Source organism: Colossoma macropomum, unplaced genomic scaffold, assembly GCF_904425465.1.
Source record: "Colossoma macropomum unplaced genomic scaffold, Colossoma_macropomum, whole genome shotgun sequence".
Lineage (NCBI taxonomy): Eukaryota > Metazoa > Chordata > Actinopteri > Characiformes > Serrasalmidae > Colossoma > Colossoma macropomum.
The window spans coordinates 38,827,895-38,899,245 of record NW_023494787.1 but is presented as its reverse complement, the minus strand read 5'-3'; the positions used below and the strand labels follow the sequence as shown (position 1 = coordinate 38,899,245).

The 71,351-nt window shown below is 37.2% G+C and overlaps 6 protein-coding genes across 9 annotated transcripts; all 6 read left to right on the top strand.

The window, feature by feature from the left end:
- Positions 1-23,405: 23,405 nt before the first annotated feature.
- LOC118806023 lies at positions 23,406-29,477 on the top strand. The gene is made up of 6 exons (XM_036567267.1): positions 23,406-23,536; positions 24,802-24,946; positions 25,393-25,433; positions 25,893-26,281; positions 26,591-26,725; positions 26,827-29,477. Exons 2-6 carry the CDS (start codon positions 24,909-24,911, stop codon positions 26,944-26,946), a joined length of 723 nt encoding a protein of 240 aa, XP_036423160.1. The 5' UTR covers positions 23,406-23,536; positions 24,802-24,908; the 3' UTR covers positions 26,947-29,477.
- On the top strand, positions 29,082-37,463 carry LOC118806022. Of its 3 annotated transcripts, none has more exons than XM_036567264.1 (5): positions 29,082-29,229; positions 31,488-31,524; positions 31,878-32,022; positions 32,840-33,013; positions 36,494-37,463. In XM_036567264.1, the coding sequence occupies exons 1-5, from the start codon at positions 29,205-29,207 to the stop codon at positions 37,151-37,153; spliced, it is 1,041 nt and encodes a 346-aa protein (XP_036423157.1). In that variant the 5' UTR covers positions 29,082-29,204; the 3' UTR covers positions 37,154-37,463. The 3 variants fall into 3 exon arrangements, with proteins under 3 accessions (XP_036423157.1, XP_036423159.1, XP_036423158.1); XM_036567266.1 differs by lacking the exon at positions 29,082-29,229 and adding an exon at positions 30,609-31,396; XM_036567265.1 differs by lacking the exon at positions 29,082-29,229 and adding an exon at positions 30,610-31,347.
- Positions 37,464-44,645: 7,182 nt separating this feature from the next.
- LOC118806020 lies at positions 44,646-47,194 on the top strand. The gene is made up of 6 exons (XM_036567262.1): positions 44,646-45,060; positions 45,185-45,218; positions 45,352-45,401; positions 45,516-45,907; positions 46,251-46,388; positions 46,777-47,194. Exons 2-6 carry the CDS (start codon positions 45,214-45,216, stop codon positions 46,825-46,827), a joined length of 636 nt encoding a protein of 211 aa, XP_036423155.1. The 5' UTR covers positions 44,646-45,060; positions 45,185-45,213; the 3' UTR covers positions 46,828-47,194.
- Positions 47,195-49,483: 2,289 nt separating this feature from the next.
- Positions 49,484-50,412, top strand: LOC118804943. Its single transcript, XM_036565535.1, has 2 exons — positions 49,484-49,723; positions 49,852-50,412. Exons 1-2 carry the CDS (start codon positions 49,511-49,513, stop codon positions 50,410-50,412), a joined length of 774 nt encoding a protein of 257 aa, XP_036421428.1. The 5' UTR covers positions 49,484-49,510.
- Positions 50,413-55,143: 4,731 nt separating this feature from the next.
- Positions 55,144-57,446, top strand: LOC118806019. 2 transcript variants are annotated; one of them, XM_036567260.1, is made up of 6 exons: positions 55,144-55,420; positions 55,652-55,685; positions 55,819-55,868; positions 55,983-56,374; positions 56,713-56,850; positions 57,315-57,446. In XM_036567260.1, exons 2-6 carry the CDS (start codon positions 55,681-55,683, stop codon positions 57,366-57,368), a joined length of 639 nt encoding a protein of 212 aa, XP_036423153.1. In that variant the 5' UTR covers positions 55,144-55,420; positions 55,652-55,680; the 3' UTR covers positions 57,369-57,446. The 2 variants fall into 2 exon arrangements, with proteins under 2 accessions (XP_036423153.1, XP_036423154.1); XM_036567261.1 differs by having other exon boundaries at positions 55,144-55,467.
- A 1,327-nt stretch (positions 57,447-58,773) lies between these two features.
- On the top strand, positions 58,774-62,838 carry LOC118805114. Its single transcript, XM_036565720.1, has 5 exons — positions 58,774-58,828; positions 58,909-58,943; positions 59,173-59,287; positions 61,683-61,856; positions 61,999-62,838. Exons 1-5 carry the CDS (start codon positions 58,805-58,807, stop codon positions 62,650-62,652), a joined length of 1,002 nt encoding a protein of 333 aa, XP_036421613.1. The 5' UTR covers positions 58,774-58,804; the 3' UTR covers positions 62,653-62,838.
- The last annotated feature ends 8,513 nt before the right edge of the window (positions 62,839-71,351 follow it).

Below are 71,351 nucleotides of genomic sequence, written 5' to 3'. Positions count from 1 at the left end.
TGCTGTGTAAAATATAAATAAAAACAAAATGCAATAATGAGAAAATCATTTAACCTTATGTATAATTGAAAGTAGTCCAAGGACAACATATAAAATGTTAAAGCTGAGAAAATGTATTGTTTTTTGAAAAGTATATGCTATTTTGAATTTGACGCCAGCAACACGTTTCAAAAAAGTTGGGGCATGGTTACTACTGTGTTGCATCAACTCTTCTTTTAACAACATTCTGTAAGCATTTGGGAACTGAGAAGACCAACTGTTGGGAATTGGTATTATGGTGGAGCGTTTGAAACAGGAAGGTATGACACACAGCTCCAGTGATTTGTTGAAGATCATTGTGAAGACAGTGCAGGCCTTCAGACATGAGGGTGATACACCATCTGGTCCTGGTGCTTTCCTCACTTTTTCTTTCCTGAAGAGTCGATGCACGTCTTTCTCACAGATCTTCAGGGCAGGCTGAGTAGGTGGCTGAATGACAGGAGGGTGAGAATCTGTGCTGTATGGATATGTGGAGCTGGGCTTTTCAAACCTGCAGTAAAAGGTGTTAAGCTACTCAGCCAGCCAATAGTCACCCATTGTCTGGGGAGGTGTCCTTTTGTAGCTGGTGATGTTCTCCAGATGGTTGATGGCTCGTTTGTGGACATCATTACTACTCAGCTTGTTTGAATAGCTCTGATTTCTTTGTTGAGTGTGTTCCTTGCCTGATTATACAGAGCCCGATCCCAACTTCTATATGCTGTCTCTAAAGAGCGGCGCAACTGTTTCAGTTTGGCATTAAGCCAGGGCTTGTTGTTGACATATTTATTGTGAGTCCTTGTGGGAACACAGGTGTCTTCACTAAAGCTGATATAGGATGTCACAGTATCCGTATATTCATCCAGGCTGCCTGTAGTGTCCTCAAACACATTCCAATCTGTTAATTCCATGCAGTCTTGAAGCCTTTCTTTAGCCTTGGTGGTCCACCTTTTCACAGTGCTGACTACAGGTTTGGCACGCTTGAGCTTCTGCCCATAGGTTGGAAGGAGGTGGATTAGCAAGTGATCGGACAGGCCCAGAGCAGCACAGGGAACAGAGCGCTGGGCCCCCTTTAACACAGTGTACCAGTGATCTAAAATATTACTCTCCCTGGCGGGACAGGTAACATGCTGTCTGTATTTAGGCAGTTCGCTGGTGAGTTGCGCTCTGTTGATGTCCCCTAAAATGATAAAAACAGAGTCTGTGTGTTTGAGCTCCATGCTGGTAATCTGATCTGCGAGAGTGCGCAGTGCCTTATGCACCATGCCTGGAGTGGAATGTAGACTCCTGCGAGAACGACAGAGGAGAATTCCCGCAGACAGTAAATAGGTTTACAGTTTAGAAAAAGTGATTCCAGGTTAGGACTACATGTTTTCGTTAACACTGTGACATCTGTACTCCAGCCTTGGTTGATGTAAAAGCAGATTCCACCACCTTTTTTTCTTGCCTGAGAGCTCCGTGGGGCGGTCCTCTCTGTGGAGGTTAAAGCCATGGAGCTAGAGCGCACTGTCCGGGTAATTTGCCATCTTACTAATTTGTATTTACAGTGGTCCACAGTACACTCTGTAACTGTAAAAGCAGAAATACCTATTATTGCATAAGAAATACCTATTATTGCTGCTTTATGTTATCCCATAAAAATAAAAATGCAAAGGGATAATGGGTTTTAAAGATTACCATATTTGTTTGTTTACACTGTTGGGGTTTGTGCAACTCTAAACAATGAGGTAAAGACAACCTCAACAAAACATGCAACTTAATGAATACAGTGTCCTACGTTTCATTCTAACTGCACATCCTCTACTTCTTTGCTAGATTAAGTTTGTTTCTTATATAGGATGTATTTGAACAAAATAAAAAAAAAAAGGAATCTAAAGCTAATTTAAAATTTCGCACATGGCTGTGAAAACTCATCACTAGTGAGACAGCTAAAAATGTTTCCTAATTCTGGCTAACGTTCACTAAAGCTAACAAACACTAGCTAGTCATTGCAACGCAAGTAAACAAGTTTGTATTTTTATGATGAAAATTTAAATAAACATCATTTTTGAGGTAGTATGCTAAAGGGGGCATTTTGGCAGTTGTCTACTGGAATTTCTTATTCCAAATGTCCAACTTTACATTTCAGTTTAAAACTCAAAACAAAATGCAGTGATCTCAAAATTGATCTTCAAAAAGATCTTCAAAACTGATAATAAGCATCTTAAGTGATATCACATAATGACATTATTCCAAGGGGATGTAAAGATGGGATGGCAGTTAAGCGGGTTCATTTTGATGATTTTTTTTTACCAAAGGATGACTTCTTTTTTCATACCCCCTGAAACTGAGCACTACTTGTATTCCACATCAACACTAAAAGTAACTACAACAAAAAGCTGCATTTTCTCTATATCGTTTGGTAAACAGTGTCCATTGCTAGTAAAAGCAGTGATGTTTACAGCTCTCTTTTCACTTGGGAGTGAACAAGGATGGAAAAATTGATTGTATAATTAATTATTTTATTTTTTTTATGTTTGGTGACTATTTTGTGTATTGTTTTCAACAAAATAAACTTGGTTAATTTGTAATGTTTTATTACAAACCAGAAAAAACATGCTAAGTTCTGAAACACATTTTGAAAATTTAGATAGGTGCCTATAAAGTTTTAACAGGTAGTGTGTACATGCAGAGGCGAGTCTAGAAAATTTTGACAGGGGTGGCAAAGGCGTCGCAGCTTCTACAGGGTGGCAGTATGAACATGCAACAGGGTGGGGCGGTTAGGATGGTTTCAATGTACAAGCGGGGCGTTGGGGCATGGGTCGGTAAATGTGAGCATGGGTGTAGTGGGGTGGTGGCGTCTGTTCCTCTTCACCAATACTACTCACTAAGAGAAAGAGCAAGCAGGGGGTGAAGTGTTGGAGTGTTGTTTTGCTAATCGCTGATAGACATATGCTCACAAAGAGGATGTGTGTGTGGGGGTATTGAAGGTGGAGAGTTGTTCCGTGGGCAGCAAACAACTCTTCTCTTAAAGGCACAAACACCCGCTCCATAGCGAGGTGGAAGCCAATAACCCAGCAGAAATATTGGGTTGTCATCTGGGGTGGCCAATAAGATTTTAGGCAGGCCATGGCCAGCCCAGCCACCTCAGCCACCCCTTTAGAACCATACGGGTGCAAGTAAAAATCTTTGCAGCAATTATTTCCTCTTTGTTCTGTGAATTAACACAAGCATTGAAGGTCAGTTAAACTAAAAAATAATGTAGCGACTTTTCCAGTATGTTTTAGTCATAAAACTCCATAGCAACCACCTACACAGAATTCATTTGAGCTATGAAGGCTTTCAATTGCTCATGCACTGCTTTTATAATCTCCATAGAAAGCATTATCAATAGAATGTGATGCTTTGGATCAACCACATATGTGTGGAAATATAGCAGCATCAAAATGAAAATGAAAATGTAATATGCCTTTGTAATAATGTTTTACTTTTTTGACTTTTCATTTACACAGATATTAAGAAGCTTTACGAGTAGCTTTTTAAATTAAAATGTATTTTCAGAACTGCATGGTTATGCTTAATGTGATTATGCAATAATGATGTCAAAATGATGATGAATATGTTATGATTTAACATATTCACACTGTTTTTCATGACAAGGGAGGGGCCTTTTAATTTTTTTTAAATAAAAAAATAGACATATTAAAATTTTGTTATGTTTACAGAAATAAATTTTAACATGTACCAGATTGTAGTTTTTTCACAGATGCAAAAATAGAAATCATAAAACTTACTATTATTATTAAAATTTTCACAGATTCATCAATCAGCAATGTACTGGGGAGACTGATACCAGTGATCAGATGCTTATGCCACACTGTGATGGCACAACACAATGAGAAGATTCAACTGTCAGACCACAGCTATGCTGCCAGTACACCCTTTCACCTGCCCCTTCTGTGTGATCAGGCAACACAGTATACTGAACCAGCACAAATGCATTCTGATCTATAAAGAAGTAACCATCTTTGAATACTTTACACAGGATTGCATTTGGATGTGTTTAATTCATTGGCTGATGAGCTGACAGAGGGACACAACGACTGCTTTCAGCTACACCCCAGGGATCAGCTCCTGATGGCCCTGATGACGTTTTGGCTTTTATTACAGGATGATGTTGCTGAGAGGTTTTGTGTATCACAACCTATAGTCAGTATGATCACTTCAGGCTGCTTGGACCTCACGGAGAAAAAGATGAGGTGTTACATCCCAGGGCTGTCCAGGGAGACAATCCAGGCAACAATGCCACAGTGCTTTAGAGAAAATTACTCAAAACTACCTGTGTAATTGACTGTTCAGAGACCCCCTCAGAAGCTACACAACCTTGACTTAAGAGGCAAATTCTACAGTCATTACTGTGGCCAAAATACCATCAAATACCTCATGGAAATTGCACCATGTTCATTTCACCAGTGTATAGTGGAGGATGCAGCGATAAATTCATCACAGGTTTCTGAAATACCTACATCCAGGTGATGAAGTCATGGCTGACAGAGGGTTTGACATCCAAAGTCTCCTCTATGAAAGGAAAGTTAAGCTTATGCTGCGTGCATTTACCAAGAGAGGCATGCAACTTTCAGTAGAACACACCACCAACACCAGATGCATCGCCAGTGTATGTGTATAAGTTGAATGGGTCATAGGAAGATTTGAAATTTTCAGAATAATTTCTCAAAAATTCCAATTAATTTTGCACCTCAATGTGACAAGATTCTAAGAGTTTGTGCAGCCCTGTGTAAGCTTTGTGATGATATAATTCATGACTGCTTGTAAGCACTTGTGAGCACATAAAATTTCCACTATTAATCGTTCTTTTAATCAGTTTAATCAGTTTGAACATATGTTTTGGTCCAGGTTTCACTGCTCATTTTTACAAATCTACACAAAACTTGAAATTATATTTATTTTTCAGTTTTCAGTCTCTACATGTAGACATTTTGTTTGTACATTTTTACAAATCTATATAAAACGTTTAACTGATGTATACAACTATAGTTTCAAAGTTCACAAAATGTAAAGAGATAAGAGGTTTAAAAAACACATTTCAATCTGCACAAATAAATTATTCTTTGGTTTATTTTTATTACAATAACAAATGATTGTTCAATATTTATTTATTGTACCCAAAAATATGAAAGTGCCATACATACATTAAACCATGTATAATTCATGCCTCTGTCTGTTGTGTGAGTTCTATTCTGTGTTATTACAAATAATGTGTTATTAGGCTACTGATTGAAGATATTCTGGTTTCTATACATAAAAAAAACAATTAAATATTTCTAAAATTCTAATAAGTTATGACTAAAAAGTCGCTTCTACCTACCATTGGGAAAAAGAACAGGTGACCACAAATATTCACTTACACAGCTGAGTGTATCTATCACAGAGTAACAAGCAGTTACATTGAATGGGTCATATGTAGATTAGAAAACTTTTAATTAGAAAAATGTAAAGCAGTAGACTGTTGTGTGTTCTTTTGCAGCACTTGTTTCAGACTTTTACTTAGTTCATCCTGGGTTTGAGGTAAATGGTTGGGCCTTACCTCGGGTAAAGCATCAGTGGCAACAGTGGTGGGAAAGGCATCAGTGGCCTAGTGGAGGGAAAAAGTAATGTCAGCCAATAGCTTTGACGCAAAGTTCCTGGTGTTCCAAAGGTGCCATTTAAATCAGAGATTGCCACAACCTTACCTTAACTAAGCATAAAAAAGTTACTAAACCTAAATCAATTTTGCATGAAATTGTTCACTCCAGTAAAAGCACCTTAAGTCATCTTAATGATAACCTTCCTTTTGCTCCAAGCAAGCAAAGCAATTAGACTGAACATTATACAGTTGCCAACCTTCATGCATGTGGCCTGAGATTAACGTTTGTTAGGTTTTTCTCACACCAAATAATGTCATTTATATCAATTGAAGCAATGTATGTAATGAAATCCCACACAGTCATTCCCACACCACATACCATGAATATTGGCAACCCATGCTGTTCCCTCCTTTGCGAGAAAACGGTTAATCCACTATCCTCAAGTGTACAGCAGGAGAGACAGGCAGTTTTACTTTGTAAAACAACCATGCATAAACAGACACTTCTGTATGTTGTATAGATACATTATTTTTAATGTATTACTGCGGCAAGACTGCAGGATCTACCTAAGCTGGTGATATAGGAACAACTCGCTGTAACCACAGCTCCCTGGGCTGTAACCATCACCCATGCCAGTGGCTCGGGCAGCTGGCTTGACTTGGGTTTACATTGGCTTTCAGAAATATAAAGTCACCCTCTCTGTGCAGGAGTACCCATCCAAACTTTCCACTGTGTAGGTACTGATACACCTCTATTTTTCTTTGCCAAACTGTCTATGCCAACTGATGGTACAAAATAATTGAAAATGTCACCATTGGTAACCTCATGCCACCTTTTCATCTCCTCCACCCACTGTGTTATGACCCTTGGATGAAGTAATGTCCCATTCAAGCTCCTTATTGCTTCTTTGGTCTCCTCCCCTGTAACTTTGTTCATTTTGTTTGTTGTTGTTAACGTGCCTAACTAGCTAGCTAGCCAACCCTTGGGGATGGCAAAATAAGGTGATTATCTAGCAGTTGGTTAACACAGACAGTAATTTTGACTCGATTAAAGGTCATGTATAGTGGCATAGCATCAGAAGTGGGTATGTTGAAAAAAAAAACTACCATGTTTCAGATTAAGAGAGTGTCTCAAAGAGCTCCCTAGTTCAGTAGTTAGGGTACTACCCAGGACATTCTGTAGACTGTCTCATCAAGAAAATCATTACAGTGCACTGGAACTGTCAGTCTCTGAATGGTCCATTGTAAAAACCAGTGAGCATTCACTGTTAACTATGCTCCCTTACCCGGAAATCATGCATCATGTCTCTATTCCACCTTCAGATAGTTTTAAAGGCCCTGCACAGTTATTTTTTAGAGTCAATGAAAAATAAATATTTTAGCAAGGAGTTTGATATATTTTAGTTACCTTCTGTTTTTTTCTCCAAAAACAACATTAAAGGAGTGTTTCGTATTTTCTTTTTTCTCTGTTGCCTTTTATCATTCTGCTTTGTGGGCGTGGACCCCAGCAGATTGATTGACAGCCTCTGCGTCAAACATAACCACTGCAACAGATTCTGATGTTGAGGCCCTTCAACCAACAGACACGTGGATGGGCAGGCACAGGCGGAATGTAACTGCTGCTCCATTTAAAGTGGAATGGGAAAGGTTGAACAAGAAGCTGGTGAGTTAGACGACTTCCGCTTCATGTTAACAATATAGTGGAAATGCAAAATCTTCGATTAGCTTGCTAACAAACAGACATCTGGCCGTAAACAGTCCCAGTGAGCAGCTGCTACAAGGCTGTGATTTCCAGGTTCAGGACCAGGTTCCTGTTCAGAATCTCCCTCTTCAGGTTCATACAAGTGAAGCTGCGTTGATGTGAACATTTTGATTAAGGAGGAAAAATACTGTGCCGGGCCTTTAAAATGGAGAATAAAAGCTGTATTTTGTGTCACTTGCCTTTTCACCTGAAAAATGTATCAAATGTTTATTTCTTACTCTTACTAACAATAAGTGTTTTGGTCTAACAAGACACTTTGTCACAATTTATCATTCATTATCGGTTTTTCTACTAACTCAAGAGTTGATTGTATCTTGTTAGCTACTTAGCTAACCAATATCATTTGTCCCTTATTTAACTTCACTTATATGCTTTGACATTAATGTTTGCTACTATAACTACCTATACTATCTACAAAATAATATAACACACATATTCATTGTAATGACATAATAGAACATGTTATATTTCTTTTCACGTTATTTATTTCATGAATAAAATATGTCATTAAAGTAGGTTTACATGTTAACAGGCCAAAAGCTAACAGAGGGGGAAAAGATTGTGAAGCACTTCATCATATTTTCTCGCTTACAAGGGCTTTTCAAAAGGCATTTCATAAGGTTTTTTCATTAGGACAGCATCTAAAGGGAACATCAAGGTTATACCATTGTGAAGGCACCTATAAGGCACCACATCACATTTCCTTCACTGGAGGGACATCCTTTAGAAAATGTCCCCACATTCTTACACATATAGGGACACACTATATAGCACTGCGTCATGTTTTACCCACTGGAGGCCATTTCTCCATTAGAGGCGTACCTAATTGGGCACGTCAACACGTTTTCTCACTTGTAGAAGTACCCTATACAGCACTGTATCCCATTCTCTCCACTGGAAAGGGCACCCTTTTGGGACACTGTCACGTAGGGGTGGCATAGAGAGCAGGTCTGTCAAGTTTAGACCATTGTAAAGGCACCTTATAGGGCACTGCATCAGGTTTTCTCCACTAGAAGGGCATGCATTAAGACAGGTTATCAAATTTTCTTACTCCTGAGCACACATCATCCACCAGTGATTGTGTGTGTGCTTCTTTTAAAGGTTAAGCTCTGAGCCAGTTTCTGATAGCTGCTGCAACTTTTAAGAAGAAATCCAGATAAATGCCAGTTTTAACATGTCCTGTATGGCTTCACTAAGATTGTACTGCCTCCTTGGGACATCTGCTAAGCTGAAGGGGGTTATCACACCTTTTGATCACTGAGTTGAACTCTGAAGGGCGTTGTAAATCAACCCTCAAAAATTCACACTTTTCCTCTTTGGTTAAACAGTCACAGGTCCAACCAGAAAACCTTTTAGAAGAGAAAATCGAATTTCTAAAACTGATATCAACTCCAAATGCTTATCAATCTGATCTCTTTTTTCATAAGAAGACTGGCAAGTTCAAACACAGTATTTTACTGTCACCAATAAAATGTTGACTGGTGTTTTAATTAAATATTTTGAGCATGAACTCCACCAAGCGGCTGAAATAAGAAATGCTGTAACTCCCAGAACCCTTGTTCCACATGAGCTGAAATGCCTTTTTCCTTAAGTAATTCAAAATACCATTTCCAATACCATTTTAAGTGATATTACTTCCTGTTTCATGCTTTTTTTCTGTACATGTACCCCCTTATATATATATATATATATATATATATATATTAGTAATCAGTGTGGGCCCGTGTAACATTTTTTATACAACGAGAGTGCTTATACACTGGAAACATCAATGAATTGCATTCTCATAGTGATATATAGTCAAACTATATTTTTAATATTATGTTATGCATGTTAAGTTATCTGTCATGAATCTCATTCTGAAATCTGGTACACCTTTTCTAGGAAAGTGCATTTCTTGGCTTAATGTAGTATACTTAACCGTGTGACTGAATACATCACTCACACTCTCTCTTTCTCTCTCTCTCACACACACACACACACACACACACACACACACACACACACACCATCCAAACCGCTTACCCTTCTGGAGCCTATCCCAGCTGTCATTGGGTGAAGTGTGATTGAATAGTATTATATATATATGGAATGTTACAATTTTCACTTTTTTTTATTTCTCTTCTTACAGTGAGTCGGGACCCACGTGTTCTTTCTTTCTCTAAATTCAAATTTGGCAATGAGAAAATAGGGACATCACGTAGAGCCTATCAGCACCCTGTCTCCACTAAGGCAGAGTAAAGTCGTAGGCACAATGGTGCACAAGAGCGGTTCAAACAGAATTAAGACTGACTCAGCAGAGTTAGTAGAAACAGTTCAGAGCTTGGGTTTAATTTCCAGATCTTTAAAGTTTTCTGTTTGTTTAAGTTCTTGTTCCGTTTGTTGTAATTTGTTCATCTTCACGCCACTAGATTTGGAATAATTTAACATACGGACAGCAAAAAATGTATTTTTGACTTTAAAGTGCACCCAAGTCAAAACTTATGGTCTCTAACTCAGAGCATCCCCAGAGACATTGTCAGACTGCATGCAGTTCAGCCTGGTTTTCCAGCAGCAGTGGAGTCATGACATGTTGTGTATCCTAATATTATATTTTTGCCATATCACCCACTTCTATTCTCATTCTGCCTCACCTGACTACTGATCTCTCAGACCTGTTCTTTGCTATGGTTGCCTGTTAGTTTAGTATAAAAGCCCATGTTTTAGCTTAGCTCATTGTGAAGTATTGTCTTTGTATTCAGAGCCTTCCATTTTGTCTGTTTGTCATTTTGTGTATGAACCTTGTTGTGTTTTCTTCGACCTTACCTTTTTGCCTTGCCCTCTCAGTATTGTTGTGATCTCTGGTTTGACCCTGTTTCTGTTTTGTGGACATTGATTTTTGGACTCTCCTCATGGTTCCAGTTTTGGTATATTGGTTTTTGACACTGGACTGGCTGACTTTGATTATGGATATTCCCTTTGTTAATAAACCCTTTTTACCTAATCATGGTCTGCGAGCATCTGAATTCTGTCCAAGTCTGACACTATCCTGCATGTGGGGGTAATTATATGAAACAACCTAACGCAGTGCACAATTTAACAGAGACTTTTTACATAGTTAAAAAAGGTCAAGCAGCATGTGCTACTGGCCACATTACCACATTTCCTAGCCACAGTCTCCCATGTTCTATATGTTTACACAGATTTTAAGATAAAAAAAGAGAAAACATTTGAAAACAGGGACTTCCTTATCTTTTCAGATGTTATTTTGGTTTTAAATAAGTATATTAATGAAATTGACATTAATAATTGGTAAAGCTGTAGTTATTCAGAAGGAATGTTCCACGATTTACTGATTTGTGAGGTTTTTATTTGCTGTCCTGTACAGGACAAAAAAATAAAGGGGTGTAAAAAGTACTGAAAATCCCTACTTAAGTACATGTAATGTTATTGTAGTGATAAGTTACTCAAGTACAACTATTAGTAAATAAAATTACTCAAGTAAGAGTAAATAAGTAGTTTACTGAAACACTACTTGAGTACTGAGTTACTTTATATTTTTGTTATCACTACCTGTAAATATTTCTGAGTTGATTTGACTTTATCATTGGAAATAATCTCTACAGAAAAACACTAAAGCAAAACATGATATGTGAGAAAAATGTTCTGAGAGCTGCTAGTGCACATTTACACACCTTTCTGTAAACTGTATAAGGAACAAGATTTACCTTTAGATGATTATATAAGACTTCCTAGTTTATCTGTTTCCAATAAAGTAGTTTAGAATCCCTGAAAGATTTTGTTACTGTAAAAAAGAGTTTGTTACTGTTTAATTAAGTTTATTTAAAAGAAAATATATTAAGAGTCAAAATTAATATATTAAGAGTCAAAATTATGAGTAGATTACTCAATTAATGAAATGTAAGTTTTAGTGAGAGTCCTGCTGCCCATCAGCTCCCTGGACTCTAGCTAACATTAATAAGTGTGAACCTCTACAGACAGTAAACACATTCACAGCCTTCAAGTCGTATAATTTCACTGATATCTGTTCAGAATATTTACACCATTAAATCAGCAGCAACATCAGCAACTTGCACAGCTTTGATTTTTTTACTTGAATATATTTCACTGGTAATCATGGCGACTTCATTATTACTGCATTTGACAGTTAAACATCTAAACAGCCTCTCGCAGCTAAAGACAAACACCAAGGCAGAGAGAGAGAGAGAAGGAGGGAGAGGGAGAGAGAGAGAGGTGGGGAGGGAAGCAGAGTTCTGTGAAGAACTGACTGAACAAAGTCTCTGATGATGCAGTATTATCTGTAAGGTGAAATTGAGGAGTATTTTTACTGTTTAAACTCTGTCTGAGTGATGCCCTGATGCCTCTTAGGGCTCGATATTAATGTGAGGTGAGCTCTGATTGGTCTGTGTACAGTATGTGCACAAACTTCGTACTCCACCCGCAGTCTGATCAGATCAGGCCAGTCAGCTTAAACAATGACAGCCTGACAGAATCCCCGTCCAGAGTTGATGAAGAATCTGTATTAGACTAGATTTCTTGTATCACACCTGAACACAACCATTTATCTCCAAAACAGCAACTAAACTAGGCTGTATTTTAAATGGTAAACTGAAGGCTGTGGGCGACACCTGTTAACTAAAGTAGCTGACAGACACTTCTAATAAAATATACGCAACAGATTCAAAGTTTAATAAACAGAATCATTATGAAAGAATGAAGAAACCCGTAAACATGGAACCTGTCTAACTCGGATCAGCTAGCTCAGCCAGTGCTGCCTCAGGCTGGAGTAGAGTTGTGAGAGGGGATCTCAGCAGGTTTTGTGTTTAGCCACTGATAATAACGCCTTTTTTTTAGTTCATACAAAAATTAATATAGATGACTCAAAATTTACACTTATTACTAAATTTCTGCCATTTTCATTTGACATTTAGGTCATAGCTCGATGCAGAAGTTGTTTAAATAAGTTTTATACTACCTTCTGTGTCCATGACACATTCTGTTATTTTAAATTTACGTTTACTGTTAAACCACTACTGTTATTCAACAACAACTTGATTCAGAAGATATCCCCACTAGTTACAGTTAAATTGTAAATAACATTTTTTACATGTGTCACACTTAATCATTACCATCTTTCACATCCTAACATTACTGTGGTGGAACATAGTAAGCTCACTCCTGCAGTCTTCACTGTCAGGGCCTTGTAATTGTAGCTTCATCGAGACTTCCCTTTTGTGGTTCATCTGTCTCAGGTTGGCTGTGTCCCTTGGCTTGCATGGCTCAGCTTTCGTATTGTAGGTGCTCCCATGCTGTATTAAAATTGGACACAAGGTGAGGGAAGTTGGAGATTCTCAGTTTTGGAGGTTTATTGTTCCTGGCTCTGGTCAATTCTGAGGTCAACCCCGAAGGTGAGCACTGCCAGCAATGCCCCCTTTGAATTTGAATTTTGAGTTGGTGTTCCCATTGGCTATACATTCTAAAAGGTGAGCACAGATTGACTCAAAAATGTTGGTATTTATCGTCCTGGTTTGAGTTTGTTGATTCCAGCGGTTGATTCCCTTTAGGTACCCATGACTGGTCAATTTTCAGTCTATTCCCAAGGTGAAAACTGACACGAGAGACATCTCACCTGGTGTCCAATTTTGATGCAGTATTCGGGTCCTTTAGCTGTGTAGATGAACCAGCAATTTAGTGTTGTTATTATTGCTTGAACCTCAGACAAGAAGTTAGAGTAACCTGGATTTATTTAAAGTTTACAGATTAAGGCAAGAGAGACAAAACGCTCACACCAAGGATGGTTCAAAAAAGGGAATTTATTGGCTACATATCAATATACATTCAAGTTACTTTCAATGATAAACAAAGAAAAAAATAAAAAAAAGAAAAAGAAAAAGAAACAAACAGCTCAAGTAACGTGACTCACAGCTAAAATAGTAAGAGACAGTGTGGTTTAGGGCACTTCCTGGGAAGGCAGCTAGAAACTTAAGCGTGAAAGAGCCTTAAGATAAATAACCTAAGTATGTTTATCAGTATGTTTGTCAGTATAGCTGTATGGGAAGATATATCTATGTCAGTTTGTCTATGAAGGGTTTACTTATTAAATAAGTTGGCATCAGAACCTTGACTGCATAAATGAAAAGTAGCTAGCCTTACATTGGAATCGAGGGAGCTGACTTCAAGCCCTCCAGGTGGGGTCATCTCGGGACTGGCTGGATCGAGGAGCTTACACGCTGGGTCTTGCTTCTTGGGTGGTGGCAGCTTCACTGAGGTAGGAGTATGGCCAAACGTGGCCTTAGTCAGCGACTAGACAGAGACGTCTCGAGGCTGCTCGAGGATGGTGCTTGGACAGTCTTTTGATGGTCATTCTGCTTGCAGATTGATGCGTGGATCTGGGTGAGGTCCTATTTGTCTTTCTGAGACGAAATTTGAAGAAATCCTTCACTGGCCAGGTAAGAGATTCACTTTCCTTTTCTAATGGTGGTTTAAACTAACAGTGTACACAAACTGACAAACAAGTTACAAAGACGAAGAAAAGTTTCAGATCTGATATTTACGTGTTCTAATATTTTCTGTTCTATATTTTCTAACCTTGGTTGGCACAAACTTAAAAATTTACTAGCTTCTCCTACAAACGCAGAACTCCTGAAAAAATGCCTTGTGCTCAGGTTTTGTCTGGCTGTAGGCCCTACCCTGTGGAGGTTGAACCAGAGCGCTGACAGGTTCTTCTCACCTAACAGTTAATCAGCTATTCATTGTTTCCAACTCTGATTGGTGGTGCGTAATCTATGAGTGCCTCCCCAAGAATCACACCCACCTTTGTTTTAGTTAGATCTTAAAACAAGGAAAAAGGGAAAAATAATAATTCTAACATAAAATAGGTTTAGATTATTCCTTTAAACTTTCAAAACCAAGGAATAAACAACTAGAACATTCATATATGTTTCATGATAGACACTTCTAACCCATTTTACCTGGAAAGCAACACATGTTAAAAGACACAAGCAACATTTCATGTAATCTCAGGGTTTTACTGGTTACAAATACATTCAAACAGGGTCGTTACCCAATGAATGAAGAAATAAACCAAACAAAGAAAAGAAAAGGATAGAAAAACACATTCAGGATATATTTATCAGTGTTCTAAACCCACTATAAAATGAAATGGCTGTACTGGTAGATTATCAAGTGATAGACTACATATTCCTAGCATCTAATAGGAGAAAACAATACATAAGTAATGAACTACATACCATACAAGTAGTCTTGGTTACAGATTATATAACTGTTGATTACCATGGATACCACGTAAACAAGTTTTCTTTGGTCCTTTTTCCTTTTATAAGTAAATGACTTTATGGCGGTGTGGAGTATCTCATTCTCAACACTTGGTGATGCTGTGGATCCATGCCTAAATTATGAATAAAATTAAAAAGGGCTAAGTCTGTTTTAAGTTCTCATACCAATTTTGTTTTGGTGGTCTCCAGTCTTTTTGACAAACCATGATTAGTGATCACAGTTTGGAGTTGACAACCACTTTGATTTTCCATTGCTTAGAGAGTTTTTGGTCAAGTCATCCTGTGGTATTAATATATTAATACATCCTAATACATCCTAAAAGCTTACTAGACTTTTTTTTATTTCATAATCTCTTTATAATGAGCCTATAATCTTAAAAATAGTTCTTCAGAGGTTCTTTTGTAAATGCAATGATGTTATAATTGAACCATGAATACTCAAACTATCATTTGGGCACTTAAATGATTCTTTGCCTGGTTAAAATGTTCTTCAGATTAATGGAAAACCTTTTCTAGATGGTTCTATATAGAACCTTTTATAAAATAGGTTCTATATAGCACCAAATAGAGTTCCACTATCATCCAACTGACAACTGAAATTGTGTCAAAATTTCATGCTAATGTTCCAGTGACGTTCTCAAATATATATCAACTGCACATCTCCCATTAAACATTTGGTCACTGGATTAGTGTTGAAATGACACTTGGAGAATTGCTGACACTTAGCCAGCAATTCTTGCATAGTCAGGGTTTAATGTTATTCCTTTTAACATGCAAAGTGCTCTCCAGGCTGAAACTCCATTCAGTCATTGCTGGTCGTGTGGTGGGATCATATAGGCAAAAATTAGATTATTTTTGCCTCGTTTTAAACAAGTGCATTTACACAATACATTTCTACAAAACACTCCAATTAAGCAGTAAGGCTAAACTGTAATTTCATGAAATGTTAAAGCTGTTGATAACGGTGTATGTGAAAGGTACAGCACAATTACATATGCTACCTACTTTCTGGTAATGTCTGATTATTTCACTTAACTTTACTTGCTTATATTTACCTTTTCATCACGAAAGGTTGACACATTTGTGTTGTCAAATTGCCTGCCCTCTTTCAGAGATGTCAAAAAATTCTCCATTCTCTCAAAATAGTCATAAATGTGGCCTGCGTCATAACTGTGGGAGGTAGTGTGTGCTTTACACAGTTAGCTAACTAATCTGTTTCTATAATTGAGAAAATTAGAAAGTCAAGAGTACAGTTTACAAATCCGTGGGCACAGTTTATAAACTGAGAGTACAGATTACTAAACTGCAGGGACAGATTTTCCTCCTCATAATTTTTTTCTCATTTGTGACCCCTACTGGGCTCCATATGTACATGTTCTTAGCAGCAACCCCAGAATACCATTTGGTTGATCAGGTTTATGTGCATTCATAAGTGATTTCACATCATCTGCTCTCAGCAGTGAGGTATGTGGCTCTGCCATTTTGCTCTGCATGGTTGATTTCAGTGTCACCACAGAAGGAGTTGAGTTCCTTTGTGAGGGAGTCAGGGGTTTCTGGCTCTCTAAGAGCAGTCAGCAACTGCTCAAGCTGAAGACAGGATTTTGGCTAAAAGCTCACTAAAATAAACATCAGACCTTATTCTAAATGTATATTATACAGAGTGAAACAGTAAGTGACAGAGTGAATATACCCAACTACAATATGGATTTGTAGCAAATGATGGTCAGTATAGCTGGAAATCAAGTTTTTACTCAGTTCCTTGTTAGCTAGTTAGCTAACTTTGGATTTACATAAGGCAAAGAAAAGCAGTGAGAGTAACACTAACATTAGCTAGCTAGCTGACATGCCAACTGGTTTAACCTAATGTCATAGTGAGAGTGTGAACAAGCGACAGAGATAGAAATAACGTTACTGACATCTCTTTATATTCTTTGTTTCTATATTTGTCTTCAGTATTTGAAATAACTGATATCGGTATTTTCCATATATTGTTGTTTACAGTGAGTTAATGTCAGTAAAAAGTCATATAGTGTTGATCACAATGTCAATTTATGTCCCTCAATTCATCAACCTGTAGAAGGAAATTGATAGGTGACAGCACCATTGAAGGCCAGTCAGATGAGATTTTTACCAGTTAATTAATCACCATTGATTGATCTCTCTTTATTTACTTTAGTTCTTATAAATCAGAGTATAATAATATATTAATAAACCAGATGAGCATTGTTAGAAATAAAAGTTCTGTTCAGGTACATTTTTCGTTCATCAATGTTCCCTCAAAGGTACAACAGTGGTTTTAAGGTCTGATTGTGAACCTTAAATAAGTTTTACCAGGTGAAAAGTTTGTATTTGTACCTTTTCATAACCGAATGTTTTAAAACAGAACAGTAAAATAAAAAGCCTGGAGATGAGACGGGGTGTGTGGAGTCACTACAGCTTAGAAAATATCATTTCAGTATATTTAATTAAACTTAACTGAGAAATATAATATTTGTCACCTGGCTTATTAAACACGCCTACAGAGCAAAAGCACTCTCTTTCTGATGGCACCAACTGAGAGTGAACTTATCTATAATCTGTGTATTTGAATAATATATTTAGTTCCTTGCAGCTTATCTAAGAGAGAGGAGATACGCTGCTGGACTCAAGCACCTTTACTTGATCTGTGTCTGTTCTAAGTGGATGGATATGGTGTTTAAGTCATATTAGCTCTGTGCTTTATACAAACTATGAAGACAGATCAACTATGTGCTAATTTGACCAAATAGCCTTTTTTTCTGGCTTTTCTTGCTCTAAAAGTTCATGATGAACAGACATTTTGGGACTGTTACAAAAAAAACTATTCTCCTGCGAGAGCATGACCCCAGACCCCCGTTAGTACACCCTTTAAACCCCCTATCCACGAGCCCCTAGTGACACCGCCGACTGGGCCTCTGATAGTATCTGAAACTGAGTCTGATAATTATTCCAAAAGGGTTCAGGAAGTTCTTCACAAACGTCTGCTGGTGATTCACCCTGTTCAATATTTTGTAAAATTCTCCTTGTCATAAAAATGAGCCTAGGCATGTTTGACTCACAGCTGATCACATAATTTTTTCCTGCATATTTTGCTAATTGAACCTGTGATGTACTTTCATGTGCTTCTGTTAATCCCCAAACTTCATAGCTTCTTATGGACACATTTCATAAGCGTACATGTAAATTACATGTGCTTTTTAATGGCTTTGTGAACACAGTGCTGTATAAAAATGTTTTGACTGGTTGGAGAATAGTTTCCTCATTGTTTGGCAGCACCTGTCTGAGCTTGTTTAAGTGGGTGTGTCAGACTTCTTTAGTGTCATGAAACTGCTAAAACAAACACCAGGGTAGTTTCATGATAAAGATAGGCAGCAAAAGGACATTTTTTTTTTCTTGTAGGATGAATAAAGTATAACATCAACATTCCAAGAACAACCTCCAGTTTTAAAGCTGGCTGTCACCCCTTGCACAAACACCAGAGGGAGCAATTACACCAGAGCTCATACTCACGAAGCTTTCTTATTAGTCTAACATTAGTCTGCCCGCCTGATCACCTGGACTCACTTCACCTTTCACGCTTTCCAAAGACTATAAAGTTTGCTTCCAGATTTTGACTGTTTCTGCCTGAATGTTCTTGTGCCTCACTTTGTCTTGTCTTTGATGTTTTTGGCCTTTTATTTGTACTATTATTGTTTTTCTGCAACTGTGCCCTGTACAGGTGCTCTGTATTTATGAAATTGGCCCTGTTTTCTGTTTGTACCAATGTATTGCAGGCAGAGATGTTGATAATCAAAACATATAAGACAGTCACAACATGTGACGTGTATTTGAAGAGCAGCTATTATGTGTGCTCTACACACTACATGTGCTCTACACTCTCAGAAAAAAAGGTAGTGAACTATCACTGGGGCAGTACCCCTCTTGTCACTGTGGTGGTACTCTCAAAGGTACATCTCAGTATCTTTAATCAGGAAACATAACTATACCATAAACCCTTGAAATTATATTTTCTAAGTTGTACTGACTCCATACACCCCGTCTCGTCTCTAGGTTTTTTATTTTATTGTTCTGTTTTAAAACATTAGGTAAGGAAAACATACACATATGTACTTTTCCACTGGGAAAAACATATTTAAGGTACACAATTGGACCCTAAAACCACTGTTGTACCTTTGAGGGTACATTTACATTGTTTGTACCTTGATTAATGAGAAATGTATCTGCACAGAACCTTTATTTCTAACAGTGTACACAAATTCCATGTGTGCTCTACACACATCTTCCCTGATTCTCTACCAGCAGGTTTACCAGCATACACCTGCATGTTTCAGACTTAACTGGTCCAGGCAGTGCATACTGTCCAGATTTTCATGATTTGCCTGGGTTTTTTGGCATGTATTGTTTGAAAGGACAGGGCTCTTTGAAAGGGGCATAAATTGGCAGCAGATGCTAAACCCAATTTATCAGACATCTCTAATTGTGGCGAGTTTGTCTCATTGATGTCAGGCAAGTCTCATGTCTTAATTATCTGACATCTGAAACCTGATGGTGTGAAAACCTGTTGAACCACACTGTGTGCCATCTTGTTAGCAGATGGTGGAATATGAGCACTAACCTATGAAAGATGTTTACGACTGTGAGTGTACAAAGCTTGTGTTTGTACAAATAGTGAATTTTGCATCTTTATTCTAGTCTAAACCGATTTATTTCCTATGATCAGATTTGAACAGAAATGTAACCGTTAGAATAAACAGCTCTAAAAAAGGATTCTACCTATTTGTCAAAATCTCTGCATATTTATGTAGTTAAGATGTCAACAAAGTTATTCAGAGTGGTTTGATGTGAAATGTTCCATTTAGAGAAACTTACAGAGTCAAAAATGTTCACAGTGGTGGTGATAGGAACTAATATTTGAAGGGTTTAATCTCTAAAAGCTCCCTCACAGAAAGTTAAAGCTGCACTTTGTAAGTTTGGCAAATTTGGTGAATTGCCAACCTTTGTGGTGGAAATATGTAACTGCACAAAACATGTGGAAGAACATTTTGTGACATTGGTTGTGCTGCAGTCCCCTTCCTCAAACTAATATTACTGTTCATATGACAGCTGTGTCGCACATGTATTTATTAGTTATATAAGCCTCCATATAAGCCAAGTATATTTTATATTGAATGTGTTTACAAAAGCAGACAAATGGTAGCACCCTGGTTTGTGGAACAATAGAGGACAAACTTTGAAGCAAAAAAGACCCGTTAGTGAATATTAGTGAATTAGTCAGCTTTGTAGCTATACAGCTAAAATGACTTTATCATTACAAGGGTACATTTCATCACATTACAAGCGTAACAAGTTCCACAGAAGTAATAATCTGGCTGGCCATTTTTGGTAGCAAGCTACCAAACAAACAACATGACCTACCTGTCCAGCAATAATAAAGCCAATTTAGTATCACCTGAGTCACTTTGAATATATATTTTAAGCTCTAAAGGAAGAATCACAGCAGTGCAAGAACCATATTTTACCAGATATATTTTTTCCTTCTTGACTCAGCAATGTGAATTCTTTCAAATTGAACAAACTGATCTTACATAGTGCAGCTTTAATGTTAAATTATTAAAATGATAAATTTCACATTAAAATCCATTAATGACATGCAGGGCATAAGAAAGAAAGGGCAAAAGAAAGAAAGCATATTTTTTTTAGATTTACCACTATTTTACCATTATTAATGTTACACATAAAAACTCAGAATGCATGTGAATGCATTTGGATAAGATGGCTATATGTTGTAGACATCATGACACCACTGGAAAGAAATCGGTCAGTAAGCTTCTCTTGAACAAACCATTTCACATGAAAGACTGGTATTTAACATTAACTTTGTGCATCCTAGTGCCTAGTCTGGAGAAAGTCATCAAGTCTTATTGCATTTAAATGAAAGAAATCATATGTAGGAGAGAGAGTATGGTAAGTTTAGCAAAAGTGGGATCGCATGCACTTGACAGTACATCCATTAGTATTCAGAAGTTTGGCATCACTGTGCGTAATTATAATAAATGTATGAAATGATAATGAGATGGTGATACTACTTTACAACTTCACCGATTTCAATTAACTGTAGGAAGCAGTCAAAAAATGAAGAAATAGAGATGATCCAGAATGATGAGCAAAGCTGTAGATAATTCCACAAAGACTGAGAATGATGGAGCTGTATAACATTGATAATGAAGGAAATTAACATTCAGAATGCCCTATATTTGAAACACAGTCCAAATCTGTGGCAGATATCAATAAATTACTGTATAAAATATTACATTATATTGTTTATCATTTACCCCGTGACCCAGAAGGATAAGCGGTTTAGAAGGTGTGTGTGTTTATCATTTAATAATTTCCCAGAATTCTTGACATTTTTAATAAAACATTTTAGAATGTCATCTGGTGTCTGGCTTTTAGTATTTCAGTCTAAAACTGAAAAAAAGAAAGGGAATATTCATTTAAGAAGTCATTATAAATGTTTGAATACTTGTGTAGGTGCTGTATTTAACAAAGTGGGTTTTAAGTACTGTCCAATTGCTGAATGTACTAGATAAAGTGAGACAGTTTTCAAGTAAAGTGGGACACTATTTAAAGCCATTGTGGTTTATTATGTTAATGCATTAGCAAGCTTTTAGCAACTGAAATGTAACGTAAACTGTTCCACTTTACCTGAAAAATTGAAAAAAGTGCATATCTCAGTTCTATCCAGTTCACACTATATTCAATCCACTTCTGACACATCCACATTTAGGTGGCTGGTGTAACATTTTGCTGAGCTCATGAGAAAAAAATCAGAACTTCATTCAAATGACATATGAATTATCCATGAAACATATTAACCAAAGAATAATGTGAAAACAGTGTGGAACAAAATGAATTACAGCTGAGTTTTTCCCATGTGCCTTATCAAGATGTATTTTGAATGTATCGTCAATCTGTTCTTAATGTATTCTGAATGTGTTTTGAAAGTATTCTAAATATATTCTATAGGCATTCTGAATATATTCTAAATGTATTCATTCATACAGTTAGTTTGTCATCCTTACACAACAAAGCAACAGGCAAAACAAAACTGTACAGACTTTTCATACTTCTAAACTGAGATATAATCCTCAAATACACATCACAAGTCAAATCTTTGTAAAGTCATATTTGGCGCAGAAAAAATGTGATTTGAAAATTTAAACAAACAAGGAAACCAATCAGAAGTTAAAAACAAATCAAAACTGAAACTATTTGGGCTAATTATTTGTGGGAAAATCAGTGTTGAAGAGATCACCTTTTTGCTGTTTCTTGTTGGCTTTATTGTGGTCAAGCATGAAACTGACTGAACATAATCTTAACGTAATCTTATACAGTTTTCTTATATTGTAAGTACAAATGATAGATTTTTCAGGAGATATTTCTGAGAAGATCAGATATAAGATAATCCAACTGTGTAAAGAAGGTGAAAGCTAAAGGAAAATAAAAACAGGAGTTTCCAAAACTGGAGTCTAAAAACAACCATACAAGACCTGGTAGACCACCAAAACTTTGACCAACAGATAAACAGTGCCTAAAATTTTCATGCTTGAAAGGAGAAAATCAAGCTGAATGCGTTTGGGATAAATCTGATTGTGAGAAGAAGAAAATGCAACCAACTGTAAAAGCTGAAAGCAACTGAAAACAGAAAAAAATGGTATTACGTTTAGTTGTTGAGGCTTCTGCATAATTTTCTGTTAAATATGTTTTCTGTTTTTTGGGCCAGTGATAAATAACTTTTTGACTGGAAATGAAATAAATGAAGGGTGATTTCTGACTTTTGCACAGTACAGTAAGTTTACAATCATCTTCTAAAGTAAGGGGATTTTTGAAGAAACTCAACAATGTTGAATTTGGGGAAGTCAACATTAGGAAAAATCAAAAGTGAAACTATCTTCTAATACTGGAATGACACAGATTATAGTGTATTGTAATACAAAAAGTATAATTTCGCTGTCCAAAGATATATCTCCATTTCATGTATCTCTATTTATTTTTTTTTTACTTTTCTACATGAGTTGATCAGGGCAGTTATCCTTTACATTGTGTAAAAATTTCATTAGGACTGCGCCAATAGAAATGCTCCAAATCTTTTTGAAAAAAACATTCTTTACATTAACTTACATTGAAAGTAAAGAATGTTTTTGTCCTCTCCTATAATGGCACAATTTTGGAAATATTTGTTTTTCTATGGACAGCAACGATAAATGAGATAAAGTAGCAGTAAATTAGTGTATTTATGTTGGGTGGGGTGTCCTTTGTCTTCTTTCGAATGAGCAAACACTGCACCAACAAGGTTGAAACTTCCTTTGGATCTCAAATGTCCTGCACTTTGGTGTCAGACCTGTTTGTTTATGATCAAATAAACCAATGAAAACACAGCCATGTTGTTCAGCACTATCAGTCAGTTAGGATCCAGTCAGTGCTTTTCCTCCTCCCAACACACCTGAGCGCAGTCTCAGAAAATACTGGCTGAAGGTCTTCAAGAGTTTGGTTGACACCAGCTGAACATAGTCCACTGCAGCACACAGATAACAGCTGCTTATCAGTGATCAGACGTGTTGATATGCATTGCACCGTGTTCAAAGTACAGCAGGTAGTCATGCTGCTTGTATAAGGAAAACAGCTTTAATGGCCTGCCCTCTGACTGTAACATGAGAAAGAACAGGGTGTGGTGTGTCTACGTTTCACAGCTAAACTGCACTGCGAAGCTGAGTCACGTCACACTTTTTCACTGCTTTACAGCAGCCACAAAGGCAACACCAGGTAAATGAAAATCTTTACTTTCAATAACTGACTTTTCTGCTGATCTACATCCCTCAGATGAAGCACTTGGTCCTCAGTATGTCCCTTTTTATTTAGTGTAGGTTTTTAGTGGCTTTTTATCGTTTAAATTTTGACTAAATGATCCCTGTGAGCCTTTTGTGAGAACTGAATCCTATTGTGAGTCAGTTGACGCCTTTGGCACCATTGCTGTTCCTGTTCTTCCTGAAATGTACACTCAGGAACCCTAGGCCAGTCGAGTCTTTTTTAATTTTTAAGAAATGGAATGAAAATTTGAATGAAGTACTTAAAAAATCGTCTTTTACAGAATTCCAGCATGAAAATGGATAATACAGTAGTTTACAAAAATACATAACCATTTATGACTAGACTTTTTTTTCAGTCCACCTCCCCTTTCCTACATAAGGATGTTTTCTTTTTCATTCTTTCCTCACATTTCTTTATTTCCTCTTTTTCCGATTTTTTGGCCGTTTCTGACATGTACGATGATGAATATGACAATGATAAAGATAAACATTGTTGCCGTCGCGCGAAACCTGCTCTTTCCACTTTTGTTGTTTTTCAACAGTTGCTGTTTGCGTGTGTTAAAATTTTACAATGAGCAGATCTGTAGACCCATAGACCTAATGATCTAAAATTACTTGGGAGAGAATCTTGTTACACGTTAAAACTGTTTTGTTTCCTACTCCTGTAAACCCTGAGAAACAAATCTTTTTGTCCATATGGGCAATAGCGCACCATACTATTTACGTTAAATTTATTAAATAAATAAATAAATAAATAAATAAAGAAATAGATACATTGTTGTATGCAAAAGTTTGAAAATAAGGTAACACGTCCACTACATGAAACTAACTGAAATTTTGCATTTTTCTGCATTTACATTTACAGCATTTAGCAGATGCTTTTATCCAGAGCAACTTACAAAAGTGCTTTGTTGTCTACTCAGAGTTTCTTTGTTAGTTACAAATATGTTAGAGAGAAAGCCAGTCCTGAGCTCAGATACTGCTAGAAACAAAAGCCCATGTTGATACCTAGAGAAAAATGAACAGAATTAAACATTGCGCATTGCAATACAATCCAATTTCAATAAGTGCAGTACAATCCATTACAATAAATCTTTAACTGCAAATTTTGAGTTAGAAACATATTAGAAAAAATAAAACGTAAAAGATAAAATGTGCCATAACTTTTAGATATATATGATTTTAAAATGGTCCTAAACTGCCTTTTCCCTCTTTTAACAGCTCAGCTTTAGCTCAGCTGGTGTGAGACGTGCTTTCATCAAAGTGCAAGTTTGTAGTTTTTACACACTTTCACTTTGCTGAACGCACGTCTTTACACACAGCTGAGGATGAAGATGACAGACACTTCAGCAGAGACTGAAAAGAAGTAAGTACAACTTTATTTATTTTTTTATTGTTGGAGAAGTTTGTTTACTTTATTTATTTTAAATATTCTAATAATATTTTAATGACTATTGCATCCTGTTTTTACATATTTTTCCATTACCACAAGTGCAGTCAATCAGCCAAAATGTTTATTGGTATCTGAAGTTTGCGTCTTTGCAAGCTGCAGTAATAATGTGGCTGAATATTAATGACAGTATATTTAACATAAGCTTCAGTTATAATAGTCTTGTAGCTCCAGCCCAAAACTAAAAATGCCAACTTCAGATACCAATGTTTGGTATAATGGGGGAAATTATTTAACTAATCATTTAATTACACTCAGTACAATCTTCATTCTAAAAGTATTTATAAAGCAAAAACTACAAAGGTAAAAAACTATTTGTTTACCTGTTTGTTTACTTTTTTATTTTGTCTCTGACCTATTAGTCACCAAGTTAAATCAGCATTAACTGGTGCCTACAAAGAAGGTATGTAAAGAACATACATTTATATTCATTCTTCTTTTTTAGGAAAAAAAGAAGTTTTTGTGCTTCTTTTTGCCTTATTTTCTCTTAACTTGAATGGCATGTAACATTACTGTTGCTCTAATTTAATATTATATTTATTAAATACTATCCAATACTAGTTATTCCATATTATTTATATTATTATTTTCACTGATGGCAAGGTTCAAAGATTTTTGCTTAAAAAAAAAAAGAACTTTTCAGTGGAGTGTTCCTTTAAAGAACCTTGATAAGACGTGTGGCATTTTAAGGACTTCCACATATTGTAATAGGTTACATGTTAATTAAAAGACTTTCCTAGAACCACGACTCTAAGCCAAGAACCACTGAGGAACCTTTATTTTTAAGAATGTATGTAAAACATTGCATCAGTCAGATCAGCTCAATTTACTTAGCCTTTCGTTTATATTTCTTTTTTTATAGATGGCTGTGTGGATTTTGCTAAAGCTGCCAGTGTTGTAAAAAGTCATTCTGGTACTCTGATTCCTCTTCTGAAACCGAAGAGCTATCATATGAGAGTGTGCGGGCAGGACGACACAGTTTACGCTGGAAATGAAGATCAGCTGGAAGCCTGGGAAGATCACTACCTGCCAGAGAGGATGGCGATGGAGGTGATCGGTGCGATTGATGACTTCCCATGTGAGGCATTTGATCGCCAGTTGGTCCTCTTGCTGTGTGAAGATGGAAACATCTACGCCTATGAAGATGAAGTTCTGCACCTCGTAGCGAGAAGTTTAAGAGAGCTGTTTGAAAGTGGGATGACCTTTCCTGGAACAGAGTCCTTCAACCTCGGCGAATGCTTTGAGGATTATGTAAGTCGTTATATTTTCCTACAAAGTGGTGAGGAGCTGCTCTGCTCCTGCAGTGAGAATAAATCTCTGCTACCTAGACCAGTGGTTCTCAACCCTGGTCCTGGACCACCCCCTGTCGTACATACTTTATTGTTTTCTGTGCTCCAACACCCTAATCCAGTCATCAGTTAACTAACAGGCCATCTTGAGTTGAAGTAGGTATGCTTGAGTGGTGAAAACACTAAAATGTGAAGGAGGAAGGAGGTTCTTCAGGACTAGGGTTGGGAACCAATGCTCTCGACTCTTAAACTTACCTGTTGTGTTTCTCAGACGGAAGAAGAATACAACGAAATGATGGAATGTGATGAAATTAAGGAAATGAGAGAGGAGCACAAGAAGTTCAGAGAGTCTTTGGAGCTTGAGCTGCTGGAGTCCCTATGTGAGCTTAAAAATAGTCAAATGAAGGTACTGTTTAATTGCATAGTACTATCAGAGAGAGAGTTTTACACTTTTTAAATTATTTCAGTTGTTCAACTCTGTTTTTCTGTCTTAAACTGATTTTTCAGGCAGAAAAGGAATTAGAGGAAAGGACAGTATGGTCCAGGAAAACATCAGACAGCTTTACCCCCATCATACAAGACTGCTGGGACCTTGTTCCTTGGCAGCCCCTGCCAGTTGTTCACTGAACAACATCTTACGCATGATCTTACTCATGTTCACACACATGTCACAATCATAGCCATTATAACTGTAAGGTGGCATGTACAGGCTTCTAAATGGTTTAGTATCTTTAGCATCCTGTTGCATACTCTATATACAGGGCTGTACTGTAGTGCGCATCTGTACCTATAGCAATATTTCAGCAAAAAATCAAAAGCTCTCTTTGGATTGAACGAAAGTTACCATCGTACGATTTTCATTATGAGACGTAAATCATGTTTTTTATTAACAAGAGATCCATTTGCTTCCTTTGTTGATTAGTCAGTACATGATTGCTGTCTGAAGTTTCTATGGTTTTGCACTGGGGCTATAAGGCTAATATTGCTAACAAGTAAAGGACGCTTATACCCCACCAATTAGCACTGTACAGAAGCCAAGCCTAAGTCGTTACACTCTCTAGAGCAATATCAGGTTAAGTAAAGCAATCATGCAGACTTGCTTATGTGGTTTCTGACATTATATGATGTATTGCTATCTATGAACATGTGTAGAAGTAAAGGCTTCAAAAAGGCCACTGTGTTTGTTGCAATGTAATTTTGCCCATTTTAACATAACAGTATATCATACAATGTCAGATACCACTTAAGCAAGTTTTTTGAGATTTCTTAACTTGACACAGTTTGACGGAAGTGTGATGGCCTAGGCATACAGTTTACACAGTGCTAATTGTGTTGGTATAACCTTGTGGTATTTGTTAGCTACATTAGCCTAATAGTTCCATTGTGAGATTAAAGAAGCAAACATGTTTTGGCTGTATCATTTGGTGTAAGAGGAAAGAGGAAAATTAGAAGAAATAGCTCATAATTTTGAATTTTATATTTCAAAATCAAGAGCTTCATTCAATTCAAGCAGAGCACTTTTTCTTGAACTGTCCACATATTTATTTCTTGGGATAAGTTCTTCAGCTCCTTTTGATTAGTTTTTAATTTTAAAGACTAAAGATGGGTTCTGATTCAACATTCTGCTTTATTTCAGTGAAACTAGATATTGCAGTGTGTATATTGATGATTGTTGGGTTCTTTCTCTTATATGACTACTTTCCATTGTATTTTAATTGATTGTAGTTCACACTTTTACTTAAAACCCACAGACAACATATTGCAAATGAAAAAACAAACACATCACATTGGGAAAAGATTCATCCTTATTCTTAGGTTGATTTTTAAATGAATTCCCCAATTGACTTGAACAGATCCCACATTCTTAACCTGATCTGAAGAGTGTGGAGTTGCCTGTTGCGCAAGGTTCGGCCCACCAAGGATCATTCCACACAGCAAAGGTTGGTGATTCTTACACATCATCTGCACTACAAGACTGTGTTCAGCCATCAGTTCAACACATGGATAAAAGACATCGTCATTGTGCTGTTCCTTTACACCACAGCCTTCTGGAGGGACATCAAGTTTCAGTCAACTACGAGCGTGCGCCTTAAACACTGAGGATAGCGTGCATCACCAAAGGTCGTCCACTGGGACTACAAGGATTGTGGGTTAAAATGGGTTATATATATTGCAATTGTTACAGGCTAAACTTCAGTGAGCTTCTCATTTACAATGGAAACCCATTTTTAAAAAAAGCAAATTCAGCCTCAGCGTATGGAAATCATCATATCTCAGGACTGTGCAGTGTCACGGTTCTCTCGGCCAGTGGACAGTGCCATGGTCTGGCTGAAAAAACTGCAGTCCAGTCACTAAAACTTCTCACAACGAGAGAGGCCAACCACTGTGACCATACACATGCGAAAGTAAGAGCTATAGCTAGATTAATGTCCATTACCACCATTACTAGATCTTTACTTTGCCGCAGTTAGTGAGGCAGTGTTCTGTAAAAAGCATTTTTTAAATGTAAAAAGGTAATGTAAACATTAAAAAACTGCCTTCTGCAGAACAGTGCCTCACTAACTGCAGCATAGTAAAGATCTGGTGATGTGGTGATAAATATTAATCTAGCTGTAAGTCTTACCTTGTTGCTGGTGCAGGTAGGCACTGTTCAGTGAAAAGCAGTTTTTAATATAACTTTAAATAGTTCATTTACATGGAAATGTGCAATAAAATCACTGAGTTTTCAAGCAGAATGTGACGTATTCGCCTCTTGTTGATTGTGGAAAAACAACTCCTTGGAGAAATTATAAACGGCTTAATTAATCTGAATTGCATATTTGTAGCCTAACATTTTATATTGCAGGAACTATCGTTTGTACTACTCATCTATCACACCAGCAGCCATGATGTGGGCCTGGATCTCCAGTGGTAGGTTGTTTGTGTGAATGAGGCGTCATCATTTGCTGACATGTATAAGACACAAACATCTACTAATAAATGTTTTTCAAAGTTAAATATAATCATTCAAAGTTTTTGCAGTGTATGAGAAACACGTATTGTAAAATAAAATGCTATTTTTATATGGATGTATATAGACAGTATGGTGCAAAATTCCTGGAATATGTTCACAGTATGTCAAAATAAAAAGTAACACGAATTTCACATTTTGAAACACATAGTTTGCCGGGCATGGTTTGGTTCCAGACTCTGTCATTCAAAATGGAGTAAAACTCCTTTTTCTTTTTATTCAGTGTTTTGATTGGAATATAAAAAAACACATTAGTAGGTCTAACTTTGATAACAAGGTGTGTCCAGGCAGTGACAATCTCATCTGTCACAGGTTCAGTGTGATGTGGCTGTGCAGTGTTATTTGGCAATTTGGCACAAAATATAAATACGCATCCTGAAGTGGAATATCTGTAAGAGCAGAATGTAACTGAAACAAAGAAGTGTGAGTCCTTTACCTGAAGAAAAAAATCAAATTAGCACATCCATTTGACACCGATCTTGTGGAATGACTCATCTGTTTGAGTAACCACCACAAGATCAGTCCTCAAAGATGTTCATATTCCATGTCCATGTTGCAGTCCCCATTGGCTCAAGGTTACCATGTTCCAATGAAGTATAGCAACAACATTGTTACAGATCCTGCATGATTGATGAAAACACCAAGAGGCTGTTCAGTCCTAAGACTATTTGCCTAATGTTTGTGTAAACATATACACATATGAATTTCATAATTGACAAAGATAGGCATACACCTATAATACAGAACAGAACTGGTATAGAAATGCACTCCTTGGTGGAAATAATCTTGACTAACCCTAAATGCATTTTTACAAGGTCATTTTGTAATATACATATACATACAATGCATAAAAGTCTTAGACAGTCTGAGGAAATGATGTGTGAAGCTTTTTATCTGGTCATTAAATGTTTAAAAAAATAACATTACAATAAATACAAATAAACAATGCAATGTATCAGTGTGTTAGCTAAACCATTTCTAGAGCTCTCCTCCAGAAAGCTCAGTATTCACAGTTACTATCCAGTACCTGCTTTAGCTAAACAAACCTTCATTCAATTAAATCAGGATAATAAATCCATACAATGGCATGCTGGCATTCTTCTAACTATATTTTTCTAACCAAGATTATATATGATGTTGTTACTGGTGAAAATACACTTACTGCCTAGATAAATAATAATCATATCTACAACTTTTGATAAATAATAATCATATCTACAACTTTTGATAAATAATTATCATATCTACAATTTTTGATAAATAATTATCATATCTACAATTTTTGTACATTACCATATGTAGGTAGGTAGGTTGGTCTGTCTGTCCCTCCGTCCATCTGTCCCAAGGGGAAATGATGGGGCTTCTGTAGCAAGACACATAATTGCACATAAACTTACATATACTATCCATAAATAAATGCTAGAAATAAAAATAGACATGAGTTTGGCAGAAATATAAAATAGACATAAGTTAAAGTATAAGAGAGCAGGTATAAAAGTATGTCTTTTTGCATATTTACAAAGCATATAAGACAGATTTGCTGTATTTACATGAAAGCAAGTATTTCACGAAGTAGTATGGGGTAGTCTAAAAGCACAATGAGTATAGACATAACTAGGAGTAGCAGCAGTATTTGCAGGGTACAGTACACAATGCGAGTTATGCTATATTGCACAATGTGTATTAAAAAGAGAGGAGATATAGTGATGTGAATTTAGCACCGTTCAGGCAGGAGACCGTCTCTGCAGTAACGAGACTTGTACTTTTCCAAACTACTACATTCCAGTCACATTTTAAAGCATATACTCATAGACTGTGATGAATATAAACAGATAAAAATACCATATCAACCATTTACATATTACTGCAAGCTGATGACTCATGAATGATTTTCCGCTTCTTGGAAATTGAAACCTAAAGGTGCACATAGGTGTGGTGTGGCCTTTTTAAAGGGGCGGAGAGCCAGATATCATGACTGTAGAGATCAACGGACTGTCTACATTCGGTTCTTCATTATTGTGAGGACTAAAAGATTCCCTTGTTGTCATTTGGAAATACAAGTTCATTGTTAAGTGTCTTCATTCAGGACATACATGTTCTAAGTTTTCTGTACACTTATCAGCTGAAGAGATCGACTGAATGATGTCTTTTTTTTCAGCAAATCAGCAAATGCAAAATAACAACGCCAGAAGGAGGTGAGTTAAAGATTTGTGTCATATATGATTCTTACTACATACATTATGAAATGTGTCCTAAATGAATAACTCTAACTTGATTTGCTAATGTTATGCTATTTTTCAGGACTATTATCTGAATGTAATGTTTGATATAGTTGTCATGTAGCATTTAATCTAACTATAAAGAAAAAAACATAACTCCAGTTTGCAAAAAGACCTTTTTAACATTGGGATTATTGATTCTGTTGCCTAAACATGCTCCAGGAGATACAGTTCAGTTAAAAAATATTTTTACAAAGATTGTTGGTTCTCTTTTCTATCATGGGATGGTTGGAAGAGTGCAATCTGTCTAATCTTGCTTCGTTTTTCAGGAAACCCCCAACAAGTTACATTAGAAATCGTGAAAATAACAGAGAAAGCTTGAAAACATGTGGTATGTTGCTAATCCAAACAATGATGACGAGAATTGCAAGAGAAGGACAAGGAAGCAAGAGACTCTGTATGTACATGGGCGAGGTAAGAGAGACATTCATTATTCAAGGACTTTTGGTGAACAATTGATGTAGAAGTACTGGTAGAATGCACCTGTGAGGAAGTATAAAATGAACAGTTCATTTCAAAATACTCAAACATAGGTTATTTAGTGCTACTTGGCAATCACATGTTCACAGTAGTTTAACAATGGAACTCAATGCAACCCTATTGACTCTAAGAGGTCCTTGTACATTCACATTCATGAATTTACAGCAGACCTATTATATGACAGTATTTCACAACTGAGTATCAGTTGTGTAATCCAGAGCTGCATGGCTATATATACAACCCTATTTACAAAAAAGTTGGGACGCTATGCATTGGGACGCTATGCAAAATATAAATAAAAACAAAATGCAATAATGTGCAAATCATTTCAGCCCTATATTTTAATTAAAAATAGTACCAAGACAACATATCAAATGTTGAAATAGTTTTTTGTTTTTGAAAGTTTTTTGAAAAATATTTGCCCATTTTGAATTTGATGCCAACAACACGTTCCAAAAAAGTTGGGACGGCTGGTAAAGTTGTGTAATGCTATTTATATATATATATATATATATATATATATATATATATATATATATATATATATATATATATATATATTTTTTTTTACTAAATGTTTATCTGTACATGGAATAAATGTTTTACAGACTTTTTTTCCTGGGATACATCCATGAGCACCACTTGAATCCCATAGCATGTTTTTTTTTTCCATGTTCAGTAAACTGTGAGCTGCAACTGTTTAGGTTTAACTGAAACGTTTATCTGGGTGTCTCCAATGTATTTCCTCCAGATGCTTCACAGCATTTTCTTCCTGGGATACATTCATCAAGACCGCTTGACTCCTGATGACTTTTTCGAAATTTGCACCTCCCAGCAAGACATGTGTAACATGTTTCCCGAGCCATTTAGGAAGTACAACAGTCACCTGCCAACTCGCACACCCTTTTCTATTCTGCTTGACATGGTAAGTGCAAAGGTTAAACTTCTAAACAGGCCTAATCAAATGTAAATTCATGTAAAATAAATTTTCAATTAAAAAATGTGAGCACTAGCATTAAAGTCTGTGAACTTGTACATGCAGATGCAAATGTAAAGCTGCCTGTTAAAGGACCATGCAGTCCCTGCAGGAGTTTGATTCTGCGGCATATGTGGCTATATTTGCATATATTTATTTATTTATTTTAGGGTGGCTGCAATGAAGCTGTAGAAATTCCTAATAATATGACTGTGATCCTGATGTACATCTTCAACTTCTTTTGAATGTAGCTTAGTTAGTTACAGATGAAAACAAGGGAGAGACAATCCTGAAAGTAAATGCACCACTGAGAAACTAAAACATACATTACGTACTTTAATTCTAAAAAAAAAAAAGTTAACACTTTTAAATTCTCAAATAGAATGTTTTTGGCACCTCATACTGAAATTATGTAATGAAACTACTTGTACACTTACTTTGGTAGAACATCCAGTAGCCTGTGTGACTCTGAAAAGACACCTATCTATAAGATAACTACAAATAATTAGCTTAATATTTTCTTAGCGTTAAAATTCAGATTATTCAGACATAATATTTATATATTTAACATTTATGACAACCCTGTTTCCAAAAAAGTTGGGACGCTGTGCAAAATGTAAATCAAACTGAATGCAATGATGTGCAAGTCGTTTAAACCCTATATTTCATTGAAAATATTACAAAGACAACATATCAAATGTTGAAATTTTTTTGTTTTTTGAAAAATATATGCCCATTTTGAATTTGATGCCAACAACACGTTCCAAAAATGTTGGGACAGAGGCAACAAAAGACTAGTAAAGTTGTGTAATGCTAAAAGAAACACCGGGTGGAACATCTCACAACTAATTAGGTTAATTGGCAACAGGTCATTAACATGATTGGCTGTAAGAAAGAGAATTTTAGAGAGGCTGAGTCTTTCAGAAGTGAAGATGAGGAGGGGTTCACCACTCTGTAAAAGACTGTGTGGGCAAATAGTGCAACAATTTAAGAATAACATTTCTCATTGTAAAATAGCAAAGAATTTGTGGATTTGATCATCTATGGTACATAATAACATTAAAAGATTCAGAGAATCCTTGAGAAATCTCTGCATGCAAGGGCCAAGGCCAAAAACAAATATTGGATTGCTATGATCTTTGGGCCCTCAGGTGGCACTACATTAAAAACAGATATGATTCTGTAGTGGAAATCACAGTTCTTTATTGCATTTACAAATCGCTGTTGTCAGAAGAAAACCTCCAAAATGGTAGCTTTACAGGAAAAGGAAAAACATACTTTACTTTTAATGTAACTCAATGGAACCAGACTTTTTTCAGAGTAATTTTAAGCTGGTTCATTTAGTATATTCATCATGAAATTAACACACAATGTAAAAGGCAACAGGCATTTTCAAATTATGTCAAAAACTCAATAACGACAAAAATGGAGATACAAGGTTTTCTTCCAATAACAGCGAAATGCAAGTTAAAACTCTACCTTGCAAAGAAGAAACCACATATAAACAGGATCCAGAAATCCCGCCACCTTCTCTGGACCCAAACTCATTTAAAATGGACTGAGGTGAAGTGGGAAAAGTCTCCTGTGGTCCGATGAATCAAATTTGGACATTTTTTTTTTTTTGGAAATCATGGACACTGCATCCTCCGGACTAAAGAGGAGAGGGACTATCCAGATTGTTATCAGCACACAGTTCAAAAGCCAGTATTCATGATGGTATAGGGGTGCATCAGTGCACATGGAATGCGTGACTTATACATCTGTGAAGGCACCATTAACGCTGGACGATATATGCAGGTTTTGGAGCAACACATGCTGTCATCCAGACAACGTATTTTTCAGGAAATGCCTAGATTATTTCAGCAAGACAATGACAAACCACATTGTGCACGTATTAAAACAGCATGGGTCTGTAGTATCCAGGTGCTAAACTGGCCTCCCTGCAGTCCAGACCTGTCACCATTTAAAACATTTAGCACATTATGAAAGGACACCTGAACTGTTGAGCAGCTGAAATCATATATCAGAATAAATGGGAAAACATAACACTTTCAAAACTACAGCAGTTGGTCTTCTCAGTTTCCAAATGCTTACAGAGTGTTGTTAAATGAAGAGGTGATGTAACACTGTGGTAAACATGGCCCTGTAACAACTTTTTTGAAATGTGTTGCTGGCATCAAATTCAAAATGGGCGTATTATTTTCAAAGAACAGTTAAATTTCTAATTTTCAACATCTGATATGTTGTCTTTGTACTACTTTCAATTAAATACTGGGTTTAAACGATTTACACATCATTGCATTCTGTTTTTATTTTCATTTTGCACAGTGTCCCAATATGTTTACTTACAGCCCCTCTTGTTAAAGAATGGCATTAAGGTTTTTCAGGTTGTCCCTTAAAATCACAGAATGCTGCCTTGTAAATTCTAAGCATTTGATCAGAATCAGAATTTCTATATTTTGACAGGCTCATGCCCAGGCAGACCTCAGAGGGGGCTTGAGCCCCTGTCCTTTTGTCCTCACACTTTACAAGGGCCCTCTTGGCCAGCATGTATAATAATTGTGTTTTATACAGCCATTTTAAAGGCACGTCTCAGCAAGGTGAAAAATAGAGCTAGTGGGTTGGTGAGATTTCACCTTAGTAAATTAACCTTTCATGGAAGCAGCCATCACCACAATGATAAATATCCAATAAAGAGAGATAAATATCTCTCTTTAAGAAAGTGCCACATTGTATAACATGGATATTCTGAACATTAGCCAAAAAATGTTGACAGTGAGGCTGCTTAAATAGAGTTCTCACTCACTAGTTCGTTGTAAACAGTATCGTGGGTAACATTACAGGTTAGTATGTGGGAGCTTGTGGTTTGAATACCTGCATTGGCAATGACTGTAATGATTAGGGTTTGTAGGCAGGCTAAGTAGCTATATTAATGCAAATCCAATACTCATAGTCAACATACACAGGGGTTAACAGGCATGCAGGCAGGCATGCACATAAGGCAGATCCATTTTCCAAAAGCCTGTAAACAAAGCCAGGGTCAAACACAGTGAAACAGTCCAAAGAAGCACAGCACAACACAGAGATTTTGCAAACAAGCAGGCCAACCAAAGGGAGAGTAAATAATGGGCCAGTAAATAATAAATAGTTTATAAACTACATCTACAGGTGCATGTAGTGATGGAGGTGTGGAGCCAGGGAGGAGCAAGAGCTAAATTGAGCCATTCCAGACAGGGCTGAGCCAAAGAGTCTCCTTCAGGGAGACCTTGTGACAATTTTAGGCTTTGAGAGAACTATAAACATTACATGTAGTTTTCTCTGAAACATGATAACTGTCTTGCTTGCCCTTTTTTCCTTGAGCCCCTGCCCCCCAAGTACAGGTCTGCTTTTTAATATGCTTTGTGAATACTTTATTTGTTTGTTTCTTAGATGGAGATACTGTATTCCACTAAAAGACTCAAAGAGGAACTTCTGCACCTGCTAAAGGAAATGAAATTCCCAAACCCTCTTCACAAACCAGGCAGTAAACAAGAGCAGTATTACACATTAGAGTCAACAGTAATCTGTGAGTGTTCAGACTCAGACTCACAGAAATATTATGGAGCGTCTCTTTGCTGCAGGAAAGGAGCTGCGAAGGTAATTCTGATTGATCTGTCGTGTCTCAAAACATGGCACAAGTTTATCTCTCACGCTGTCATGTCATTTTCTTCTGGAGCTGGTGACAGTATAATGTTCCCAGAGTCACTGAGATGCCAAGCATATGTAAGAAATTGGAAAACAAATGTTTATGAAGAAAGAAAGCCATGTTTGAACTGTAGAGATTTGTTTAATCTACAAGATGCCAACCCAGATAAAGTAGAGTATCCCTTTGGTAACTGTGCTGAGACAGAGTGTCTGAGCAAACTGCTTATTAATAATCAATACATGCGTGAGAATGCAGTGATTAACAATCACACAGAGGAAAATTTAGAGGAACTCAGAAGTTCAACAGAGGCACGCTTGATAAAGCAGCTTGTCAAGGTTGGCATTGAAGTTAGTGATAATAACTTACTCTTCTATGCTCCATTCCAAATCCAAACAGGAGATTGAAGTGTTTTATCTTCTGTTTTAGTGTTTCCAATATCAGTACATGGAATATTACATGGAAAAAAGCTGTCCTGGTAAATGCCATTTACCAATGCAAATTGATAAATAACTGCATCATCAGTACTAATCGAAAGAATGTGATCATGCAGTAATCTGCTCTTCATGTTTATAACACTTTAAAGACTTAAGTATCATTGTGTTTCTTGCACTACTATAAACTGTGGCATTATACTAAACATACCAATTGTCTGTATTGCTCATTAGCTTTTTCCAAGATGTTGCTTAAATTAAGCACATCCATGGTTCAGTATAGCTTTATTTTTAACATGAATGTCTTAATTAATTCCTTAAGCGGGCAGGACCCACCGGCAGGTCCAAAGTTTTACCACACACTTCTATAGTTAACCATGCATGTTGTTTTTTCAAGATGTTGCTTAAATTAAACAAATACAGTCTGTGTCATAAATATGCTGTAAAAAAAATTGGTGCTAGAAACCAAGTTCTAGTCCAGCATTGACTTTCATTTGTAACAGACTTGGTAGTATTTCTAAAATCTGCCCACTATTTCAGTTGCCATATGCTGTTGTTTTCTTTTGACGAGGTACAAAAAAAAACACAGAAGTAAAATAAAATTATATTTTCCTTTAAAATGTTTCCTTTGCATCTGTGAACGACTTACAAAATGATTACAGACGTGATTTGAAATTACACTGACATTTCAGTTCAATTTGAACTGATAGGATGGGGTTGGTCGGGTGTTTCTGGATACCTGCTCCTTTTGCACCAAGCAAATAACTGGTCTGGTCCACTTTAAGCCCACATAATCATCAAAGCCTGGACCATACATAACATAACAGAGAGTGATGTGGGTTTTATTTATCAGTGAATGAAGCAAATTCATTCAGTTTCATTGAGAAAAATGCATTCAGTTTCGCTCTTGGACGTCAAATAGGCCCACTTATATTTTCTGTACATAGAGCTTCTCCTTGAGACAAAGTTTTTAGAAGTACAATTTTTTAATGGAAGTATATGCTGTTTTCAACATTGGTTCATCAGTTATACACTGGAATAAAATGTCAGTATTCTTGTATCTAAAAAACATCAGATTCTATGCTCATTGTACATTTTATCAGCTCCACTTACCATATAGGAGCACTTTATAGTTCTACAATTACAGACTGTAGTCCATCTGCATACTTTGTTAGTCCCCTTTCACTCTGTTATTCAATCAGGGTCAGGACCTCCAAAAGACCACCGACCACACAGAGCAGGTATTATTTGGGTGGTGGATGATTCTCTGCACTGCAGTGACACTGACATGGTGGTTTGTGTTAGTTAGTGTTGCACTGGTACAAGTAGATCAGACACAGCACCTGTGGGGGTCCAGACCATTCAAGAACAGAGTAAAAGGGGGCTAACAAAGTATGCAGAGAAACAGATGGACTACAGTCTGTAATTGTAGAACTACAAAGTGCACCTATATAGTAAGTGGAGCTGATAAAATGGACAATGAGTGTAGAAACACGGAGATGGTTTTAATGTTATGGCTGATAGGTGTGTACTCTTTGGTATAAGTAGAATATACTAGAATATACAACACCATTTCCAAAAAAGTTGGGATGTTGAGAGAAGGTGGCAGCATTTCTTGATCCTGTTTCTATTTGGTTTCTTCTTTGCGTTTTAGAGTTTTAACTTGCATTTGTTGATGCAGCGACAAACTGTTTTCACAGACAGTGGTTTTCAGAAGTGTTTCTGAGCCCATGCAGTGATTTCCACTACAGAATCATGTCTGTTTTTAATGCAGTGCCGCCTGAGGGCGCAAAGATCATGGCCAGCAAATACTGCTTTTTGGCATTGTCCCTTACATACAGAGATTTCTCCAGATTCTCTGAATTTTTTTAATGATATTATGAACTGTAGATGACAAAAAGCAAAAGTTCTTTGCAATTTTACACTGAGAAATGTTATTCTTAAATTGTTGCACTGTTTGATTGTGCAGTCTTTCACAGAGTGGTGAACCCCTCCTCATCTTTACTTCTGAAAGACTCTTTTTATACCCAGTCATGTTACTGACATGTTGTCAATCAACCACCAGGTGTTTTTTTTTAACATTACACAACTTTACCAGCCTTTTGTTGCCCCCGTCCCAACATTTTTGGAACGTGTTGTTGGCATCAAATTCAAAATGGGCAAAATTTCTCAGTTTCAGTATTTGATATGTTGTCTTTGTACTATTTTCAATGAAATATAGAGTTTAAATTATTTGCACATCATTGCATTTTGTTTTTATTTATATTTTGCACAGCGTCCCAACTTTTTTGGAAATGGGGTTGTATTACTAATTATAGAACTGTACGAATATCATCTACCAAAAAATTAAATAGTGAACTGGCCTGTCTCTACCACCTAAATTAGTGCCAGGTCCGCAGTGGAGGAGCTGCCATGTGACACAACCTGGTCTGCATATTTTTCACTGGGCATCTGTAGTAGTTGATGTGAGGTTCTAATGCAAGGGTGGGTAAAAGTAGACTGATGTAGCAAGCTATTCAACTGTGTTCACGCAGGAAAAATAGCACACTGTGCAGCAATCCAGTCCTGTAGAAGACCAAATGCACTTTCCTCAGCCCTGTCATGAAGTGCAGACCCTGTACATTTTGGACAAGTTGTTTCATTGAATAATTTTCACTTCATTACTTAACCCAGTCTACAAACTTCTCAAATGTAATTCTACGCTTCAGGTGGTGGATGTATGAGCAGTGTGTTTTTGCATTTTTTGCAAATCAACCTGTCATCAAATGTAGTTTGGTTTGTATAATGCAAAGAGTTCGTATTGTTCAGTCTAAACAAACTATAGGTAAACAGAGAGAAAGAAAGTGAGAGAGTACTTTTTATTACATACAAACTTGTGCTTTCATAGGTTTCTGCAAATTCCAAAATAACCACGTAAGACCACATTATAGACAATTGACTGAGCTGTGGCTTACTAAAGGCTCTGTGAACACAGCGTTCTATCACCCGTGTAAGGTTACACCTTTAATGACTGGGCGGGGACTGGTTTATGTTTCAGTCCCTCACAACCAAGCTGTTGTTAGGTACCTGACCGGCCTGAGTTTGTTTTGGGTGTGTCATAAAACCTCTACAGTGTGATAAAACGGCTAAAACAAAAGACCAGAGTGGTTTGCTTCACTTTTTAAATGTGCTTTTTTTGTATGTATGTATTAATGTATGTACAACCCCATTGCCAAAAAAGTTGGGGCGCGGGGCAGAATGTAAATAAAAATAGAATGCAATGATATGCAAATCATGTAAACCATATTTTTTTTAAAGGAAAATACTTCATAGACAACATATCAAATGTTGAAACTGTGCTTGCTCATGTAGTCTTTCACAGAGTGGTGAACCCCTCCTCATCTTTACTTTTGAAAGACTCAGCCACTCTGTGGTGCTATTTTATACCCAATAGTGTTACTGATCTGTTGCCAAATAAACACCAGGTGTTTTTTAGCATTACACAACTTTACCAGCCTTTTGTTGACCCCATCCCAACTTTTTTGGAACGTGTTGTTGGCATCAAATTCAAAATGGGCATATATTTTTCAACAAACAATAAAATTTCTCAGTTTTAACATTTGATATGTTGTCTTTGTATTATTTTAAATGAAACATAGGATTTAATTAATTTGCACATTATTGCATTTTGTTTTTATTTACATTTTGCATGGCGTCCCAACTTTTTTGGAAATTGGGTTGTATGTATGTATGTATGTATGCATGTGTGTACACTTTAAATAAGGTTTGTCAGTTCAACCTATAAAAAAAAACCTATAAAATTATAGCTTTGTACTTTTTTTTATTGGGGAAAAGAATGGAACATAAAACTGGCCTATGCAAAAGTTATGGCACATTTTATATTGTACATTTGATTTTTTTCCAGTGTGTTATACTTTTAAGGCTGTTCTCTGTAGAGAATGCTTTAACTTATTTAACTTAGAAAACCAACAAACCATGTAAGTTGACTGCTTTGTAGCAAATGGGAGGAATAAAGGTTCAGTGATTTTATATCTACACTATAAAACTGGTGTAAGTGTACTAGATTTAAGTTAGCCCAGACCAATGATATCAAAATATGAAGGGAAAATGGGTTATTTTAGAAATTAACATATTTGTTTGTTTCAAGCTTTTCGGTTCATGCACCTGCACAGCGAGGAAGTAAAGACAATCTTAACAAAACATAAAGCTTAATGAATGCAATGTCCTAAGTTTCATCCTGACTGCCAGCCTGTCTTGTCTGTCCTGTTTGTCTGGTTCTGACTGGACGGGGGACGTTTTATCTGTCTCATTTCCACATAATCAACATGTTGTTTTGGGTGCATCAAACCATTGTAGTGTTACGAAACTGCTAAGATTAAGATCAGAGTGGCTTACATGATAATTACTTTGCTGGGTTTTCTATTTACATTTATCATTTAAAGATTTATTATTTAAAGATATTATTTAAAGACTTGTTTGCAATATTTCCATTATGATTGTTCATAATGTTATTATTAGTATAGTGATTCTTTTTTAACAAATGTTCATACACATTCTCTAAAAAAATCACTGCATCTATTTATATTATAGCCAAGATAGAAACAAAGGTAACTACATTTTTTATCAGGATTAGCATTGAGACACACACACGCACACACACACTATCTCTCTCTCTCTCTCTCTCTCTCTCTATATATATATATATATATGTATATATACCACTATATATATATATATATATATATATATATACATATATATCGATAAACAGTGTAACAAATGGCTCATCAGCCTAAAAAATTACTTCATGTGCAATTGATTGAACTAGTTTTGTTCACCTCAAAAACTTACTTTGAATTAAACAACTGTTCATTCAAAGTAATTATTTAGTTTGAATAAAACTAGATAATTTACTTGTTACCACATGAAGTAATTTTTTGGGTTGAACTGACAAATCATTTTTTACAGTGTATATATAATTGAACCATAGTTCTTATCTTAGTCCAGTCAAATACTGTTGTGTATCTGAAACAGACTACTATAGAGGAAATGGGCCAAATTACCTCCTAACTGCTGCCATGGAGTGACCAACAACTAAAGACACTGTTTCAGGTAATAGTAGTTACTAAATATAAATATACTACTGAACATAAGCGATCGCAACTTTTTCCGAAAAGGACTAGATCTGTATAACATCTATCTTCTGATGATTCACTGTTTATTCATCATTAAAGGAAGGAGCCTAGGCATGTTTGACTCACAGATTAGTCACGAGTCATGTTTTCCAGTTTTGCAAATGAACCTGTGATCTAATTTAGCCTTGTTGGGACTGTCCGACTCAGAATCTGATGCCAAATGGATGAATCAATGAAGTCTATTCTAAGAGTCAACTCCACACAAAAGTCTCAATTCCGAAAACCAAGACACAGAGAAGGACATCTGGCAAAAATATAGCGTACAATAATAATTATATATTATTCACATATATTATATTCACGTTAGTTAAATTAACTTAGCTGACTGGTGGGGGGTGGGGGGTGGGTAAACTGTACTTGACTCTTCTCTGTCAACTCCTTCGCTTGGGTATATCTCACACCTGAATATCTCACACCTGCAATTAATGAACTGACTTTTGGGTTCAGCTCCCAGCACAACATAATGTACAGAATTCTCACCGTTCGGTCTAAAGTAGGGGTGGCAAACCTTTGTCCAGGAGATCTCGCCCGGAGAGTTCAGATTTACCTCACCTGGCCTTAACCCTTGTGTGGTGTTTATGTTTTTGTTACTCAGTGGTCTGGTGGACCCACCACATTATTGTTTTTAAAATCAATACAACCATAACAATTTATGTAAAAATACCAGAAGTTTACTATATCACATGGGGGCAGCATAGGGTTCTCCTTTAGCAGCTGTGGCCAGTCAGTAGCCTGTCCATGTTGTTCATCCTCACACACACACACACACACACACACACACACACACACACATATATACAAACACATACACACACACACACTGACAGCAGGCCATGTAGGAGAACAGAGCAAAGGGACACAGCACCTCCACACTTTTATTCCCTGCGGGTTCACCCCAACACGTGTAGTATAAATGTATAGGGGGTGAACAGTGTGAAAATGTTATTTTATATGTTCTTCACAGAAAATGAGCAAAGGCCAAGGAACCTGAGGTTGAAATAATAATAAATTACATTATTTTTTCTTTTGGTAAACATTGAAAATGGGTCCCACAGACCTGAACACCACACAAGGGTTAATATTCAGAAGCTGTTACCACTGCTGCACTTTTTTTACATTTTCAGCATGAAATTACGCACCCTAAAGCCTCAAGATTGGTTCTGTAATTAATAACAGTGTCTAATTACTGTAAAGCTAAACCACGTCTGTGCATGAAGGCCAAGATGCCCGATTACCTGCTGTTCCTGCTGAATTCCTGCTGGTGAACCTTGCATCAATTTGTCATCTGTCAAGTTTTACAGAATGTCTACTTTTCATTTTAAAATGTTGTGTTAATAACTAAAGACAACATTATTATATTTAAAATATTGGGACCTCTATCAGTTTATGTCGTACTCATTCCACTTCATTTGAATAACATATGGCAAAAGAAATGTCAATTGTGTTTACTAATTAAGTAGTTATTGTGATTATTTGTGATTATTTTAATTGCATAATGTTGTTATGCCAATTAATTTATTATTATTATTATTATTATTATTATTATTGTTGTTGTTGTTGTTGATGATGCAAAAACAATAATAACAATAAAAAGTTAAAGAGAGTAGTGAATTAAAGAGATCATTATTATTTCATAACCTACACTGACCTGTACTCAGTGATCAAATTGTGTAAAAAGAATTATAAATAAAGGGTTAGAAATACATTTCAATTATGGATGTAATTACAATAGCAAATATAGATATTATCGATGTTAATATGTCAGTTTGATAATAGACATCTTAATAGTGACGTTGTTACAAAGATATTATAGCAATTATATTACATTATTACAAAGAGGATGTAAAGCAGGGGATGGCAAGCAATTTCACAAGGGAGAATATTATTATTATTTTTTTTTGTTTCCTCCTTCATCCCCCTGAAATGGAACTCTGCCTGTATTCTGCACACTAAATAGAAAAGCTGTGCTTCTCTGGATCATTTGGCAAACAGTGTCCTCTGTTGGTAAAGACAGTTTTCACTGATGGAGAAGCTGGTACTGTGGTAAAGAATGGCATACAGACTAATAATAGCCTTGATTTCAGAAGAAACATTAGACAAATAGGTGTACATAAACTTTTTACACCTATAATGTACAATGGATGTTCAAACTTTTGTACATAACTGAAGTCATTTCTTGACTGTCAGAAAGCACGGACACGAGATGGCTGTATTGTTGTGTGAATATAGAGTTGTTATACTGATTTTGTCCGCTTGGGGTCAGCAAGTTGAATGCCCGTTTGTGGCCACAGCAGAAGAAGAAGCAACTAAAACGTCAAAACAAGAACGAAAGTTAAGAGTCTCTCTGTTTTTCAGCTCGGTTCTGTTTGCTGTGGTGGCAAAAACCGGATAACAAACCGAACTGTATCAGCTGGTAATCTGGATTTTGCTATGGTGAGGTTTTGAGCAGAGACTGAGCTCTGAGGATTCACTCTGAATATCAGAGATCAGACATGTAGTCGAGCTCCGCCCAGACGCACTGCGCTCATCCTGCGTGTATAATTCCCCTCGTCACGGTGGGAGAATGTAGACCACCATCACTGTTATCACCGTTCAGGACGCTTCACCATCTCCAAAAGAGCATTTTCACTATTTTCACTCGACTACGAACACCGCTCTACCACCAGTTTTACAAGAACACAAAACGTAAGCAGTTCTTATAACTTTTGGAAGGTTAAGTGAGGAAATGGAGGCTTTGTTGTTCTATGGAGATGGATTTAGTAGTTTAAAAAGAACAGAAATGACCTGGTGTTTCTCTTTCCTTCTTCAGAAAGGTTTTGTGGGGCAGAGCTGTTTGTCATGAGGTGAGCTGCATTTGATATGTTCTTTCTACATCAGAAGGCTGTAGCAGTAGAGCACTGTTTCTGTTGCTTAATGAGAATTACTGTATGTACTGTTATTGATGTCACTTTTTGGGTTTTTTCCATCACCATCTAGCCTGCAAGACCAAATTAAGAAGGATTTCCTTCTTCCTGACCTGAGAAAAGGTAAAATTTGTGAATCTCGGTGCTGCTGAGCTAGCAAACCACAGAGATCTCTGCAATTTGAGGACCATCAGTCTGAATCTTAAATAGACTTAATCTGTGCATTTGTTTGTTTAGATGGTGCAGTGAAATATCTCGAGAAGATCAGCAATGTGGTTACGAAGTATTGCCATAAGCAGATTGAACTAAAAAAGGTGGAAAAATATAAATTCAGGATTGGATCCTTCAAAGACACATCATACAGGGATGAACCTGACCTTTTAGAGGAGTGGGAGCAGTTCTATCTTCCAGATCACATGAAAGTGGAGGTGATCGGGTTTCTAGAGGAGTTCCCGTGTAATGCAGACAGTGCTGAGCTGGTTCTTATGGTGTGTGAGGATGGGAAAGTGTTTGCTTATGAAGATGAGCGGCTGCATCTGGTGGCCAACGATCTGAAAGAGCTCTTTGAGTGCGGAGTCCAGTTTCCAGGCGCCAAGTACTACTACCGTGGCCAAAGCTTTGAAGATATGGTGAGAAGGATTACAGACCAAGACAGAAATGATAATGATTTACATCCTGCTTCATTTTCATGGTCTGTTATTGATGGTGTACATATGATCACATTGCTAACAAACTAGAGAGAACTGATAAATTCTCAATTACGGTCAGGGCTAGAACCAAATGTCTCAATCTGAGTTGACATTATTTTTAGAATGAGTGTTAAAAACCATCAAGGCATTAGTTAGTAAATATTTAATTTGATATTGGGTCAGTTAAACATCTACAGTATTCTGTCCTTATGCATTATACACACATAAAGTGATGTTTACGACAGTATGGATATCAGTATGGATTCTTACCTTCACTGTTTAGACAGATGATGACTGGGATAAGGTGAAAAAATCTGAAGCAGTGATGGCAAGCACCAAAGAACACCAGGATATGCTACAGTGCATGAAGGCGTCCTACTTGGAAAGCTTGGAGATTATCAAACAGAGACAGCAAAGAGAGGTAAATACAACAATGACAGAAGTGTCTATATTTCTGTCAGAAGTTAGATCAGTCTTTACTGTACCAGCATACTTAGTAAAATAAATACAGTTCTTCAACATTTATGGCTTGAATTATGTGTTTTGTTTCAGTATGACTATGGCCTCATCCACAGGGCATGTGTGGTTTTGAATCTTTAGTAACTTTAATATGCCAAAATAGGATGGTCATGCTGGTACCCCTTCAACTACTCATCAGTACATTATTAGTGATGGTATTAGAAAGGATAGAAACTAGAAACTATGTGTAACAAATGAGGCTACAACTTAAAACTGTATTTTCAATATAATGTTATCAAATCAGTAACTAATGATTCACTGTTTAATGTATTTTTTATGTTTCCCTACAGTCGTGCTCCACTGTGCAGGGTCAGAGGCCAGTTGGATCAGTGAAAGTTTAGTAAGCGATCAAGGTGTGGTCCTGTCATGGTCAGATTTCTGTTTGCTTTAAGAAGTAACAACATTGTAGTCTCCAAAGCAAACATATTGAAATACATATTTATTTTGTTCAGTTTTTTAACCTAATCAATATGCATGAACATTTAAGCTCTGGTTCTCCATTGTAAATACTATTTACATATAACGTTTACCATATGAAATCCTGCATCTCGCTGTAATGTTAGGAGGCTCATCAAGTCTTTGATAAGCTTTATTGTGTGTGTATGTGTTGCCTATCTGTGTTACAGTCATTATGGACAAATTTAGTGTAAACCGATAATGAAAAAATAATTATTCTAATGGCTACAATAAAGAAAAAAATCCACATGACTGCATTACGTTTTTATTTGTATTATTTATTTATTTATTTTGATCTTTATGTATATGTCTGTTGCAATTACACCCATGGTTTATATAAGTACAACACAACATTGTTATTTTTATGACTGGTATGTTAACAACATCTCCCAAGTGATTACCCCCTCTACTGCCTTCTCCACCTATCATTAACCAAACACTCAGCTCGGAGACCCTCCCTGATAACGCATTTCATTCAGAAATACATCACAGTACAGAAGGAAAAATGCATTATGGTTTCCAATTCATGTTAGGTTGAATGCCAATTAGTGGTACTGTATATCTCAGCTAGTGCTGGTCACAGAAACTGATAAATTGTCAAGGAGTCACAGTCTCAAGCCGAAACGATTAAAATTAAAACAGAGAAAATATTAAGATTTTCGGAAGTGTCATCTTTCACTTTTCCTCCCACATACAGACGAGTTCATCTCAGTCTCCAGACGCTCTGCCATGCAGGTCCATTTAGCAGTTTTAATGTTTTATCTGCTTGTGTGTTTACTGGCTCAAACAGCTATTGTGTGTACTGGCTCAAACAGCTATTGTGTGTACTGATGCTTTCCTGTGCCTTTAAGCTGACCACTCCTTTTCAGAGAAGTCTAAGTCAGCATAAAACAAAAAGCATCACTTGGCAGCAACTTCGCACTGATGTCTGCAATCTGTGTTTGATATTGTGCTGCAGCTGGATAATACACTATATTGCCAAAAGTATTCACTCACCTATCATTGAATTCAGGTGTTCCAATCACCTCCATGGCCACAGGTGTATAAAACCAAGCACCTAGGCATGCAGACTGCTTCTGCAAACATTTGTGAAAGAATGGGTCGCTCTCAGGAGCTCAGTGAATTCCAGCATGGTACTGTGATGGGATGCCATCTGTGCAACAAGTCCTGTTGTGAAATACTACTAAATATGAAGTACTACTCAATACTAAATATTCCACAGTCAACTGTACTTTAACAAAGTGGAAGCGATTGGGAACGACAGCGAGTCAGCCACTAAGTGGTAGGCCACGTAAAATAACAGAGCCAGGTCAGCGGATGCTGAGGCGCATAGTGCGCAGAGGTCACCAACTTTCTGCAGAGTAAATCGCTACAGACCTCCAAACCACATGTGGCCTTCAGATTAGCTCAAGAACAGCGTAGAGAGCTTCATGGAATGGGTTTCCATGGCCAAGCAGCTGCATCCAAGCCTTACATCACCAAGCGCAATGCAAAGTGTCGAATGCATTGGTGTAAAGCGCCGCCACTGGACTCTAGAAGAATTAGAGCGGAGACTGTGAGCCAGGCCTTCTTGTCTAACATCAGTGTCTGACCTCACAAATGCGCTTATGGAAGAATGGTCAAAAGTTCCCATAAACACACTCCTAAACCTTGTGGAAAGCCTTCCCAGAAGAGTTGAAGCTGTTATAGCTGCAAAGGGTGGGCCAACATCATATTAAACCCTATGGATTAAGAATGGGATGTCATTCAAGTTCATATGCGTGTGAAAGCAGACGAGCGAATACTTTTGGCAATATAGTGTATATATGTAAACTTCTTCAATAGCAGGGTAAAGGAACAAAACGAACAAAGGGAGAAAGGTAAGCCATATTCCTTCAATCTAAGTTCTGGGTATGTTTACTTGCTTATAGAGATCTTTTGAAGACCATGACAGGATGATCGGCTGTAGTTTTGCTGTTACATAACATTCTAAATATGGAGAAGAAGGTGTTGGTCTCTAAGGTATCTATGTGTATGTTCAACAGGGCAAAGAAATACAGGAAAAAATCTGCTTTTGCCCAAAATGCATTTTTCATCTTTAACAAAGAAACAGAGTTGGTTAGTGAATATGACATTGAGGGTGTAGATCTTTTGAATCAGGTATGGAACTGAATCTTTTATATTGCCACTGTCTTGAATCCTAAAGACGCACTGCAGATTTTGTTGAAATATTACCACTGACTGCATTAAGCATGTCAAATTTTTAGATGCCTAATCTATTCTTCTGTACTTTGAGCCAAAATGTTATTTACAAACAACATAAACATTAGCAGAGTTGTCAGTAAATACTTATTGGTGCATTCCAAGCTGAGATTTACAGGGAATAAGATGTCCTTTATTTCCAATTTGTTTTTCCTGATTGTAACTTTATGATTTGCATATCTTTTGCACTATAAATGTGACATAAGGCTGAATGAAGAAGTGTACTATGTAAAAAGTACTATTATCTCATTATAAGCTACACTGGCATGGTTATATGTTTACATTCAACTGGTTTGGTACAATCATAGACTGTTGATTGAGTCTGTGATGTTTATGCTGAGGCTTATGTTATTTATCTTTTCTAAGATGCTCCACAGCATCTTGTTCTTAGGGAATATTAATGCTGCACCATACTACCCAGACGACATCTTTGCAGAAAAGGAAATATATCTTAAAACCATGAAAGATTTCCCACAATCGTTCGACAAATACAGAGAAGATGTGGCTCTGCGGACACCTTTCTCCTACTTCCTCGAATTGGTAAGTAGATCTTCAGATATAACAGCAGCAATAACAAAGACTTAACAACATCACTACCAATAACCTTTTTTTGCTTTTGATCAGTATGATTAATATCTTTTATTGTTTTTTTTTTTCTTTTTTTCCAGATTGTTAGATGTTTCGGTGAAAACAAAGAGCAAGTGAAGGCCAAGCTGTGTGAAAAATTACAGGGTTGTAAAAAATCAGGCCCCTTGATTTCGTCAGTCATATGCATCCGTCAGGTGTCCAATAGGACATACTATGGAGGGTCTCTGACCTGTCCAGGTGAAATAGAGAGAGAGATCATGACTGCTGTGTCCTGCCTGCATGTTTGGCATCCCTATGTTTCAGCTGCTGTTTTGGGTGTGTTTCCTGAAGACACCACTGAGCCCAGGTTTCCAGATGGTACTATAAGACTGCCAGCTTCAGTTGAGTGTAGGGCCTATGACATAGAGAACCTCAGTGTGGTGAAACCTCCCTGTAGGCGCTGCCATGAGCTTTATTCTCTGCCCAATCCCAGAGGTAGAAGGCATTACCCTGGCAACTGTGCTGAAACGGAGGCAATAAGTACACTTCTTAAAAATGAGGAAAGGGTCAAAAAGAATGTGAAGAAGGCAATGAAATCAGCTGAAAGACAAGCAAATAACAACGATTTTTTCTTTCTTCAGTATAAAACTGATGTGCAGTAACATAATGCCTGAATATATACATAAGTGTATATATAAACATATATGATGCCCAATCGCATATATTGCTTTGTTGTCCTGATCAGTATTTATGGTCTTGAGTATTACTGTTCTGTATGTTTATAGTGTGGTGTATTTATTCTGCACTCATTTCACACTGTCATGTATCTGCACTGTATGTAGTCCTTTTTACTATGCTGCTGTTGTGTGTTGCACCATGAGACAACAGCATTTCATTCCAGTGTATCCACGTTATATTGAGGAATGACCACTTGAATAAAAACCACTTGGCCTGATGTCTTCATCTGTTGTTATGCTTCACTTCCACTGTACAAGTTCTGTTTTCTTGTCTATGTAATGTGTTATTTTCTAAATAAACATGAGCTACAGGAAACAGTGCTTCATTTTGGTTGAGTTTTCAAATCCAGCTAGTATTGACTGTCTAATCCATAGTATGTAAGAACAATAGTCAGTTCAGTACCAATTGATGTTGCTTGTGCATATCATTTACATAATAAGAATTCATTCAGGATATGGTGTGTGTTTCTACACACTAATGCTTAGGACCATTATATCAGAAGTCTGAAAAAATCTGACCATGTCTTTTTTTTTGCTTCTCTTCAGTACTCTTTTGTTTGCTGTTCTCTAGTTTCTTATAATCTTCAGTTATTCATTCAATGATCCTCTGATGTAAGACCATCACAGAGCAGACAGGAAACTCACTTGTTTCTTCAATGGTGTGAGAAGTAGGATCTGAGCACTTTGGATTCAGAAGCCTCAGATCTAGACTCAAGGTCCATGATTTCCAAAAAGAATTTCAAATGTTGATTTGCCTGACATGATCAGTCAGGGCTGGAGGTTAGGGAACCAGCCTTGTGACCGGAAGGTCACTGGTTCAATCCCCTCCGCTGACAGCATGTGACTGAAGTGCCCTTGAGCAAGGCACCTAACCCCTAACTGTTCTCCGGGTGCCGGGTGCTGCTCTGGGTAAGTGTGCTCACTGCCCCCTCGTGTGTGTGTTCACCAGTGTGTATGTGGTGTTTCACTGAACGGATGGGTTAAATGCGGTGGTCTAATTCCGATGTGTTCAGACACAGTTGGCTAAAAAAGGTTCATTTCATTTCCCTCAGTCCATTTTAAATGAGCTCAGGCCCAGAGAAGGTCCTGAATCCTGTTCATATATGGTTTCTTTGCATTTTAGAGTTTAAACTAGCATTTGTGAATGCAACGACAAACTGGTTTTCAGAAGTGTTTCTGAGCCCATGCAGTGATTTCCTCTACAGAATCATGTCTGTTTTTAATGCAGTGCCACCTGACGGCCCAAAGATCATGGACGACAAATACTGGTTTTTGGCCTTGTCCCTTGCATACAGAGATTTCTCCAGATTCTCTGAATCTTTTAATTTTATTGTGAACTGAAGATGATGAAAAGCAAAAGTTCTTTGCTATTTTTTGTTTAGAAACCTTATTTTTGAATTGTTGCACTATTTGATCGTGCAGTCTTTCACAGAGTGGTGAACCCCTCCTCAACCACCAGGTGTTTTTTTAGCAATGCACAACTTTACCAGTATTTTGTTGCCCCGTCCCAACTTTTTTGGAATGTGTTATTGGCATCAGATTCAAAATGACCATATATTTTTCAAAAAACAATAACATATCAACACTTGTACTATTTTCAAAGAAATGTATGGTTTGATTATAGATATATAGATAAATATGGGTCATTCTACAGAAATGGCCATTTTTGTGTCCCTAGTGTTTACAGATATATTTCACTTGAAAAACATGTTATGGTTACAATTTATTTACATTTTGAAATAAAACAATACATTATTTTAACAATTACACCTTCTTGAGCCATCAATTTAGCAATATTGGTTTTTAGATCAATTATCTAGAATTCCAAGCACCACAGAAGTGCTCATCCTCACAGTCATGTGTAAAGGACGAGTGCCATATTTTGAGGTAAAAACCCAGTTTTTTTTGAAATTTTAACTGCAATAATCTATACATGACTGTGAAATATATGAATTGAATGACATCAAGAATACAAATGCCAAATAAATATTATAAAATATATAATGAAATTTGTTGTCCCCGTGAGTCGTGTCACAAAACAAAAAATCTCTTATTTTGAAATAAAAATCACACTGATGACATCACAACTTCCTTTTACCTATTTTCTGAGGATCTATGAAAGAAGCACATGGTAAGTCCACTGTGTCTTATCAGTTAGCAGAAAATTTCTCATTTAGCTCATGGTTTCCTATAAAGTCACTGGCATGACCTACTTTAGTCTTAGATAATTGTGAAAAATAGAATACAAATGGATTAAATGACATATTTTAGGGGATATTCCAATGGAGATACAAGGTTTTCTTCCGATAACATCGATATATACATACATATATGTATGTATGTATATATATATATATATATATATATATATATATATATATATATATATATATACATTTCGCTGCTTTCGGAACAAAACCTTGTATCTTCAAAATGATAACTTTACAGGAGAAGGAAAAACATACTCTAATTTTAATGTAAGTCAATGGAACCAGACTTTTTTCCCAAGTCATTTTGGGCTTTGTCTTTTCGTAATTAGGCTCAGCACAGTGGCAGCTAATGGACTGGAAGTCAGCCAGTACTGCAGCACTAATGTAACTGTTGCTACAGAGCTCTCCTGTGGAACACTGCACAATTCTGAAACCCAACCCTTCAGCATTAGAGATTCAGCGTCATGCAGTAAGTGCCCTCAACAGCAGTGACTCAGCTAAATGCTGTCTGGAAGCATTAATGGTTCCACTATGATTCATCTTACATGACCTACAGTTTCCATTTCATAAAATGACATAAACCAAATCAGGATAAATTATAAGCAACCAAGTTTAAACTGTCATCATTATTGATCCAGCATCAGCCAACAGCAATACATCACCTAAATGCAATCTTCTCTTTCGCTGTCCTCTCTGCCACAGTCTTCCCCAGCCATCCAGTGCAGAAGGGGGCAGGCGTAATGCTGTCTTCTTCGTCGTCTGCCTGCAAGTTCATTGAAGTGCTATTCCACTTTGTGCCACTTGGCGGCACTCTCCCACTTCTGACATCACTGTGGCATTGCTGTAGAAGATGCAGAGGATGCCATAATTTGTTAAATAATGCTCTCTTATAGCACACAACAAAAAAAAGCTTCCAAAAAGCTGAAATAGTGGGAAGGTCACTTCTAGTCATTAGATTACACTTTATGGTGCATATACAAAGGACATGAATTGAAAAGTGTGAGATCATGCTAGCTAGACAGTCACTACTGGTCTGAATGTGCTTTAGGCTGGACCAGTGTTCAAGGCAACAGAGAACTAATAAGCGATATGTGGAAGTCAAATCACTTCTGCAGTGTGCAAACATAATGTACTGCACTCGTGTATCAGAGAGAAAACCTTTACTAAACACATGACAAATGACCCAAACTAGCAAGAACTTAAGGAGAATGAAAAGGTAAACAATGGACCTGGTCAGTAAACTAAACATCATCAATAATAAGACAAGAACAGCGTTCACGACCACACACAGCAGCACAGTTTATGCAGCAGAATGAACACTGTTCTGTCTAACAAGCTAAATCATTTTAGATAAAGAGCTAAAAATGGACTACCCTTACCCATTTTCACTGTGCAGCTGTTAGCTTTGAGATTCATGCCTAACATGTCTAACCAGGTGGGGAATTTGACTGCTGGTAAGTTCTGATAACAGATGCTTTTTAATTGGTCAATATTCTGTAATTGGATTTTATTCTGTTTTATTTACAATGGATATACACTACAAGGACAAAAGTACTGGAACACGCCTCTTAATCATTGAATTCAGGTGCTTCATTCAGTCCAATTGCCACAGAAGTATAAAATCAAGCAGCTAGCCATGCAGTCTGCCTTTACAAGCATTTGTGAAGGAATGGGTCATTCTAAAGAGCTCACTGAATTCGAGTGTTGCACTGTAATAAGATGCACCATTGCAAGAAGTCAGTTCATGACATTTCTTCCCTTCTAGATCTTCCATGATCAACTGTGAGTGGTATTATTGGAAAGTGGAAGCATTTGGGAACTACAGCAACTCAACCACGAAGTGTCAGACCACGTAAAGTTACAGAGCGGGTTATGTTAAATTTATGTTTTCTTTAACATCTAGGTGTACTTTATTGATCTACTTTTGCTCCAAAATTGATATTTTTTTTTAATGACATCATTTGTTTGAAGGTCAGCAAAATAGCTTTCACTTCACTGCTGAAGAAAAAAATCATAGAAACCATTAAACGTTTCTGTTGGTTTCTGGTGGTGCCCAGTAGTCAGCAATGCTATTGTTGTCCTGATGGGGTTGATAACACAGTGTAAAGGATTCTAATGGCTAAACAGATGTTCTGAGACTGATTCCAGATGGATTTGATCCAGAACTGATCATCAAACTTCAGGACCTGACTTCACTAATGCTCCTGCTTAATACAATCAAATCCTCACAGCAATGTTCCAATATCTAGTATAAAGATTTTCCATAAGAATAGAGGCTGTACATGCAGCAAAAAAGCAACAAATTCCTTATTAATACCCTTATTTTGGAAAAAAAAAAAAGTACAATGTGCAGGTGTGAAAACTTTTGGATAATTGGAGTTGTTATACATCTTTTGTCCGCTTGGGGGCAGCAAGTTTCAAGTGGTCGCAGCAGAAGGAGGAGAAAACTCAAAACAAAAGCGAAAGTGAAGAGTCTCTGTGTTTTCAGCTCGGTTCTGTTTGCTGTGGTGCCAAAAACCGGATAACAAACCGAACTGTATCAGCTGGTAATCTGGAATTGGCTATGGTGAGATTTTGAGCAGAGACTGAGCTCTGAGGATTCACTCTGAATATCAGAGATCAGACATGTAGGCGAGCTCCGCCCAGACGCACTGCGCTCATCCTGCGTATATAATTCCCCTCGTCACGGTGGGGGGATATAGACCACCATCACTGTTGTCAGCGTAAGTGTTCACACCGCTCTACTGCCAGTTTTACAAGAGCACAAAACGTAAGCAGCTCTTATAACCGTTAATCAGCAGTTTGGAAGGTTAAGTAAGATAATGGAGGCATAGTTATATTTTATTAAACAATTATTAATTGTAAAATGTATTAAATAATTATTAAACAGTGTTACAGATTTACTAGTTTAAAAAGAACAGAAATGACCTGGTGTTTTATCTTTTCTTCTTCAGAAAGTTTTTGTGGAGCAGAGCTGTTTGTCATGAGGTGAGCTGCATTTGATATGTTCTTTCTACATCAGAAGGCTGCAGCAGTAGAACACTGTTTCTGTTGCTTAATGAGAATTACTGTATGTACTGTTATTGATGTCATTTTTGGGGTTTTTTCCATCACCATCTAGCCTGCAAGACCAAATTAAGAAGGATTTCCTTCTTCCTGACCTGAGAAAAGGTAAAGTTTGTGAATCTTGGTGCTGCTGAGCTGGCAAACCACAGAGATCTCTGAAATATGAAGACTGTCAATCTGGATATTAAATAGCCTTAATCTGTGCATTTGTTTGTTTAGATGGTGCAGTGAAATATCTCGAGAAGATCAGCAATGTGGTTACGAAATATTGCCATAAGCAGATTGAACTAAAAAAGGTGGAAAAATATAAATTCAGGATTGGACCATTTAAAGGCACATCATACAGAGATGAACCTGACCTTTTAGAGGAGTGGGAGCAGTTCTATCTTCCAGATCACATGAAAATGGAGGTGATCGGGTTTCTGGAGGAGTTCCCGTGTAATGCAGACAGTGCTGAGCTGGTTCATATGGTGTGTGAAGATGGGAGAGTGTTTGCTTATGAAGATGAGCGGCTGCATCTGGTGGCCAACGATCTGAAAGAGCTCTTTGAGCGCGGAGTCCAGTTTCCAGGCGCCAAGTACTACTACCGTGGCCAAAGCTTTGAAGATATGGTGAGAAGGATTACAGACCAAGACAGAAATGATAATGATTTACATACTGCTTCATTTTCATGGTTTGTTATTGATGGTATACATGTGGTCATATTGATAACAAGCTAGAGAAACTTAATAAATCTAAAACAGGGCTACAAGCTAATATCTTAACCTGAGTTGATATAAAGGCAGAAACATAAAGGCATTGGTCAATAAATATTTAATTGATGTTGAATTAATGTTGAGTCAGTTAAACATCTTCAGTAGTCCGTCCACATACATTATACACACATAAACGTAATGTCTAAGATACTATGGATATCTGATGAGTAATGCTTCTTTATGTCACTGTTTAGACAGAAGATGACTGGGAAAAAGTGAAAAAATCTGAAGAAGTGATTGCAAGCACCAGAGAACACCAAGATATGCTTCAGCGCGTGAAGCATTCCTACTTGAGAAACTTGGAGATTATCAAACAGAGACAGCAAGGAGAGGTAAATACAACAATGACCGAGGAAGTTCTCTGTTTCTGACTTGAGAAATAAAAGAAACTCTCAATGTAAAGAATCAGGCAACATCTAAAAAATGTTGTTCCCCAGTTAAATTAGTCTTTACTGTGCCACTGTACTTAGTACAATGAATAAAATTCTTAAACATTTCTGTCCTGAAGGGAGTGTTCTTTTCAGTATGATTATGGCCTCTTTGTGGCTTTGAATCTTTAGTAACTTTAGAGTGCCAGAGTAGGACAGTGATGCTGGTGCACCTAAAGCTGCTGATCACTTGTGTTGCTTTGATGTCAGTCAGGGGATTAGAAAGAATAACTAGAAACTATATGGAAGTCGGACTATTCCTTAAAACAGTGTTTTAATATGATGGTATCATATCAGTTACTAATGGATAGTTGTTTAATGAATTTTTCTATTTTGTTCCTTTTTTATTTCTGTATTTTTCCCTACAGCTGCACCCTGCTGAGATGGAAAGGGATCCGTGTGTACCAGTAACTGTTTTGTGAAAGATGAAGGTGTGGTCCTGACATGGTCTGATTCATGTTTGCTTTAAGAAGTATCAACATTGCAGTCCTCAAAGCAAATAAACACATTTCATTTAATGATGTCTGTTAGCTTAAGCCCTAGTACAGAATGGTAAATTATTATTTACATATACTTTTCTTTGGTTAGAGAGTATATGTGCCATATGAAACCCTACAACTTGCTGTGATGTTCAGAGGCTCATTAAGTCTTTAATTAGCAAAATTGTGTGCATGTCTTGTATATTTGTGTCACAGTCTTTATGGATACATGATGGATAACCATAATGATGAACTGATAATTAAAAGGTAGTAATTCTAACTGCTATGACTACATGGTTCACATAAAAAACAATAAGACAAATAAATGCCACATGACTGCATGATGTGTTTTCATTTTCTATCATTATTTCTTTTTTTGTATTTCTTTCATTTATATTTCTGTCCTAATCACACCTAAACATTTATGCAAGGCCAACACAACACTTCATTTTTGTTACTGCTATGTTAACGATATCTTCTAAATGATTACATCTCTGCACAACAGTGGGTAGGGAGAAATAAAATTCACCAATATTTTCATATTTCACCTCCCACTACCATCGCCTCCGCCAATCATTAACCAAACTCTCCCTAAGAAAACATCTCACTCAGGAATATAGAACAGTACACATAGAAAACTTATGATTTCTAGTTCATGTTAACTGTAAGCTGTGGAAATGATTGTGTAACAGATTAAAATGCTATTAACAACACATGAAAAAGAAAGTTCACTAACACTCACAGTTACAACTTACAACATCAGTTATGCAAGTGATTCATGTTAGGTTGAATGCCAATTATTGGTACTGTATATCTCAGCTATAAAGGGGCTTTTTTTTTTAAATAACAGTAATTTGATGTTTGACTAACATGAGGCAGCCAAGTTCCAAAGAGGTCAAATAGTTGGTGTCTGAATTGCTGGTCACAAAAACTGCTGAAGTGTCACGGAAAACATGCTCCAATTAAAACATCAGTCAAATTACATCAGCAAAGACTAACAGTGTTTTGAATTTAAGGCTGCCATTTGGAAATCAGACTGTCTAAAGAAACATAACCTGGACCATTAAAACATAGAAAATAGATTGTTAGAGGAGTTGTCTTTCATCTCTGTTAGCACTGTGGGCAGCAGAGATTTATAATATAAAATCAGTGAAGTCTACAGACGCTCTGCCATGCAGGTCCATTTAGTCCCTGATGGTAGTTTTAATATTTTATCTGTGCTTGTGTGTTTACTGGCTCAAACAGCTATTGTATATACTGATGCTTTCCAGTATATTTAAAAGTGAAAGAGAAAGTAAATATAGAGCTGACCACTCCTTTTCAGAGAAGTCACAGTCAGCATAAAACGAGCAGCGTCACTTGGCAGCCACTTCACACTGATGTCTGCTTCTGAGATGGCTGAGGTAACACTGCTCTCTTTTCTGCAATCTGTGTTTGATATTGTGCTGCAGCTGGATAATATATATTTAAACTTCTTTAATAGCAGGGACAAAGGAAAAAACTGACAAAAGCAGAGAGGTAAGCCATATTCCTTCAATCAAATTATAGATGTTTACTTGCTTATTGAGATTAGACTATGATGTGGTCACAGGATCATCAGCTACCAACACCTCTGTCCGAACTGGATTTGTTTCTGTTGTGCTGTCACATAATAGATATGTTGTAAAGGGACTCTTAACAGTAGAGAATGCAGCAGCTGGTTTCCCTTCTCCTTTTTGTCTCCTGTGTTTCTAAATATTTTCAACAGGGCAAAGTTGTTACTGACAAAACAAGCTTTCCCCCAAAATGCATTTTTCATCTTCAACAAAGCAACAGAGTTTGTTAGAGAAACTGGCATTCAAGGAAATGATCTTTTGGACCAGGTATGGAACTTCATCTCTCATACTGCCACAATCTTGAAACCTAAAGACACGTTTAGGACTTTGTCAGTATATTACCATTGATTTTCAATATGAGCCAAAATCATATTTGCAAACAGCACAAATATCAACAAATTTGTCGGTAACTACTTATCGTTGTATTCAAAGCTCAGTGAGAATTTATAGGGAATAGGATGCTCTTCCTTTCATTCTTTTGAAAGTTCAGGGATATACACTATATGTCCAAATATAAAGCCCCCAGCATTGGGCTGTGGGACAGTGGAACTTTCTCTCTTAATAGTCTTGATTTCAGGAGAAACATTGAATGAGCAGGTGCCTACAAAATTTTGGACATTTTTTGGCCCTTATTCATCAAAGTTGCATAAAAAGGGAAGACATGACTCAGAGATGAGCCGTGCCCACCCAGAGGAATCATCTGCCTATCCAGTAAAAACGCTATATTTTATTAGTAGTCTTGTATAGTTTCAATTGAGTTTGTATGTTTTGCAAGCTGCATGTTTCTTTTAAGCTACCAGCTCACTTGCTGGCCACTGGTTTAGTCAATAGCCAGCTAACTAGCCAGCACCAGGCTAGCTATAGCTCATTTGTTTCTAGTAACTGGAGTTGGCTTGTTGGGTGGCTCATTAAAAACAGGCACCCTGCAGGCTCCCGAGTGGCACTACTGTCTAAGTGCTGTTGTTAGGAGATTGCAAGTTTTATCCATGGGGATGCTACAGCCATTCATGGCTAGGAGTCCAAGAGAGCACAACTGGCCTTGCTTTCTCTGGTTGGGTTGGATGGCCCCTGCATCATTCAGCACGATGATAGCCAGCTGATGGCAAGCGTGTTCAGCTGCCCAATGACATGGTGGCAGTTGTGTGGCGCTTCAGAGGAAGCCTGTGCTAGCTTTCGCCCTGTTATCATGTGATTCTGGGAGTCCTAACTAGTAGGTGGGAATTGGATATGACTAAACTGGAGAAAAAAACAAGCACCCTCAACCATGGTGCTTGCATTAGTGCAAGATTCAGACACGCCATCTTCCAGCTCTGCCGTCTCTGCTGCTGACATGAAAATTAGTAGTTATCCTAGGCGCCCATTTGAACAAATTGTGAGAAGCTTTAGTACAGGCTGGTACCAGTTTCGACTATGGCTCTGTCCCACATGATGCTTGTTTTTGCATTTCCGGATGAGGACATATTCACAAAACCTGTATACACTAATCAGAAGAGAGCGCTTGAACGAGACGGTGGTTTCCTTAAACATGCCTCTAGAGCGATGTCTGCATGGCAAGGAATACCAGCATCACACAGAGACAGGTGAAAGTATCGTGCAGCTAGTGGGTACAAACCCAGATAGAAAATAATATGTACTCTGTTATGCAAAGTCAGTCAGTTTTTCACTGTGAAAGAGCTAGTAATCATGTTCCAGCCTCCCAGTACCTCATTTACATATTATTTACATGAAACACTCCCTAATTCATGCAGATGTTTCGGTAGGGAGCCAATATAATGATAGCATTCAGCAGCTCATTAGCCAATGGCTGTGCTCATAGGTGGAGCTTGAGGTTGAGCAGTGACTTACTGACCCCCTTACTGACCAAACTTTAAAGTGTTAATATTATGGCGACTAGAAAGAATAAAATTAGAAATATAGTTACGTCTTTGTTTTTTAAGACAGTAGAATGATGTGATTCTGTAGTGTGATTATTTTCCTATTTTTAACAGATTTAAACACTGTATTATTGCAGATAAGATGGTTTCTGGACTAGCTGTGTTTTTTGGCCTGTATCAGGAGTATAAAACAAAAGCACACTGTAATACATCTTTAAATTGAACAACAGTTATGTCATTTGTTTATACCAATGTGCATGTAAAATAAGTACATGTACTTTTGTACTGCATTGCCACATTTTTAGTATTACTGTTTTTTTTTGTTTTTATTCTTATTATTATTGGTATTTTGGTATTATAGATCATATTGATAATAGTTTTGGGTTGCTAACTGCAAATCAAAAAACTTATTAAGGTTGTCAAATGTTTACGCTCAAATTTACATGCATTCCTACCAGATATGAGTAGGATTGTATGGATATGCCAAAGATGAAATTGATGAATAACATAACTGTCAGAAATTGGTGTGCAGATTTGACTGTGCTCAACTTTGATGAATAAGGGCCGCTAAATCTACTTTATTTTAAAAAGAGCAACCGTATCATCTAAGTTTAGCACATCTATTGCACTATAAATGTGACATAAGGCACTGCTGAATTAAGTAGTCAAGTACTTTTATCTCATTTTTTATATTCACATTTAACTGGTTTGGTACTATTACAGATAAATGGCTGTTGATTCAGTCTCTGGTGTTTTTGCTCAGGCTTATGTTGTTTATTTTTTCTAAGATGCTCCACAGCATCTTGTTCTTAGGGAACATTCATGCTGCAAGGTACCCCCCAGAGGTCATCTTTGCGGACGAGGACATATATGATAAAAGCATGTGTGCTTTCCCTACACCATTCACCAGATACAGAGAAGATGTACCTCAGCGGACACCTTTCTCTTACTTTCTGGAATTGGTGAGTGAAATCTTCCGAAACCTTAGAATGTAACAGCAGAAATAATAAAAGCTTCACAACCTCATTACCAATAAATGATTTATTCCTAACTTTGGCATTAGTATATTTTTACTGTTTCCACATTTTCTGTTCTTTTTTCTAGATTGTAAGATACTGCGGTGAACACGAAGAAGAAGTGAAAGCTATACTTCGTGAAATATTGAGGGGATGTAAAAAGTCCGACATTCAATACCCCTTGATTTCATCTGTCATTTCCATCTGTCAAGTGTCCAATAAGAGGTACTATGGGGGGTCTCTGACCTGTCCAGGTGAAATAGAGAGAGAGATCATGACTGCTGTGTCCTGCCTGCATGTTTGGCATCCCTATGTTTCATCCGCTGTTTTGGGTGTGTTTCCTGAAGACACAACTGAGCCCAGGTTTCCAGATGGTGCCATAACACTGCCAGATTCAGTTGTGTGTAGGGCCTTTGACATAGAGAACCTCAGCGAGGTGAAACCTCCTTGTGAGCGCTGCCATGAGCTTTATTCTCTTCCCAATCACACAAATAACAGAAATAACCCTGGCAACTGTGCTGAAACAGAGGCAATAAGTAACCTCCTTGTAAATGAGGAAGGGGTCACCGACGAGACTCAAATGAAACAAGTTATTGTTGCAAGAGATGAGGTTGAGAAGAGAATGAGTGCCCATTTCAACATTAAAATGAATGACAGGATGTCAGGAAGGTCACCGGAAAATCAAGACAGTTATGACATCAAAAGAAAATATGTTTATAACTCCAAGGCAAGCTCATGTTAGAATATTCCATAGTTGATTGATTTGAAATATCTCAGTAAGGAAAGAAATGTAAGATGCCCTTAATCAGCTTCAGGACAAGTAAATAACAGTTCTTACGACACAAAATGCCTGCATAGATATCAAATGTATTTTTGTTCTGTGTGAAGCTGTACAGAATAAAAATAATAAATCATTCTTGTATGCTCATTTGCATGTTTATTTCCTTGAAAAATCAGTCTCTTACTTGTTTTTACATGTAGAAAAATAGGGTGGCACTCAGCACTGATCTGGAAACAGGCAGTGTTCTTTAATTTTACTTGGGTGGAGGCGTGTGTCAGGGACATTTACAGGTCAACTCTGAACAGTATGTTTCAAAACCTGTTATGATGACTGCATTAAAACACTATCAACCATGTCTTAAAAGCCCTGCAAGATGAAATTTCAAAACCAATTTTGTTTCTAGAATTTAGATGTTTACTTTAGTCCTTCAGAGTATTACAGCAATGAGGGACGCTTACTTTCAGCAAAGTCATTCATACTCTAACCTAAACCATCCATCTTGAAACTTAACATGAGTTATGACTGAGATACAATACGCCTATTTTAGATGAAGTCTGGCTCTTTTCCTATCCCAGCAGGAGCCTACGAGACAGTCAGCCTAGATTTCATTTTAACCATCCATTAAAACTTTACAGCTGAATATCACAGATAGTTATTTAGGAAGTACAATGAGCAATAGCACTAAACCTGACCTTCCTGCTTAAGTGGACATTTTCAGCACCACTATGAGTTACAAAGAAAAGGTAACTAATATCATGATTCTCTTTGTTTGAGTGCTCTACACAAGCTCCACACACACTCATTCTACATGCATCATTGCTTCAATGACATGTAAGAGCAGCCACTGATTCCACTGTCCCTAGATATATGCCTTTTTCCTCAACATAAATTTTGCCATTATATATCTCATATGGAGCATGGCATCTCTGTCTTAGTGTAACCCTGAAGTAGAATATAACTTGTACCTTTGGGGATCCATGTGTAGAGCTGTGAAGTAGAGTTTAGTTTCATAAAACATGTTTCAATTAAAGATAAACTGTTCAGGCCTTAAAGGATGCAATTTTTATACAAATATTTCCTTATAACTTCACTTAATCGGCCAAGATTAGTCCACGAGATATACACTATATGGACAAAAGTATTGGGACAACCCTCCTAATACTTAAGTTCAGGTGTGTCAGCCACACACATCACTAACAGAAGGATAAAATTAAGCACATAGGTGCCAAGTGCTAAAGCACACAGTGGCTATCCTCTGTTTAATGATTCACTAAACAGTTCCAAGTTGCCTCTGGAACCAACATCAAAAGCAAAAGAACTGCGCGTAAGGAGCTTCACATAATGGGTTTCCATGGCTGAGCAGCTTCACACAAGCCTAATGCACAAAGCCAAGCGTCAGGAAGGAATGGTGTAAAGCACACTGCCACTGGACTCTGGAGCAGTAGTACAGTGTTCTGTAGAGTGACGAATCACGCTTCTCTATCTGGCAGTCTGATGGACGAGTCTGGGTTTGATGAATGCCAAGAAAACATTAACTGCCTGACTGCCTTGAGCCAACTGTAAAGTTTGGTGGAGGAGGGATCATACTATGGAGTTGTTTTTCAGGGGTTGACCTAGACCCCTTAGTTCCAGTGAAGGGAAATCTTAATGCTTCAGCGTACCAAGACATTTTGGACAATTGTGTGCATCCAACTTTGTGGGAACAGTTTGGTGAAGACCCTTTTCTGTTCCAGCATGACCATCAAACACCTTTGGGATGAACTAGAACAGAGATTGTGAACCAGGCCCTCTCATCCAACATCAGTGTCTGACCTCACAAATGCTCTTCTGGATGAGTGGGGAAAAACTCCCACAGACAAAAATATCTTGTAGAAAGCTTCTCAGAAGAGTGAAAGTTGATATAGCTGCAAATGCGGGACCAACTCCATGTTAATACCTATGGATTTAGAATGGGATATCATAAAAGCTCTTGTAGGTGTAATGTGTAGGTGTCTCAATACTCACACAAACCCACACAAAGACATGGCTGGGCCCCTGAAAAGTTACCATTTTGCTGCTGTCTGTTGTGATCTCCATTTTTGAGTTTTTCAGTTTTTAACATAATTTGAAAATACCCGTTTTCCTTTACATTGTGTGTAAACTGCATGATGAATGGACCAACAGAAATGTCCCAAAATTACTTTGAAAAAAAGATGGTTCCATTGACTTACATTAAAAGTAGAGTATGTTTTTTCCTTCACCTGTAAAGTTCTCATTTTGGAGATATAAGGTTTTGTTCCAACAACAGCGATTTGATAATGTGTTTTGTGTGATCCAATTTGACTGATCAGCAAGATGATGGCTACGACTTTAAAATGCTAATATTAATTAACTTCATTTTTGATATGTGTTTGGGGATATACACATGGGTCATATTAGAATTTCAAAGGTGGGCTGCACCAATTTTTTTACACTGGTGTCAACAGTGTAAGAACAATATTGCTCAGTTAATGTTCACTTTATTTTTTTTAATTCCTGGGTATACACTCTGATCTGCTTTGGCTCCAATACTGATAATGTGTTTTCATATGACACTTGTGTGAAAGCCAGCTTTCACTTTTTGCCTGTGATCAGATTGTTTTCAGAACTATTAACAAGGCTGTTAGGAGCAGCAAATGTGGGTTTATATGCACCAATGCCTAAGACTCAATTTAGCCCACCATATCAGAAGTCTGTACTTATCTGGTCATGTCTTTATGCTTCACAGGTCTTCTTCTTATACAAGGTTTATTTAAAGAGACTGTTAAGAGACAGTGAATGTGGGTTCCTAGGCAACAATGCCTAAGGCCCCAAAAGGCTCACCATGTCAGAAGTCTGAAATAATCTGATCATGTCTTTCTTGCTTCTCTACACTTCACTACTCTTCTGATTGTACTTTTCTATTTTTTGTTATCTCTTCTGTGCAATGTCTTTTTTCAGAACTCCCTTGTGTTACTATGCAAAGTAAAGAATGCAAGGTGAAGTGAAGCCTTCAAAATGAGTAAAAAAAGAAAAATCCACTGAAGAGAAGGATCTGGGGTGGCTTCTGGTTAAGATGCTGTTGTGAGAATAATAACTCAGTTATTCAAAGATCCAGAGATGTCAGACCACCACAGAGTGAAACTACAGGAAAGTCCATTGTTTCTTAAGTGGTGTCAGAAGTAGAATCTGACAACTTTGGACTTTGGACAACTGAGGGACTTTGAGACCCCTGAAAGCCTCAAATCAAAATTGTGGGATGTCTCTGAAAATAAACTTTAATAGCATATTATGGCAATTGGGACTACTGGGAAAACAGAAGCTCAAAGTTACAGTGCTTTATTTTTGTTTATTTTGCCTTTGGCATGTAATTTCTGACTTTGGTGGTCTTAACTAACTTGTAACAGTGGAACAAGCGAGGGGGCAGAATGCAGTTGTGAGTTACATTTATTGCAGTCCAGGTAACAACAGAAGTAAATGTCAAGCAGAGACAAACAATACTGTGGGCTTCATGAGCAAAACAACAGAATAACTAGGAAAGATGAGGAACCAATTAATGAAACCGCTTGTAGTCTGTAATTTGTCTTAAAATGCAGAACAAACAACAAGAGAAATAAGCAGTGCAGGGCAAAGAAAAAGGTGATACAAAAACTTTATATACACAATGAATACTGACTAGAAATACCTGGGGTAATGATAAGTGGGAGGAATTAAAACATAGACAGAGACAAGAACTGGAACATGAATGCTGCATGTGGACTGGGGACTGGACATGGACTTGGGACAGGACATAGGCCAATGACAGGAGGTAGCTGGGGACAGAAGTGGGACCACAGCCCTGGGGCATGAACCATTGACTGTGTGTGGTTTTCTGATGTCTTGCTTTCTTGTTTTTCTCTCTTTTGTTCCACCTATCCTTCTACTGTACTAGGTAGAGCTTGGAGTCTTCTGATTGGTTGCAGCACAGGGTGTTCCAATTATACAAAGGCCAGAGGAAAGCAAAATGGTGGTTGGCTGCTTTGGTTGTTGTGTTTGTGCCATCCACCATCCTGCTGACCAGATTAAATACCACACTTCTGACTAGCTTCCCTTAGCCATTACTTGTAATCGTGCATAATGCAACGCAAGTAAGGAGGTGTGCTCTGTTCTGTTGTTTTGCTTTTCCTGGTTTGGTTCAGGGAGACAGGTTAGTAAATTGTAAATTTCTTTGATTCTAGATAGGTTAGTTGGTTTCTAGCTGGTTTTGGGCATTAGCTATCCCCCCAAAACCGTTTCTTAATAAATCATACTATATTGCATCTAATCAATAGATGGCATAACATAAACAGCTTTCCCCCAAATCTTGGCAATTCAAGTCTGTTTGATGAAAGAAATAGATGTTGAAATGTTGCCATCTTATCTGGGTTCATGGTGTCGTGGTCTTGCTTTTTTTATGTGTGACCTCTTTGTTTGAAACCCCTAGACCTATGAGGTTGTAAAATCAGTTGGCCCTAGACTGGGTTGGAACAGCATTAAGGCACTAGAGAGACCAGGCAGCTGGCACCAGAACATCTAGGGACCAGGAACATGAACTGTCTTGGGGACCTGAACTGGTTGAGGGACATTTATTATAAGTACACAGAAGGCCACACAGACACATAGTCTGGGGGGCTGGGCAAACATAAGAGACTGAAACATCATCTGGTCAGGCTTCAGCGGGGGGTGCAGGCTGAATTGAGGTCCCAAGAGCGGATGCAGGTTGAGCGGTGGCAGTGTCAAGCTGGTTGTAATTTTCTGGGTGTAACTTCTGGACTGATGTGCCAACTGGTCATTTTCACTAAGAAACAAAATGTTATTCATATACTATTTTTTCTAAGTTATGGTAACTAAAGTAGGCTAGGTCATTACTAGGTTAAGCACAGCTGGACACGGTGCCAGTGTGGTAGAGTGACTTGGGTTTCATCAGAAAAAAGTATATCAGAGTGGGACAAAGTGCAGCAGCAAGCAAACTTTACCTTTATATGTATGAACATTGTGTGATTTGCTGATAATGCATGCAAAAAAGTAAACATATTTTACTCAGAATGAGTTTAGAAACAGCTGTCGATTTTTTCACTTATGTACGGTTAGAAATGTCATTTTCTTATTTTATTATGTACTTGGTTGCCACCTTGTGTGATAATGTTACTAAGGTTCAATCCTATTTCTTATTTTTACCCCTACCCCTTTTGTTTAAGTGTCACTTTATAACTTAGTTTCAAGGGTTAGTGGTTGAAATGTTCCCTGCACAATGGGACAATCCAACAACTCAAATAAAAAAGAACATAACCTTATTAACTGGCTACTAGCTCTGTAGGTGACCCTGCCAGTCTGCAGTGATAGCAGAGAAGCGGTAAAGTTTAGCAAGTTTAGTCTTTAGGTAAATTCAGGGAATCATATGTCTTCAAAGAGGGGGGAGGAGACAGTTATTTATTATTGCCCACCCCTAATTCGTTAGTGATACGAAGCTGAAGTCAGCTATTTGCTAGCTTCATGTTCGAATTTTCCTGTTCCACCTTAAATGCAGCAGCAGTTTGAGGCGCCAGAATGTAACCTGTTAAGTTGGAACAGGAAATTTTGCTATCTAGCTAGACATCAGCATACCACTAGCAATTTTTATGTGTGTTATGAAGAAAAGGACCATACACATTGAAATTACATTAAACTAAGATGGCACAATGGTTATCATAATTTTTTAATGGAGAAAATACTTAAATTTGTGGGTTTCTTTTAGTCATACCAGACCAGAAACTAGGGTCCGGCGTACCAGTAGCACAGGGCTGAAGCAGTATATACCCCCCAAAATCTTCCATCACCTTTCTCGGCTGTGCCATTAAGTCTTTTACAGCGTGTTCAGTCACCAGGTGCTGGAAAATGTGATATAACTAGAGCTGAGGCACCAGTTTCTTTGGAGGGTTGTGCTGTAGCTACTTAGTTCACCTGGCTAAACTCCTCCCCTAGATACAGATTGTACAATCGTAGTTTACCAACTGTAACCAGGCTCAGCACCGCTACAGTGAATGAATTGGTAGCCAGCTGGTACAGCAGCACTAATACCCCCCACCCAAAAATATGGTGAGGTATTTTACACAATTGATGGGACAGAGTGCCAGAATCACCTGCAGTAAGTAATACCTTGTTCTTTATTATTCTGCATATTCTCCAGAACACAATATTGTGACCAGCAAGACCTGATATGGACCAATGCCAAGCAAATAAAATGCCCCTAAAAGCAGACTAGATGGAGAATATCCAAACCAGAAGAAATTATATGTGCTAAAGTCTATGTTCTGCCCATAGTTCTTTACTGTCTTTATTATCTATCACAAAAATTAGATTACTTGGCACTGCCTGAAGTCTGTTACTGCAGACTGTTAATGGAGACTTCTCCTGTGGAATACTGCAGAATTCTGAAACCCAACCCTTCAGCATTACAGATTCAGAATCAGTAGGCGCCCCCAACAGCAGTGACTCAGCTAAATGGCGCCTGTGAACACTATGGGGAGTATTTCAAAAGCTAAGATTCATATTCTGCCTCTGTGGGTAAAAGCACATTTTTCTCTTTCATATAATACCATAAAACAATTCAGAATATATTACAAGCAATCAAGTAAAAGTGTGCATAAAGGGACATGAAAGGAGTATAAATGCTTCCAATATCTGTTTATTTGGATGAGCTGTGAAAGAAATCTATGAAAATGCAGCTTTATGCAGTGATGCAGTGTGGAATAACAGTATGAAATACTCATTGTTATCTCAAGTTCATCACTTGCTAAGGTGTCACTAGGCCACTGCTGTGGTGTCCCAGATGGTTGCTACGTTGTTGCTAGTTCATTGCTGTGGGGTTCCAGGTGGTTGCTAATGTGTCACTAGGCTACAGCTGTGATGTCACAGATGGTTGTTAAGGTGTTGCTTGGCTATTACTACGTTATCCATGGTGGTGGCTACCATGCACCACACTTATATGTGTGTGCATGTATGTGAGTCTGTATGTAATGTCTATGAAGGTCAGTGTGAGAGATTTTCTTTGATACATCATTTGTAGACGTCATAAAGATTTGTAATTGTAAACTGTAATTGTTTGAATTTTCTGCATTCATTTTCTATGGGGACAAAATGTGTTTGAACCAATGTTGCACCAAAACTGCGATTGGGCATGCAAAGTTTTGAGCTTGAAAACGTCTCGTTTGAATTTTCTCATTTCACCCTAAATGGAGCAGCAGTATCACTGCTGGCCTATTTAAGATGAAATGAAAAAAAAATTAGCTAGCTAGCTACCAAGACAATTAGCGATTTTTTATGCTTGCTATGAAGAAAGGACCATGATACATTTAAACAACATTAAACTAAGATAATACAATGATTATTGTTATTTTCTAACAATGTTCACATTTTTGGGTTTCTTTAGTCGCTCGCGCAGCCATCTTGCCGGTTTTTCGTTTTTTTTCTTATAACACTGTTTGGAGTGAGCCTCTGAAAAACCTTCATTTGGAGGGCCATGTAGCCCTACCCCTCTATCTCAACAAAAATCGGGACACCCTACTCCTAGACGTGAACAGGCAAACAGAGAGCTAATGGCTAAGTGGTAGGGGTGAATGGTGAAATAAGATTAGGCCTTACTTTTCACATTGTCTAAAACATCATCTGTGAATGGCCACAACAAAATCCCAATGACAGTCAGGGTCAGGGTTACACATTCGATGGCTGGTCATTCATCTAATGTTTATACCTGCAGTGGATTGTGTAAGTATTTTAAGTTTCCCCAGGCCTTGTGGTCTGAGGCCCCTCCCTCACCACCACCCAGAGACCCCTGGGTACTGTCCCTACTAGCCCAGTCAGAAGTTCATCTCTGTTTATGGGGCTTTTGATGATGAGTGGTGTATGGATTGACTTTGAGAAGTGATCATAATATCTAAATATCACCACTGTTTTCTTTCAGCAACTGTCTGAAATAGAATGCGTCTTTAATTCTGAAAAATGATTGCAGCTTATAAATGCATAGGATAGGAATGTCCCATCTGTCTTCATACTGTACAATGGCAGATCATTTGGAGTTATTTCAGTGAATTAAATATTTTGAATGTTTAAATAATTTTATTAGACAGTTTATTTGATACCAGTGCAAGATCTTTTAAATATATTTTTCTGAATTTCACAGTAAAACACTTTCAAACATATCAGTATTTGTATTATTGGCAGTGGTGGACAGTAATGAAGTAAATGTAATTAGTTTCTGTACTTAAGTCCTTTTTTTGTGTTTGTGTACTTTACTGAAGTATTTCCATTTCCGCCAACTTTTACTTTCACTCCACTACATTTCAAAGTCAAATATCTTACTTTTTACTCCTCTACATTATGAGAAATCTGTCGTTCCTTTAGGTTTATGTGTGTATCAAAACGTAACGTCAAAACGAAAGAAGCGTGAAGCAAGAACACCAATCAGGGCACAGCGCGCACTTTGTTTTGAGCTTGTTTTGACCTGTTGGACATACTGACCAAGTGCAAGCATACGGTTCAACGTCAGTGCTGCAACGTAAAATTTTGGGAGAGTCTATTCAACATAAATTTGTGTAAATAGACCACAATATAGAAATATGTACACATATGCAGTTGTGACTGGTGTGTCTTTTTTCTGAATTTATACA

Bases quoted from the DNA above. Each gene is read 5' to 3' on its own strand.
- LOC118806023 (XM_036567267.1), top strand. From the start codon at position 24,909: ATGAAGATGACAGACACTTCAGCAGAGACTGAAAAGAA. The intron at 24,947-25,392 runs GTAAGTACAACT...CTGACCTATTAG, and splicing joins TCAGCAGAGACTGAAAAGAA to TCACCAAGTTAAATCAGCAT. The intron at 26,726-26,826 runs GTACTGTTTAAT...CTGATTTTTCAG, and splicing joins TTAAAAATAGTCAAATGAAG to GCAGAAAAGGAATTAGAGGA.
- LOC118806022 (XM_036567264.1), top strand. From the start codon at position 29,205: ATGATGTGGGCCTGGATCTCCAGTG. The intron at 31,525-31,877 runs GTGAGTTAAAGA...TTCGTTTTTCAG, and splicing joins AATAACAACGCCAGAAGGAG to GAAACCCCCAACAAGTTACA. The intron at 32,023-32,839 runs GTAAGAGAGACA...TATTTCCTCCAG, and splicing joins TCTGTATGTACATGGGCGAG to ATGCTTCACAGCATTTTCTT.
- LOC118806020 (XM_036567262.1), top strand. The intron at 45,402-45,515 runs GTAAAATTTGTG...TTGTTTGTTTAG, and splicing joins TCTTCCTGACCTGAGAAAAG to ATGGTGCAGTGAAATATCTC. The intron at 46,389-46,776 runs GTAAATACAACA...GTTTCCCTACAG, and splicing joins AACAGAGACAGCAAAGAGAG to TCGTGCTCCACTGTGCAGGG.
- LOC118804943 (XM_036565535.1), top strand. From the start codon at position 49,511: ATGTTTATGCTGAGGCTTATGTTATTTATCTTTTCTAAGATGCTCCAC. The intron at 49,724-49,851 runs GTAAGTAGATCT...CTTTTTTTCCAG, and splicing joins TCTCCTACTTCCTCGAATTG to ATTGTTAGATGTTTCGGTGA.
- LOC118806019 (XM_036567260.1), top strand. The intron at 55,869-55,982 runs GTAAAGTTTGTG...TTGTTTGTTTAG, and splicing joins TCTTCCTGACCTGAGAAAAG to ATGGTGCAGTGAAATATCTC. The intron at 56,375-56,712 runs GTGAGAAGGATT...GTCACTGTTTAG, and splicing joins GCCAAAGCTTTGAAGATATG to ACAGAAGATGACTGGGAAAA.
- LOC118805114 (XM_036565720.1), top strand. From the start codon at position 58,805: ATGTCTGCTTCTGAGATGGCTGAG. The intron at 59,288-61,682 runs GTATGGAACTTC...ATTTTTTCTAAG, and splicing joins GAAATGATCTTTTGGACCAG to ATGCTCCACAGCATCTTGTT. The intron at 61,857-61,998 runs GTGAGTGAAATC...TCTTTTTTCTAG, and splicing joins TCTCTTACTTTCTGGAATTG to ATTGTAAGATACTGCGGTGA.